Genomic DNA, 72089 nt, shown 5'->3' with positions numbered 1-72089 from the left:
TTGCAGCGTCCCGTGAACCGTGTCGAGAACATTCATATGGTATATTCTGAGAACATTGTAACCACGTTCTAGATACAATAGGTTCTGCTTGGCATTAAGGGAATGTTCTCCTAACTTTAACACCAAAACATTCTAAAAAGGTTCACAGAAAGTTTTTGCTAACATACAGTAGATTGTGTTCCCCTAACTAACAAAAACTGGACATTCAAACATTAGTAGAACATTACTGGTAACGTTACAAAAATGTTCTCTCCCTACAATTGTTAGCTGGGGATTGCCAGTAACTATCCACGTTTTAGAATCCAAATCTCAATGAAGCACTAGATGGAGAAATGTAGTAATTGTGGGAGGGAGCAAAGCAGAGCACTCATGAATATGCTTTTGTGATGCCGTCTGAGACTAATTAAAGATTGGCTAGAACCACCAGAGGTCTCTCAGTAATACAAACGATCAATTTCAATGACATGAGAGAGCAAACACTGTGCCTAAATATTACAGTGATTCATGTACGCTTTTCACACATATCTCAGCAGGCAACCAAAGTCTGCCCTGCAGTTTCAATGTGAACCAACCATGCTCCAGTCAGAACAGAGTTTGCTTCATACTGTGCATACCAAACCTGAGTGTCTTTCAGGTGCATAGAGCAGCAGTTCACTAAACGCCTTTGGCCGCGTGACCCAGCTAAAGATTTTTCTTTTTTTTCTTGTGTAACCCACTATGTAACCAAGCCAAAATCTAGCTAGTAAGTCCTGTGACCCTACACTTGGCAAACACTAGTTCAGATATTTTGGCCATGAAATGAACTTCCTTGTCAGTTATTACCAAGTGACCGCTTTAACCTTTACTTAGGTACTAATCATCCTGCCAACAACTAAAATAGTACAATAAGATAAATTATATGTATGTACTATTCAGTAGGGTACCTAACCTTTAAAAGTTAAAGCCGCCCATCATCACTCATAAATTAGGGCTCACTATCTCTCTTTCCCAGACGTGTCTGTCTGCAGACTTCTGAGGGAGCTATGTTAAAGGTGAACGCAACACCTTCTCCATATTAATGAGGTCATCACCGGTTCCTGATGTGCTTTATTCTAAATGGCAACAGGAAGAAAGCAACACCTAACTGTTCCAAACCATCATACCAGTCCAGACATCTCCTGTATAAAAGAAATCCAGATTCATAATTCTATAGATATCAGTTTGAAAATATGAAATTTGTATACAAACATAAGTTGTATGCTATGGGATGGAGTTTACGCTGTATTTCATGCTTTGGGGTCTGATGAAGCTATGAGCACTTTGTAATTCCCTCAGGATTAGAGAGGACCGTTACAAGCTCCCATGTGCAATAAGGTCACACTTTCATCCAGCACTAACCACACTGTTAGGGTCCTCATGCAGAAGTAACAGATGAAGATGCTGGCAATTCAATGCAACTCATCTTACTCCAAACATGTCAACGGTCGTGGGAGAGTAATGGAACTGTTATGACATGACCCCATTCCCACGAATCAGTTGCATTAGTCTCACTTCTTTTTCTTCATGGCACATTAGTGTAACTGGCAGTCAGTTACTGTAGCCTATAGTAGTAAAAATGACAAAGGCATTGATTGCATTCATCTTTTATCTCTCGGATCTGCTGCCCAAGTATTGTAGGCGTACACACAATGTACGGAACAATGACTTCCTATCAAATACGAATTACAGGCAGATAATCTGTAGGTGTCAAAGTATGAAAGGAGGAAAGGACATAAAAGTTGAGATTAGAATCTACTGAATGAAATATACCTGAGGAAAAAAGACAAAATGACTCTCCAGCTCTGTCCCTCTCAGTCCCCCCAGATCCGCTTGATGCTCCTGGCCAGCAGATGTCTAGCAGGCCATTGTGGCCCTGCAGGAGATGATTCAACAGTGGGAGTCACTGATCTAATGAACACAGTCCTTCTCCTGGTGTCATGAACACTCCCACAGACAGTGTGGGACTATCCAGAGAGCAATAATGACCATCTTCACTCCTGGATTAATGTTGGGCTGAATGTAGTAATTAAAGGGCAATGGGATGTAACTCCAGATTAATAAAGCAAACAGAAAGGAACCTGTGTAGAGTGCTGGGTAAACCAGTTCACTTGCTTTGGCAATGTAAACACACGGGGTGGCAGATAGCCTAGTGGTTAAAGCATTGGGCCAGTAACAGAAAGTTTGCTAGATTGAATCCCTGAGCTGACAAGGTAAATAATATGTTGTTCTGCCCCTGAACAAGGCAGTTAACCAACTGTTCCTAGGCCGTCATTGTAAATAAGAATTTGTTATTAACTGACTTGCCTAGTTAAATATAAATTGAGAGAGGCTGAGCAACAAATGAGCACCCACATGCAGTTTTAGTTTTGCCTCTGGAAGGCAATTAATTGGCATTACAGATAGTTCTGCTTATTGTTTCATCTGCCACACATATCACCTAGGGGCCCTTTAACCCATGTCTTTCTGGCATGCTTATTATATTTAGACTATTCCCCCAATTACCATGGCAGTCTATGGATCTTTGGCCAAACACTATACAATACCTTGCATTGGAAAAGCTCCCTGGTCTTTATGGTTGAATCTGTTTGAAATTCACTGCTCAACTAAGGGGTTGAATAGTTATTGCCTCAAGACATTTCAGCTTTAAATGTTTTATTAATTTGTAAACATTTCTAAAAACATAATTCCACTTTGACATTATAGGGTATTGTGTGTAGACCAGTGACACAAAATCTCAATTTAATTCAGGCTGTAACATGACAAAATGTGAAAAAAAGTCAAGAGTGTGAATGCTTTCTGAAGGCACTGTAGAGATAGGCATCTGGATTCACTGAAGTGAATTACCCCTCATATTTTTTATTTATTTATTTCACCTTTATTTAACCAGGTAAGCAAGTTGAGAACAAGTTCTCATTTACAATTGCGACCTGGCCAAGATAAAGCAAAGCAGTTCGACACATACAACGACACAGAGTTACACATGGAGTAAAACAAACATACAGTCAATAATACAGTAAAAAAAAACAAGTCTATATACAATGTGAGCAAATTAGGTGAGAAGGGAGGTAAAGGCAAAAAAGGCCATGGTGGCAAAGTAAATACAATATAGCAAGTAAAACACTGGAATGGTAGTTTTGCAATGGAAGAATGTGCAAAGTAGAAATAAAAATAATGGGGTGCAAAGGAGCAAAATAAATAAATAAATTAAATACAGTTGGGAAAGAGGTAGTTGTTTGGGCTAAATTATAGGTGGGCTATGTACAGGTGCAGTAATCTGTAAGATGCTCTGACAGTTGGTGCTTAAAGCTAGTGAGGGAGATAAGTGTTTCCAATTTAAGAGATTTTTGTAGTTCGTTCCAGTCATTGGCAGCAGAGAACTGGAAGGAGAGGCGGCCAAAGAAAGAATTGGTTTTGGGGGTGACTAGAGAGATATACCTGCTGGAGCGTGTGCTACAGGTGGGAGATGCTATGGTGACCAGCGAGCTGAGATAAGGGGGACTTTACCTAGCAGGGTCTTGTAGATGACATGGAGCCAGTGGGTTTGGCGACGAGTATGAAGCGAGGGCCAGCCAACGAGAGCGTACAGGTCGCAATGGTGGGTAGTATATGGGGCTTTGGTGACAAAACGGATTGCACTGTGATAGACTGCATCCAATTTGTTGAGTAGGGTATTGGAGGCTATTTTGTAAATGACATCGCCAAAGTCGAGGATTGGTAGGATGGTCAATTTTACAAGGGTATGTTTGGCAGCATGAGTGAAGGATGCTTTGTTGCGAAATAGGAAGCCAATTCTAGATTTAACTTTGGATTGGAGATGTTTGATATGGGTCTGGAAGGAGAGTTTACAGTCTAACCAGACACCTAAGTATTTGTAGTTGTCCACGTATTCTAAGTCAGAGCCGTCCAGAGTAGTGATGTTGGACAGGCGGGTAGGTGCAGGTAGCGATCGGTTGAAGAGCATGCATTTAGTTTTACTTGTATTTAAGAGCAATTGGAGGCCACGGAAGGAGAGTTGTATGGCATTGAAGCTTGCCTGGAGGGTTGTTAACACAGTGTCCAAAGAAGGGCCGGAAGTATACAGAATGGTGTCGTCTGCGTAGAGGTGGATCAGAGACTCACCAGCAGCAAGAGCGACCTCATTGATGTATACAGAGAAGAGAGTCGGTCCAAGAATTGAACCCTGTGGCACCCCCATAGAGACTGCCAGAGGTCCGGACAGCAGACCCTCCGATTTGACACACTGAACTCTATCAGAGAAGTAGTTGGTGAACCAGGCGAGGCAATCATTTGAGAAACCAAGGCTGTCGAGTCTGCCGATGAGGATGCGGTGGTTGACAGAGTCGAAAGCCTTGGCCAGATCAATGAATACGGCTGCACAGTAATGTTTCTTATCGATGGCGGTTAAGATATCGTTTAGGACCTTGAGCGTGGCTGAGGTGCACCCATGACCAGCTCTGAAACCAGATTGCATAGCAGAGAAGGCATGGTGAGATTCGAAATGGTCGGTAATCTGTTTGTTGACTTGGCTTTCGAAGACCTTAGAAAGGCATGGTAGGATAGATATAGGTCTGTAGCAGTTTGGGTCAAGAGTGTCCCCCCCTTTGAAGAGGGGGATGACCGCAGCTGCTTTCCAATCTTTGGGAATCTCAGATGACACGAAAGAGAGGTTGAACAGGCTAGTAATAGGGGTGGCAACAATTTCGGCAGATAATTTTAGAAAGAAAGGGTCCAGATTGTCTAGCCCGGCTGATTTGTAGGGGTACCAGTAGGACTCACTGTTAAAACAGAAATCATTGGACAGTGGCTTCAAAAATGTTTACCTGTTTATTTAGGTTGATAGCATGACGTTGAAACAATTATGTTGATTCAAACATACCATTTTACTATTAACATAAAATATTTCTTATCAAATATGAAATTCTAAATAATTTCAACCACTCAATTGAATATATGATGAAAAAGTTGTTACATTCTACGTGGAATTTTCATTTTTTTTTTAAACATATACATAGTTGTAAAGATTATGTTGAAATTAGATTGACGTAACAACCTGTTAGACAGGTTAAATCAATGTATTTAAGTTGTAGTTTTACCCTAATTTCAATGTTTACAGCGCTGGTTGAAATGAAGACTGGTACTGGTTGATTACTTTATTTTTAATCTAATGTATTTTCCACGTTGACTCCAAGTCACAATACATTCACAAATTACATTGAAACAACGTTGATTGCAAATGAAGCACAATTATTGCCAGGTGTTGTGAATGATGAGGCAGCTCTTCTAAAATTAGCTATCTAAACCGTGTATGTTTTGTGTGTTTCATCTTCAGAGTAGATTCAGAAATCAGATAACAAAATAAATCCTCAGTAAACCCACAGTGGCATTGGCAATGGCCCTGGCAATGGCCCTGGCAATGGCCCTGGCAATGGCCCTGGCAGTGGCATTGGCAATGGCCCTGGCAATGGCCCTGGCAGTGGCATTGGCAATGGCCCTGGCAAAACTGCCTTGGTAATACACAACACACTTGAATGCCAAAATCCACACATTTCCTGTCTGATTATTGAATAATCTGCCACATTTTATTCCTGATCGTAACATATACGGCAACCAATCATCTGTGTGCGTGGGTGTGTGTGTGTTTGTACGTGCATGCGTATGCCTCCTGACATGTCTTGTGGGTAATTCTCAGACATCCCCTGACTGCAAAGGGAGGTGATCCAAAGCCCACAGAGGGATTTAGGACAGGTGGACAGAGTGAACTACGATGCTAATTTGACAGAAAAATACTGTCCTTGACACTCTCTGAACTCCATAATATGAGTAATATAATCTAGGTAATGATGCCACATCAAAATCTGAGTCTTGGTCACCTTGGTATTGGACATACTATCCTTTAACAGTCACAAACCCTTACAGTCAGCACAAGGTGGTTCTTTACTCTGTTAAATGAAATCTATGGGGTTTATTCTATTGGGGTTTAAGGTCTGACAGTGGTACACAATGATTCCTTTCATTCACAATACATACATATTGTACTGTTCCCCTCAATTCCCTTAACCTTAAACAGATTCACATGTCCATTAATGGGGTCATCAATGGACATTGTCCATCTGTAAAATGTTTTAGGATAAACTGCCAAATATTCTTGCATCTCAGGTTTCCCTAAATACACAGTGGTGGAAAATGTACCTAATTGTCATACTTGAGTAAAAGTAAAGATACCTTAATAGAAAATGACTCAAGTAAAATTGTAAGTCCCCCATGAAAATACTTGAGTAAAAGTGCAAAATAATTTCAAATGCCTTATATTAAGCAAACCATATGGCACAATGTTCATTAAATATTTTTCTTATTTACGGATAGCCAGGGGCACACTCCAACACTCAAATATTATATACAAACCAAGCATGTGTTTAGTGAGTCTGCCAGATTTGAGGCAGTAGGGATGACCAGAGATGTTTTCTGTCCTGCTAAGCATTCAAAATGCAATGGGTACTTTTGGGTGTCAAGAAATGTATGGAGCAAAATGTACATTATTTTCTTTAGAAATGTAGTGAAGTAAAGTAAAAGTTGTCAAAAATATAAGTAGTAAAGTACAGTTATGCCAAAAAACGATTTAAGTAGTACTTTACACCACTGTGAATACATTGGTGCTGTTTACATTGTCTTCTTTGTCACATATATCAAATATATCTTCTTAAATACGTCTTTCATCAACCCCAGCCCTCATGGAAAGCATGAAACAAAGGATAATGAGAGAAGGCAGAGAGGTAGATGACATGTCAATCACAACACACCATTAGCACCTTTCTACTTCAAGACCAAAGAGATCCCATCCCTGAATCATTTCTACAGAGCATTGGGAGTCCTATTCCTATTCTATACCTGGTTGTGGGTGGAAATGTAATAATCTATAAGCAAACAGGTGAGCATACACATTTTATTTTTGCATGGGATACATGCAATCATGATGGGAAACATATGTTAACATGTTAAGTGATATGCTGATGTAAAGCAATCCATGAATATGACTGTAAAAACAATTAAATCCCCTTGGATTGAAGAGGAATTGAAAAATTGTATGGTAGAGAGCGATGAGGCAAACGTATTGTCGCCCAACTGATTGGCAAACGTACTGCAAATGAAGAAATGGTGTGACTAAGCTAAATAAAAGGGAATAAACTACACTATGAAACAAATATAAATTATATAAAGAATGATAGTAAAAAGCTTTGGAGCACCTTAAATGACATTTTTGTTAAAAAAGCCATCTCGGCTCCATCATTCATTGAATCAGATGGCTCATTTATCACAAAACCCACTGATATTGCAAACTACTTTTATGACTTTTTAATTGGCAAGATAAACAAATTTAGGGATGACATGCCAGCAACAAACGCTGACACTACACATCCAAGTATTTCTGACCAAATTAGGAAAGACAAGAATTGTACTTTTGAATTCCGTAAAGTCAGTGTGGAAGAGGTGAAAAGATTATTGTTGTCTATCAATCTGGATGGAAAATGACTGAGGATAATAGCGGACGATATTGCCACATTTTCAATTTAAGCCTACTAGAAAGTGTGTGCCCTCACACACTTTCTAGTAAGCTAAAGTCATTCTGCTACCCAGGAACAGGAAAGCTCCCTTTACTGGCTCAAATAGCTGACCAATCAGCCTGTTACCAACCCTTAGTAAACTTCTGGAAAAAATGCTGTTTGACCAGATACAATGCTATTTCACAGTAAACAAATTGACAACAGACTATCAGCACAGATATAGGGCAGGACACTCAACAAGCACAGCACTTACACAAATGACTGAGGATTGGCTGAGAGAAATTTATGATAAAATGATTGTGGGGGCTGTCTTGTTAGACTTCAGTGCAGCATTTGACATTATTGATCAAAGTCTGATGCTGGAAAAACGTATGTTATGTATTTACACCCCCTGCTATAATGTGGATAAAGAGTTACTTGTCTAACAGAACACAGAGGGTGTTCTTTAATGGAAGCCTATCAAACAGAATCCAGATAGAATCTGGAATTCCCTAGTGTAGCTATTTAGGCCCCTTGCTTTTTTCAATCTTTACTAATGACATGCGACTGGCTTTGAGTAAGGCCAGTGTGTCTATGTATGCGGATGACTCAACACTATACACGTCACCTACTACAGCAACTGAAATGACTGAAACACTTAACAAAGAGTTGCAGTTAGTTTCACAGTGGGCAGCAAGGAATAAATTAGCCCTAAATATTAACTTAAAAGTCTTGTATTTGGGACAAATCATTCACTAAACCCTTAATCTCAACTACATCTCGTAATGAATAATGTGGAAATTGAGCAAGCTGAGGTGACTAAACTGCTTGGAGTAACCCTGGACTGTAAACTGTCATTATCAAAACATATTGATAGCTAAAATGGGGAGAAGTCTGTCCATAATAAAGCGACTCCTGTGGTGGGCTGGGTGCAGTGCATGCTGACACAGTCAACAGGTGTACAGTGTTTCCTCTGACACATTGGTGTGGCTGGCTTCTGGGCTAAGTGGGCATTGTTTCAAGAAGCAGTAAGTAAGCAAGAACTTGGTTGGTTTGTGTTTTGGGGGACGCACGGCTCTCGACCTTCGCCTCTCCCGAGTCTGTATGTCGAGTCGCAGTGATGAGACAAGACTAACTTCCAATTGGGGAAAAAAAAGAAGAAAAAAAAAGATATATGACATTTCCCTGTTGATCCCGAGTTTAAAGGTCACCATGTCCAACAAAAGGTGTTCTAATGCTTTAGATGTTTGATTTGTCTTTGCTGTAAATACTGTTCCTCTCTACAGTCTGCCTGGTTATAAATTATATTAGGCTGCCTAGCTGGCTCTGGCGGAGTAAATCTAAATGTGCCAGTGAGCCTGAGAAATGACGGAAGAATTATTCTGCCGAGTGAAATGTAATAAAGCAGTTTGAAGGATACTAAACCATAGTGGGGAACCCCTGGCATCTGGCACTGCGTGTATTCTTCATGTCACATTTTATTGCTATCAATTCATCATAAACTTGTATTTATATGAATGTTGTTATTCTGAGCTGTCTCAGCCACCAAGTGTTTTTTATTTTATTTTTTCATTTATTTAACTAGGCAAGTCAATTAACAACAAATTATTATTTTACAATGACATCCTACCCCGGCGAAAACCTCCCCTAACCTGGACGACGCTGGGCGAATTGTGCGCCGCACTATGGGACTCCCGATCACGGCTGATTGTGATACAGCCCAGGATCAAACCAGTGTCTGTAGTGACACCTCTAGCACTGAGATGCATTGCCTTAGACCGCTGCGCCACTCGGGAGCCCTCAGAGTATTACCCTAGACTTACCAGTCATGTATTGATGTAATGGAACACTAAATCAGAGTTGCTCGTTAGTGGTCAGAAGGGGATGAGATGCTACAATAGATCTACATTTGGATGGCTTCCATCCATCTATACCGATAATAAGACAAGATAATCTATAAAACAAACTATAAACCCAACCGTTTTGAGTGTGTTTGTTGTGTGTTTCACATCCTTCCTATAGAACTTTGCAAAAGAAAGACAAATTATACTACCAATTCCTCTTTCCCTTAATCAGTCGTTAATGCATTCTATTTAATTATTTGGGATTTGGAAGCTCTGAGAGTGGCTCCATCCCGTTAATGAGAGAAGAAGTCGTATCTAATGGGAGAGAAGGCGGCCATAGGGCAGACTGGAACAGGAAGGGGAAATGAGGCAAATGGATGTGTCTGTGTGGCTGTCAGACGCCCCTAATTTGCTCCTGTGTGAATCTTGTGGAAAACAGAGCCTCTTTCCCCACTCTTTAATTAAGAGTAAGTGGCCTTGCAGTGCTCTGTATTCACACTCCATGATTATGTATTCTCTCAGAGTACAAACATCAACTCATGTTGCTCTGGCCAGCTTTATTTAATCATGGGATTTTCACTGGTCTGCTTGACACTTATCCTGTGCTTTCAACTGTTGCACTGAAATCTCCACAAGTGAAGGGCTGCTGCTGGGACTTAGCTGAACAAAAATGGAGAATGTAAGTAAGTTGGACCATATTTGTCCTTAGGGGGTTGAAGAGCCTACAGGCACACAGTCAGATAACAAAGTTGGGATTAACAAAGATTGTCTATAGATTTTCCAGGCCAGCCAAGAGGATGACTCTGTTCCAAGGACTTCTAGATTGTATCTCTAGAATGAGAAGGACTACTTTTAGTTAAAGACAAGGACACCTGACAAGGCCTCTCCCTACGCAAGTCTAGTGCTGTTCAATATATCTTGTAAGAGCACTGCATCAAAATCCCTCTACATGTTTGCGTACATCCGATGCTCAGCCAATGTTGGACAGCACGATGAATGCAATGAATGGAAACTAACAGTGGAACTCCTTCGCAGTCTGGTTCAAGAAATCAACCTTTCAGAAAATGCATGTGTAAAAAAAAACAATCATATTATGCCATGGCTTGAATTTACTATCCTGCTCTCAGTCTCACATTCAGTTGTGTCTGTTCATACTTCACTAAGCACTAGAGTTCCCATGATATATCGACTTTGACAGGCCAACTTCCTTTAATACGGCTAATTAATTAGAAAAACAGTAACAGTGGTGGAATAATTTTAGCTCGAAATGGTGGGAATTACCTCTGGGAGAAAATTGTGATGGTCAGGTTATTACAAGGGGTTTTAAATACTGTGTAGCCATGGCAACAGTGTTATGAAACCAGAGTGCGCTTGATGGATGTGAGATTGGATGCAGGATTTGACATGTTGAGAGCCTGGGCATAACTAGTTCCTATAGTACTTTTGACCACAAATGCAGTAACAATACTGAGGAAAGGAAAAACACTAAACTTAATATGATATATCGACCAGGTGTAGAGAAACCCTTACTTTTCTATAAAAGCAGTGGGGTTAGTAGAATTGACATTCATTGTCATACATATAATAGTGTTCAGATGATTAAGGATGAAATTGCCATTGTGCAAAATGGATTTTTCCTAGTGCATCACTAATACATCAATGCCTCTGTACACATTAGGGCAGTTGATGGGTTTTGTAATGTTAAATGGGAGGATTATTTTCTAAAATATTATTTAAAAAGTCAAAATAGTCCTTTTCCTTGTTATATTCTGTCTGTAAGCCTCCAACTACCCTCGGGCATTTTAGACAATGGGATTCAAATTTAGGATGAATAATACAGATCCCCACACAGACAGTAGTTTCATCAAATAAGTCCTCACAATAGATGGTGTTGTTCAAAAGGTTTCCCAACTGAGACACAGTTCACCTTGGGTAAGAGTTTATAAATACCATAAGTAACGTGAAGTAAGGTTAGCACAGCATCCCACTGGGAAAAACTGGTTGAATCAACATTATTTCAACAACCAAAAAAATCTATGATGACGTTGAATCAATGTGGAAAAAATGATTGGATTTGCAAAAAGTCATACACTTAAGGGATTTTGTCTTTTTTTCACCCAACTTTTAACCAATGACATGGTGAAATGTTTTGTTGATTTCATATTAAATTCATGTTAATTGAAAACGGAATTGAATGTAAATCCAAACTAGACGTTGAACTGATGTCTGTGTCCAGTGGGATGTCACAGGCGAGTAGCTGCTATCCTAATTTATTACATTAAATGATGTTCACTAAATAGTCTTTTGTTCAACAACTCATCAGCCAGTGAACGCTATGGACTGTGAGCCCATTTAGTCCATGAGCCAGACCCCCAAATTTGGGCCGGTGAGCTCACATGGGCCAACAATATCTCATAGTGAATATCTACAGTGCATTTGGAAAGTATTCAGACCCCTTCACCTTTTCCACATTTTGTTACGTTACAGCCTTATTCTAAAATAGATTAAATAAATAAAAATGTCCTCATCAATCTACACACAATACCCCATAACGACAAAGTGAAAACAGGTGTTTAGAATATTTGGCAAATGTATAAAAACATATATATATATACCTTATTTATATAAGTATTCAGACCCTTTGCTATGCAACTCTAAATTGAGCTCAGGTGCTTCCTGTGTACATTGATTATCCTTGAGATGTTTCTACAACTTGATTGGAGTACACTTGTGGTAAATTAAATTGATTGGACATGATTTGTAAAGGTACACACCTGTCTATATAAGGTTCCACCAGTTGACAGTGCAAGTCAGAGCAAAAACCAAGCCATGAGGTCGAAGGAATTGTCCGTAGTGCTCCGAGACAGGATTGTGTTGAGGCACAGAATCACCTTTGGCAGCGATTACTGTGAATCTTTCTGGGTAAGTCTCTGAGAGCTTTGCACAACTGGATTGTACAATATTTGCACATTCTTTAAAATGTCTTAAAACTCCGTCAAGTTGGTCGTTTTAACATTGCTAGACAGCCATTTTTAAGTCCTGCCATATATTTTCAAGCCGATTGAAGCCAAAAACTTTAACTAGGCCACTCAGGAACATTCAATGTCATCTTGTTAAGCAACTCCAAGGTACAGTATATTTGGTCTTGTGTTTTAGGTTTTTGTCCTGCTGGAAGGTGAATTTGTCTCCCAATGTCTGTTGGAAAGGCGAGTGAACCAGATTTTCCTCTAGGATTTTGCCTGGGCTTAGCTCTATTCCATTTCTTTCTAACCCCCAAAAAACTCCCTAGTCCTTGCCAATGACACGCATACCCATAACATGATTCAGCCACCACCATGCTTGAAAAGACGAAAAGTGGTACTCAGTGACGTGTTGGATTTTCTACAAACATAACGCTTTGTATTAAGGATAAAGTCCATTTCTTTTTCTATTTTGTTAGTTTGACTTCAGTGCCTTATTGCAAACAGGATGCATGTTTTGGAATATTTTGATTCAGAACAGGCTTCCTTCTTTTCACTCTGTCATTAGGTTAGTATTGTGGAATAACTACAAAGTTGTTGATCCATCCTCAGTTTTCTCCAATCACAGCCATTAAACTCTAACTGTTGTAAAGTCACCATTGGCCTCATAGGAAAATCCCTGAGCGGTTTCCTTCCTCTCCGACAACTGAGTTAGGAAGGACGCCTGTATCTTTGTAGTGACTGGGTATTTTGCTACACTGTCCAAAGTGTAATTAATAACTTTACCATGCTCAAAGGAATATTCAATATCTGCTTTTTTTTGTCTACAAATACACTACAAGACCAAAAGTATGTGGACACCTGCTCGTCGAACATCTTATACTAAAATCATTGGCATTAATATGGAGTTGGCCCCCCTTTGCTGCTATAACAACCTCCACTCTTCTGGCAAGGCTTGCCACTAGATGTTGGAACATTGCTGTGGGGACTTGCTTCCATTCAGCCACAAGAGCATTAGTGAGGTTGGGCACTGATGTTGGACGATTAGAACTGGTTTGCAGTCGGCGTTGCAATTCATCCCAAAGATGTTCGATGGGGTTGAGGTCAGAGCTCTGTGCAAACCAGTCAAGTTTTTCCATACTGATCTCGACAAATCATTTCTGCACGGACCTCGCTTTGTGCACGGGGGCACATGCCTAAACAGGAAAGGGTCTTGGAAGCACAGAATGGTCTAGAATATGCCGTAGCTTTAAGATTTCCCTTCACTGGAACGAAGCGGCCTAGCCTGAACCATGAAAAAACAGCCCCAGACCATTATTCCTCATCCACCAAACTTTACAGATGCATTTGGGCATGTAGCGTTCTCCTGGCATCCGCCAAACCAAGATTCATGCCGGACTGCCAGACGACGAAGTGTGATTCATCACTCTAGAGAAAGCATTTCTACTGCTCTAGAGTCCAATGACGGTGAGCTTGACACCACTCCAGCCGACGCTTGGCATTGCGCATGGTGATCTTAGGCTTGTGTGCGGCTGTTCGGCCATGGAAACCCATTTCATGAAGCTCCGGACGAACAGTTATTGTGCTGAAGTTGCTTCCAGAGGCAGTTTGGAACTCGGTAGTGAGTGTTGCAACAGACGATTCTTACACACTATGTGATTCAACAGTCTCGTTCTATGAGCTTGTGTGGCCTACCACTTCGTGGCTGAGCCGTTGTTACTCCTAGACATTTGCACTTCACGATAACAGCACTTACTGTTGACCGGGGAAGCTCTAGCAGGGCAAAAATGTGACTCACTGACTTGTTGGAATACTATGAAGATGCCACGTTGGAAGTCCCTGAGCTCTTCAGTAACGCCTACTGTCTACTGCCAATGTTTGTCTATGGAGATTGCATTGCTGTGTAAGATTGTATACACCTGTCAGCAACAGGTGTGGCTGAAATAGCCAAATTCACTCATTTGAAGGGGTGTCCACATACGTTTGTATAAATAGTGTAGGTGCCTGTTGCGAGGCATTAGATAACCTCCCTGGTCTTTGGTTGAATCTGATTGAGAATCACTGCTCGACTGAGGGACCGTACAGACACGACAATTAGTACAGAGATGAGGTAGTCATTCAAAAATGATGTTAAAAACTATTGCACACACAGTGAGTGAGTCCATGCAACTTATGTCACTTTTTAAGAACATTTTTACCTCTGAACTAAAATAAACACAACATTGTCAACGATTTTACTGAGACAGTGTAAATTATATTAATTATGCCCTAATCTACACTACCAGTCAGGTTTGGACACCTTATCATTCAAGGGTTTTTATTTATTTTTACTATTTTCTACACTGTAGAATAATAATGAAGACATCAAAACTATGAAATAGCACATATAGAATAATGTAGTAACCCAAAAAGTGTTAAACAAATCAAAAAAATATATATTTGAGATTCTTCAAAGTAGCCACCCTTTGCCTTGATGACCGATTTGCACTCTTCGCATTCTCTCAACCAGCTTCATGAGGTAGTCACCTGGAATGCTTTTCCAACAGTCTTGAAGGAGTTCCCACATATGCTGAGCACTTCTTGGTCAAATAGCCCATACACAGCCTGGAGGTGTATTGGGTCATTGTCCTGTTGAAAAACAAATGATAGTCCCACTAAGCACAAACCAGATGAGATGGGATGACGTATCGCTTCAGAATTCTGTGGTAGCCATGCTGGTTAAGTGTGCCTTGAATTCTAAATAAATCACTGACAGTGTCACCAGCAAAGCACCATCACACCACATCCCTGCTTCAAGGTGGGAACCACACATGCAGAGATAATCCTTTCACCTACTCTGGGGCCCCACAAAGACACGGCAATTGAAATCAATAATGTCAAATTTGGACTCATCAGACCAAAGGACAGATTCCCACCGGTCTAATGTCCATTGCTCGTGTTTCTTGGCTCAAGCAAGTCTCTGCATCTTATTGGTGTCCTTTAGTAGTGACTTCTTTGCAGCAATTTGACCATGAAGGCCTGATTCCCGCAGTCTTCTCTGAACAGTTGATGTTGAGATGTGTCTGTTACTTGAACTCTGAAGCATTTATTTGGGCTGCAATCTGAGGTTCAGTTAACTCTAATGAATTTAGCAGAGGTAACTCTGGGTCTTCCTTTCCTGTGGCGGTCCTCATGAGAGCCAGCTTTATCATAGCGCTTGATGGTTGTTGCGACTGCACTTTCAAGGTTCTTGACATTTTCCGGATTGACTGACCTTCATGTTTTAAAGTGATGATGGACTGTCGTTTCTCTTTGCTTATTTTAGTTGTTCTTGCCATAATATAGACTTGGTCTTTTACCAAATAGGGCTATCTTCTGTATACCACCCCTACCTTGTCACAACACAACTGATTGGCTCAAACACATACAGGCACACCTGTTAATTGAAATGCATTCCAGGTGACTACCACATGAAGCTGGTTAAGAGAATGCCAAGAGTGTGCAAAGCTGTCATCAAGGAAAATTGTGGCTACTTTGAAGAATCTAAAATGAAAAAAATATTTTGATTGGTGTAACATGTTTTTGGATACTACATGATCCCATATGTGTTATTTCATCATTTTGATGTCTTCACTCTGATTTTACAATGTAAAAACAAAGAAACCCTTGAATGAGTTGGTGTCCAAACTTTTGACTGGTACTATATATATATAGCCCATTGGGGAGATGCAACAGTGAGAAATATATTTTCGACCCCCTTTTCCGATCTTGTCTCCTCGCTGCAACTCCCCAATGGGCTCGGGAGGCGAAGGTCGAGTTACGTGTCCTCCAAAACATGACCGGCCAATTCACGTCTCTTAACACCCGAGCGCTTAACCCGGAAGCCAACCGCACCAATGTGTTGGAGGAATCACCGTTCAACTGACGACCAAGGTCATCCTGCAGGCGCTAGAGCGCGATGAGCCAAGCTGGGCCAATTGTGCGCTGCCCTATGGAACTCCCGATCACAGCCGGTCGTGACACAGCCCGGGAACAAACCCAGGTCTGTAGTGACTCCTCTAGCACTGCGATGCAGTATCTTAGACCACTGTGTCACACAGGAGGCCCGTGTTTATATTTTTGGTCAATATATTTAGGCTTGTCATAACAAAGGGGATGAATACTTATTGATTCAAGACATTTCAGCTTTTCATTTTTAATTAATTGGTAAAAATGTCTAAACATAATTCCACTTTGGCCTTGTGGGTTATTGTGTGTTGGCCAGTGACAAAAAGGCTCAATTAATTCAATTTTAAATTCAGGCTGTAGCACAACAAAATGTGGACAAAGTCAAGGGTTGTGAATACTTTCCGACGCCACTGTATCATTTGTAAGCTTAGATTCACAGATACGGGCTATATCTAAACAATAGTTGTAGTTGGTGCTTCAAAGTTGGTTATATTATATATAATTTAAAATGTAATTTCATGACCTTTCAAAAACACTCGTCAAACAAAGATTAAAATGTATCAAGATTTCATTTTTTTAATGCAATTTATACAGGTAAATATTTGTACCCTAGAGGTCAAAGGTCAAGATACATTTTTTACCTGACCATTCCAAAAATGTGTCTGATAGCTGTGAATTAAGCTTTCCAGTGATATATGATTAAAGCGTATACGTGAGCAATAACTTGTTGTATACTGACATAGTTTGTCACAGGGTAAAATCTCTATGGGGAAAATGAATGGGATGTGGGATGAAAGAAAGAGCGATAACACAGAGAAAGCTGCCATTTCTACACTGCTATCACACATTTACCAACTCTACGGAGCTAGACCTTCAAGAAAATCACTATGAGACATCGTCGGCACAAGTGAGCCCGACAGCCCCTCTGGCGCATGGACTAATAGATGCCTTACTGGTCAAAGACAGCTCTGCAGGAGCGTTGCTCCTATGTGTCCTTTGTGCTATATGGCAACCAAGACCATGGATACATCTATGTCTATGTAAGGGAAGGGAAAGTCATAAAGCAGACTGGAACAGGTAGTAGGCAGCACGGACATCAGTGTTCATTTACTCTCTCCAACTGAGGAATGTAATGACAGGTCGCCCTTAACCCACACTCAGCCAATTGCTCTCGCAGCATGGAAATGATAACTAAGTACAGGGCATGCTACTGTCGGCAAGTTGTGAGAGTTCATCAATAAGTTGAGGTACTACATGTTGCGCGAGCAGGAACCGTTGCAACCCCCATCATGCGACACTAGTCATATGACAGTGAAAATAAATGACTTTGTGCCTTCCAGGTCCCATTATCTCATTCCAAATCAAATGGGCCACAGATGTTTTCAGGGAAAGAGATATCGCACTTCTTTTTGTCATGTTGTCAGAGTGGCCAATCAATAAATTCTAAATTACAGTACCCATTGCTCAAGTTTACTCCGTGTCAAGTCCTTCACTCGAAGGAGTCGTGTTAGCATCGACGAGTCATTTCCCACAGAGATGTCACTTGAGAGGGAGCATTACTGAGAGGGAGCAAAGAGCAAGTGTCTGCGGGGGGAAAAAATAGACTCAAAAAATATCTTTTCCATAAAAGCCCCTCTGATCTGCTTTTCTTTTCTCTCAGATGGTTGGGGTTTATTTTTGGTCTCAATGTTTCTACTAGATATTTCCTTTGTACTTTATAGAATGATTGGGATCCAGAGTTTGGATCTCTGTGAGCTGAGGTTTTCTTGTTCTGCCTACTCAGTACATCCCCCTGGTATGTCTTTGTTTGACAAAGGGAAGGAAGTGCTGCATGACAGGGTGGAGGCTAGTTCATAGCCAGCTTTGGCTCTACTCTGACCCACAGGCAGTGTATGGACTGACAGTGACAAGCTAAGGAGGAAGGTATGCTGTAAGCCACAGAAGGGGGATGAAAGCAGATCATAGAACGAAGAAGTCAGTTTGGCATGAGGCTTGTAAGAAGTGACTAGAAAGGTGACTAGGTCAGTTTTACAGATATATTGATATGATCATAATACGATCTATCATAGCTAATGTGGAGCTGACCATTGTGTGAAGTGCCCTTAAACATGTTTGCCATGTATGTAAATTACAGTTTTCAGGACACCTTGTAGTTTCCTGAAGTCATTCAAGGTAAAGCATCTGTTCCAAAAGCTTTAAAAAATCATTCAAGAATAAAATACCCTTTGGCCGACCTCAGATACAAAAGCTTTTCTCTCTGCAATGCAAAGGAACTGTCTAGAACAAAAAGTCTATAGATGGATTTCAGCACTAGTTGCTTTCAAGGGGACATTTTCCCATTACTACAATACAAAAGCTTGCTGTGACATGTCTGCTTTCATTTAAGTTTCTCTGTGAAGTATAATGCACTGAATGCTTTGGCTGCAGCAAAATTTACTATAGAGTAAATATATTGGTATACAGATGACTTACAGTGGGGCAAAAGAGTATTTAGTCAGCCACCAATTGTGCAAGTTCTCTCACTTACAAAGATGAGAGGCCTGTAATTTTCATCATAGGTACACTTCAACTATGACAGACAAAATGAGAGAAAAAAAATCCTGAAAATCACATTGTAGGATTTTTAATGTCATGAACTGTACCTATGATGAAAATTACAGGCCTCATATTTTTAAGTGGGAGAACTTGCACAATTGGTGGCTGACTAAATACTTTTTTGCCCCACTGTATATCACAGTTTCAGAGTTTTCCCATCTACTGACTGACAGGAGAACCAGGAGATAAGAGGGATGTACTGTACTGTAGTATGTACAGTGTGATTCATAAGTATTCACTCCCCATTAGGTTTCTTTACATTTTATTGTGTTAAAGTGGCATCAAAATGGATTTAAATGCTCTAATGTCAAAGTGGAAGAAAAATGATAAAACGGTAATATACAGTTACATACATCTTAGCCAAATACATTTCAACTCTGTTTCACAATTCCTGACATTTAATCCTAGTAAAAATTCCCTGCCTTAGGTCAGTTAGGATCATCACTTTATTTTAAGAATGTGAAATGTCAGAATAATAGTAGAAAGAATGATTTATTTCAGCTTTTATTTCTTTCATCACATTCCCAGTGGGTCAGAAGTTTACATGCACTCAATTAGTATTTGGTCGCATTGCCTTTAAATTGTTTAACTTGGGTCAAATCGGGTAGCCTTCCACAAGCTTCCCACAATAAGTTGGGTGAATTTTGGCCCATTCCTCCTGACAGAGCTGGTGTAACTTTGAGCCTCGCGCTTCAGTGCTTAGTTGTTGCGGAAACTGACCCACTATGCTGGTTACTTTCTGCATCCTAAACATTCCCAGTGTCTGATATAAAGCAAAGTGAAGCAGGTGTTTCTCTAGTATTTTGCCTGTGCTTAACTCCATCCCGTTTATTTGTATCCTGAAAAACTCCCATCTTTGCCAATGTCAAGCATACACATACCATGATGTAGGGGCAAATCAAACAAACACAACGCTTTGCATTTAGGCCAAAAGGTGTATTCCTTTGCCATTTTTAAATTTATTTTCACTTATGTAATTTATGTCAATATTTTGGAGTCACTACAATATTGATCCATCCTCAATTTTCTCCCATCACAGCCATTGAACTCCATAGCTGTTTTAAAATCATCACCAATGGCCTCATGGTGACATCCCTGAGCAGTTTCCTTCCTGTCCTGCAGCTCAGTTCAGAGGGACAACTGTATCTTTGATGTGGCTGGGTGGTTTAATACATCATACACAGCATAATTATTAACTTGACCATACCAAAAGGAATATTCAATGTCTGATTTTGTTATTGTTACCCATCTACAAATCACTGCCCTTTATGAGACGTTTGAAAAGCTCCCTGGTCTTTGTAGATTCATTTGTGCTTGAAATTCAATACTTGACTGAGGTATGTATGGGGGACAGAGGAAGGGGGTAGCTCATAATAAAATAATGTCAACACCATTATTTCAGAGTCCATGTAACTTGTGATTTCTTAAGCCAAATGTAACACGTTAACTAATTTAGGCTTGCACAAAGGGGGTGTTATTATGTTTTTGTTATTTAATTTGTAGAATTTTCTTTTCACTTTGACATTATGGAGTTTTGTTTAGATCAATTACAATACAATCTATTTCAATCCCATTTTGTAACTCTACAAAATGTGACAATTCCAAGACGGTGTATAGTTAACATATTCACTTGCGGTTATGATGTGCTGTCAACTCGATTCATAATCGGGCAAGTACCACGCACGCACACACAACCAAGATTTAAATGATGTATGTTTTATTGGAAGCCCTGTGGTTCTCCATTAAGGAGTATTCCTAGAGTGCAATATAATGAAGAAATGGTGTGTTCTCTGCAAAATACTGTGCAGCTGATGAGGATAAACACCACCACCTATAGTGCACCGAGCCATGAGTCACAGGGTACTGCTTCACAGCCTGAGACACCTGAAAATCAAACAAAATGGTCGTCATCAAAGCCTACATGATCATCGATGTCCACCGGCTGCACGAAAGGGATCAATCTCTGCTTGTTTTGACAACACCAAAGTGGAAAGTGATGAGATGTGGTGAAGCTGCGGTGGACAGACTGGACTGCATCTGTGGTTTGTTGTCTTGTAGTCTACTCAATTGTTATTAGACCAGGGTCACAATGAGCTGCTCCTGCTGGGGTAGTGACACTCCCCAGCTAGCACGTAACGTTCTGAGAACCATATGTTCCCTTTCAGTCAACTTCGGTACAACATACTATGGGGAGTCACACTCTCCTGACTTCGGTAGAAGGAGCTACAATCACGCCTGAAAAGGCAAATGATGAACGTGTGGCTTGGATTAATTCCTTCAATTATTCAGAGGAACAATTCACGTTATGAAAACAAACCATTGGCGCACGAGACCGTTACGTTGCGCCAACTAAACTGTCCCTTAGTGGTAAAGCGTGCTCACCCCCTGGACGTTGTGGGCTGAATTTTGTATGGTACTCATACGTTTCTTAATCACAAACAATGAGCTATTCTTAAATTGCTTGACCTGGCTCTAGCAATTAGTTAGATGGCTATCAAATTGTATTTGAAACGCACACCTATTAAGATGAGGTGCTGGCTAGCGGAGTAGAAAACTTGAAAATAAAAGAGAGCCGCACACTCTAGGAGCTCAGATGCAAAATTTAATTACCAACGTTTTGACAGCCAAGCTGTCTTCATCAGGGTATAATCACAAACACTGCGGGATGACTCGTTTATATAGTGTCAAAAGACACAGGTGTCTGTAATCATGGCCAAGAGTGGCCTAATATCATTGGTTAATAATCAAATATTAAAATGTCATACAAAGAACAGCATACAAACAACAAATGGATAGCATACGATCATAGATTAATTTGACTACACAAGCTTACAAACAATTACAATGGCAAAGTCACAATAATGGCTTCAGATCAAAGTCTTTAAATTAAAGATCCAGGCAGCCTCTCGTTTTAACAATAAATTATCAAGGTCACCCCCTCTCCTAGGGAGGGTGACATGTTCGATGCCAATATAACGCAGAGACAAAATCGAGTGGCCTGCCTCCAAGAAGTGGGCCGCAAATGGATAAGTAAAGTTTTTACACCTAATGGTGCTACGATGCTCTGAGATACGTACTTTTAATTCCTTACATGCTGACTAGACCGGACACGTCGCAAAATAAATGTAGGAATCTTTAATTATTCAATGATTGCACCCACACTGCTTGCGCACGCCAAACAGCGTCTGCGATGCCAAGGGCTAAAATAGACCTCCTTTCTATTTCTGACGCAGATCGCGCTGAAAGTCCTGCCTCTCCCATCTCCTTATTGGTTTATAGAAGCAGGTATCCACGTGCCATCTCCTTATTGGTTATACCCACGTGGGTGATTGAAAGACTAACTGTTTTGCCGGTAGTCGTGGTAATACTATGAAAGTTTAGATGCCAATCACCATATAAATTCAAAGATGAAAAAGCCTGGAAGGAGGAGAGATTACTAGAAACGATTCGGTTGGCCGTTTTATGTGTGGATTAATTGGTGGAGTAGAGGAGCTTGTGCATTTCAGGTAAAATAACAACTCAATGTTTATATCCCAGGACAAATTAGCTAGCTAAATAGGACAAATTAGCTAGCAAGTGCAAGCTAACTAACTAAATTGCCATACTTGTTTAATGCTTTTTGACCTGTCCCCAAATTAATGTAATTGGTTTGTTTTGATATTTTAACCTGCGTGTCGTGATTGCGTTTGGTGTAGGGGGACAAAATAAATTTAACCACGATAGCACACGCGCACAGCCGGTTTGGGTTCCGTGTTAGTGATGTGGACACAGAGGAACTTGAAGCTTTTGACCATTCCACTACAGCCCGTCAATGTGGATTGGATCATGCTGAAGGGAACTTGGCGAGATAACTACTGTCCCTGAAGGAGGGAAACTGAGTACAACAGCTGTTTAGCCACGTGTCATCTGTTCATGGGCTCTGTGAAGAGCAGTATTGAATTGAAGGAATTCATCAGAGTCTCACGCTTATCACCTGTGAAAGGGGGGGGCTTCCAGCGAGGCACGGATTTCATTGGCCTTGTCAGGCATGTTATAGACATTCAACCAAAGTTGCGAGAGTGCGACTCCCAAAAGTATGTTGTACCTCGTTTTCCTCCTCCAGGGAATAGTAGTTATAACGCCATGTTTCTTAGAGCTTGGGTGACAGCAGGATTGTCTATTGGTTATTTTGCATACTACCTTCCCACAACTTTCTGAGAATGGTACAGGATAGTTGCTTTGCTTTGGAACATTCTTTGGAACTTGACAATAAAAACAAAACTTGACAAGTTCAAACATGGTTCAATTTCGATTTTGGTCATTTTCTAGGAACATTTTTGACATTGGGAATATTCTCATAGTTAAGAGAACGTTAAACAACATTCTTCTGTGGAAATGTCAGTACTTCAACATAATGTTTCCTACAGGTTTCCTCATGGTTCTATATAGTCATGTTCTTCAGTTGTTCCAAGAATGTTAAGAAACAACAAAGAGTTACTATTTCCTGGTTGGTGCTGGAAGCCATTTTAGGTTTCAGACAATTAGCCTAGTTTTAGAGGAGTACCTTGCCAGCAAGTTAACTTAGCTTGCTACTTTTTTAATCAAAGGAATTAGCTAAGTACTTAGATTTTTCAGAGCAAGAAGGGATTTACTTTGATGAATCCATTATGAATCCTGATTGATTATTTCAAGCTGCTCCTGATCGGTGACTCTGGCATTGGAAAGTCATGTCTTCCATTCCGATTCGCAGATGACACATGCACAATCGGAGTAATACGAACTACAGAATTAGACAGAAACACCATTCAACTTCAAATCTGGGACACAGCTGGGCAGGAGAGGTTTCGCACATCCAGCTACTACAGAGGAGCCCACGGCATCATTGGAGTCTAGACCAGGAATCCTTCAACAATGTCAAGCAGTGGCTATGCCAGTGAAAATGTCAAAAAGGTGGGGAACAAGTGTGACTTGTTTGCAGACTCCCTGGGCATCCTGTTCTTGGAAACGAGTGCCAAGAGCGCCACCAATGTGGAGCAGGCCTTCATGACCATGGTTGCTGAGATCAAGAAGAGGATAGGCCACGTACTCCAGATCCAGAGTACGCCTGTCAAACCTGCCTCGGGGGGCTGCAGCTGAGAGAGAACCTCACCAACACCTCTACCCCCACCTCAAGCACCCGCCTCTGGCCTGTCAGCCCCCTCCACTTGGCCCCATTCGCCACCTACCTAGCCTAACAGAAACCGAGAGGGTGGAAAGTCTGAGAGATTGTGTGTGAGGAGAAACAAAATGAAGTTGCCTGAATTTGCACTGCAGCCGCACTACCCAAAAAATAAATCATTATCTCCCCTCCCTTATTGCTCTGGTAATTGATGATTAGTAGTTCCATCTAGGCCATCTGTTTGCAGTCAGATCGACTGCTCCTCACTGGTCCCCTCCTAGAGGCTTTACCCCACACCCTTCCCTGGACCTCCTCAGAGACAACTGATTTTGTTTGCTCTCTCATGCCCGCACTTAAATGCCCCCTCTGTGTACAGGTTTATGAGAATGTGTGTGTGTATCTCACTGCATTCCTACTTCAGGGTTGGTCTTTGTGGTCAAATTCAATTGTTTTATTTTCTTCTGTCCCTCTTTTTTTCTCTTTGCTTTCCTTTCCTGTTGGTTTCATATATTTTTATCGGCATGTCTCTTTAAGGTGTTTATTCGCTCATATGTGTGTCAGCCAACTGCACAAGTCTCAGTCTTGCGAAAAAGGACTGAAAAATATATATACAGTACCAGTGGGAATTTCAGTACTTCAGCATAACGTTTCCTACAGGTTTCCTCATGGTTCTATTTCAAGTCATGTTTTGAAATTTTTCAGAGTACACAAACAAAACTTTTGTAACTTTTTCAGAGAAAGTTAAACATATACATTCCATTCTCAGCATCAACAAAACTCTCTATCCTCTATCTTGTTAAGTGGGTTCAGGTGTGTTGCCCACTAATTGGCCACACCTGATCTTAATGAGCGCTTGTTTCCTTTGAAATGGGGTCTGTTTGAATAGACTAAAATGAACAGATTTGTATGCATAAAAAACATGGCATGCAAGCTCCATCCTGGACTAATTCCCTAGATAGAGAATGAACGATTAGTGTTTCTATGATTAATGCCTAAGTAAATTAATATAAATGTGTTCGGTGCTTGGAGTTCTAAAACATTTAACTGAGTGGTCTTACTGCTGGCAATGTAATAAGAATCCTCCCATAAAGGCCATAAATCATGCGCTATGATTATAGTCAGAGTATGCAATGTAGGTCAAGTCACCAAAAGTGAAAACATTTGGTATGCATGGAAAGGATACACAACCTGATGGTCATTGTAAAGCAATGCATTTCCTTCTCCATCCACATGAGCTTGTTTGCATCCTTCACATGAGCCGTTGAATGGCATTCAATGAATGGCACCGGAGGGGATGGCCGACGTATTATTTTTTGCGCAATTGTAATATCTATATATTTTTTTTACATAATGTTTGTGCCATCGTTTCAAAAGAGCCTCTGGACATCAGAACACCGATTACTCTCCTCGAACTGGATAAGGAGTTTTTCTTTAATGAGTCGGACACAAAGGATATACTGCTCCTCCAGGACAAGGTACAAATCGCTGTCATTCGTATGAAGAGGAGACGCAGTTACCGAGGTCGAAGAGCCTGGTGCTTGGCAAGACCGCGTCGGTGAGTGGATAATCCGCCTTTACCCCCCGTTCTACTGGTGAACGTGAGAATAAACTGGATGAGCTCCTTTCGAGATCATCCTATCAATGTGATAGAGGAATTCTAAATTCCTGTATGTTTTATTGCCAAAACCAATTCGCACTCATTTCTAATTCATTAATGAGTTGTAAGTTCATTAATTATGCATGAAGTAGATTGAGACCAGTCTTAAAAGCCAAAGGTAACAGCGTTTATTACAAGAGAGTACTAACTACATACACAGATTTCCACAGGTTATAAACTGAAAATGACATCATCAGTTTCCCACGATAGCCCCGTTTTTTTAGGTCCGGAGATGCTTTCTACTCCCCTCATAAACCAGACATTCCAATCTGTCTAAAAGATATACTTTTCTCCACAAATGGAACATAACCCAAACATTCTTATCTTGTCTGAAAAGCTATATCCTCTCTCGCCCAAGAGTCACAGACAATTAATTTGTTCTGCTTACATTTTCAGTAACAGTTTAACCAAGAACTCATACTTTTCATACCATAACATAATAGTATTAGAATAAATGGTTCTAATCAATAATGTATACATAATTAATCATTTCAACTATAATTTCCTCTATCACAATGGGACATTAATAACTGTAATATCCTATGTTTCACAGAGTCGTGGCTGAACAAGGACATTCTGGGATTCTCTGCCTCTACCCTGTTACGGGGGCTGAGTCACTGGCTTACTGGGGCACTCTCATGCCGTCCCTGGGGGGGGGGGTGCGTCACCTGGGTGGGTTGATTCACTGTTGTGGTCGGCCTGTCTGGGTTGGCGCCCCCCCCTTGGGTTGTGCCGTGGCGGAGATCTTTGTGGGCTATACTCGGCCTTGTCTCAGGATGGTAAGTTGGTGGTTGAAGATATCCCTCTAGTGGTGTGGGGGCTGTGCTTTGGCAAAGTGGGTGGGGTTATATCCTTCCTGTTTGGCCCTGTCCGGGGGTGTCCTCGGATGGGGCCACAGTGTCTCCTGACCCCTCCTGTCTCAGCCTCCAGTATTTATGCTGCATTAGTTTATGTGTCGGGGGGCTAGGGTCAGTTTGTTATATCTGGAGTACTTCTCCTGTCCTATTCGGTGTCCTGTGTGAATCTAAGTGTGCGTTCTCTAATTCTCTCCTTCTCTCTTTCTTTCTCTCTCTCGGAGGACCTGAGCCCTAGGACCATGCCCCAGGACTACCTGACATGATGACTCCTTGCTGTCCCCAGTCCACCTGGCCATGCTGCTGCTCCAGTTTCAACTGGCCTGGGCCCTAGGACCATGTCCCAGGACTACCTGACATGATGACTCCTTGCTGTCCCCAGTCCACCTGGCCATGCTGCTGCTCCAGTTTCAACTGTTCTGCCTTACTATTATTCAACCATGCTGGTCATTTATGAACATTTGAACATCTTGGCCACGTTCTGTTATAATCTCCACCGGCACAGCCAGAAGAGGACTGGCCACCCCACATATGCTCTCTCTAATTCTCTCTTTCTTTCTCTCTCTCGGAGGACCTGAGCCCTAGGACCGTGCCCCAGGACTACCTGACATGATGACTCCTTGCTGTCCCCAGTCCACCTGACTGTGCTGCTGCTCCAGTTTCAACTGTTCTGCCTTATTATTATTCGACCATGCTGGTCATTTATGAACATTTGAACATCTTGGTCATGTTCTGTTATAATCTCTACCCGGCACAGCCAGAAGAGGACTGGCCACCCCACATAGCCTGGTTCCTCTCTAGGTTTCTTCCTAGGTTTTGGCCTTTCTAGGGAGTTTTTCCTAGCCACCGTGCTTTTACACCTGCATTGTTTGCTGTTTGGGGTTTTAGGCTGGGTTTCTGTACAGCACTTTGAGATATCAGCTGATGTACGAAGGGCTATATAAATAAATTTGATTTGATTTGACATAGATAATATACAGTTAGCTGGGTTTTCCATGCATCGGCAAGACCGAACAGCAGCCTCCGGTTAGACCGGAGGGGTGGTGTGTGTCTTTGTCAATAACAGCTGGTGGGCGATCTATAATATATAAGAAGTCTCAAGGTTTTGCTTGCTGGAGTTAGAGTATTTCATGATAAGCTTGTCGACCACACTATTTACCAAGAGTTCATCTATATTCTTCGTAGCTGTCTATTTACCACCATAAACCAATACCGCACTCCACAAGCTATATAAGGCCATAAGGAAACAAGGAAATGCTCATCCAGTGGCGGCGCTCCTAGTGGCCGGGGACTTTACTGCAGGAAAAGTCTAATCCGTTTTACCAGCATGTCACATGTGCAACTACAGGAAGAAAAATGCAATAAGTGCAATGCCGACATCATCCCCACAGTGACCGTACTTACATATCCCAACCAGAAGCCATGGATTACAGGCAACATTTTCACTGAGCTAAAGGCTAGAGCTGCCACTTTCAAGGAGCAGGACACTAATCCGGACAATTATAAGAAATCCCGCTATGCCCTCCGACGAACCATGAAACAGGCAAAGTGTCAATACAGGACTAAGATTGAAATATACTACACCAACTGACACTAGTCAGATTTGGCAGGGCTTGCAAATTATCACAGATTACAAAGGGAAACTCAGCTGCGAGCTGCCCAGTGACGCAAGCCGACCAGATGAGCTAAATGCCTTCTATGCTCACTTCAATGCAGGCAACACTGAACCATACATGAGAGCACCAGTTGTTCCAGATGGCAGTGTGATCACGCTCTCTGTAGCTGATATGAGTAAGCCCTTTAAACAGGTTAACATTCACAAAGCCACAGGGCCAGATGGATTACCGAGACACGTACTCCGAGCATGCGTTGACCAGCTGGCAAGTGTCTTCACTGACATTTTCAACCTCCTGACCCAGTCTGTAATACCTACATGTTTCAAGCAGACCACCATAGTCCCTGTTAGGGATAGGTATTACTACTCTTACCGATACTCTTACCGATACTGCTTATCGATCTGGTACTTTAACGGTATTCTTATCCGTTCTTTTTGTTGTTGTTTTTACAAAGAAAAACTAAAATTAAGAACAGAATTAACATTGCTTTATTTTATGAAATGTAAAACAAATCAAATTTACAGCAAAAGAAACAGCAATGTTTTGAACAAATCACTATAGACTTATGTTGTGATGATGGAAATTTAAATAACATTTCCTGCAAAATAAAATAGCTGTGTAGAGCAAAACGGGTGGGGCATGGAGGTAGGCTGCAAAAGGTCTAGCAGTTCTTCTGGAGAAAGATCAACATATTTGCCTTCTCTGCCAAAAGTCGGGACCTCTCCTGGCTTATTGTGTTCCCTGCAGTCAAATACCCTCTCGCTAGGGGTGGAGGGTTGAGCACAGAGGTAGCTTGTTGCAATGTTTGTGAGGGGCACTCTTCTCCCACATCACAGGATCTTTAGCCATGGGGATGGGAGGCAGGCCTTTATAGAGCTCGACCTCTGGGTCAACACACTCGCTGAGGGTGAGGGACGAGGTGTCCTGTTGGATCGTCAACCTCAACTCTCTGTCCTCCTCTGAGAACAGCTCTTCCAAGGCACTCCTTGTCTTGTACAATGGAGGGACTGTCTCCTCCATTTCCTCTCCTTCAGACTCCTCCTCCTGCTACTGGTGCGCTGTGTCTGTCTGCTCCAGCTCCTCTGACAGCCCTGGTGTTGCTCCTGTTACATTGGCCGCAACAGTTGCTTTCCTCAGCCTGTCCCAGGTGGTGTCACTCACCGGCATCTTTATAAATCTGGGTCCATTGTGGCCTCATGCAGGATGGCTTGAATGTCCTCATCCTGATAGCGCTCAGAGGTTCTCCCACACCTTCTCTTTGATGGTTGCCACAAACGTATCTTCATGCTTCACAGTGAAGTGCTCTTCCAGTTTGTGGAGGACGGGTATGATCTGTCCACAGGTGGCATTCTTTTCACATGACACACAGTGTGGATGTATAGAGGATTCTCATGAGCTGGACAAACTCCTCAGCCTTATGGAAGTCCTTGTCCTTCAGACGGTCCAGGTTGTCCTTGGTCATTGCATTTCGCAGTTGTGGGTCCAAGGCTGCTGCTTGGATCGCTGGATACTGATCCATGAATCTCTCTATCATTAGAGTGAGTTCTATCTGATATTGACATCAAGGATGAGTGAGTGTTGCGGAAGGCCTGAAACAACAACAACAACCCATTACAGCACACTTGAATATTGAATTAGATTGTTAAATGTGGGAATTTCTAAATAATACTTTAATAGATTGAACTGGCTTCTTACCAAGGAGCTTCTGCTTTTCCTTCAAGACTGTTTTGGACATCAAGGATCTCTTGAATCACACGACTACTGCTCTGATTCGGGCTGCCCATTTATGAATGGAAGTAATTTCGTAGATTTTCTGCGCTGCCAGATTCAATGTGGTAGGGCACCACAATGCCTATTCCCCCTCAGGAGGCTGAAAAGATTTGGCATGGGACCTCAGATCTTCAAATTTCTGCAGCTGCACCATCTGGTTGGCTTAACCTGTTGCATTACCTCATGGTATGGCAACCGCATGGCATTTGACCGCAAGGCGATACAGAGGGTATTGCGTACGGCCCAGTACTTCACTGGGGCCGAGCTTCCTGCCATCCAGGACTCCTATACCAGGCTGGTATAGGCCTCAAATTTGTCAGAAAGGCCCTGAAAATTGTCCAACTCCAGTCAGACTGTTCTCACTGCTACAGGTACTCTGCATTGTTGGTTAAGGGCTCACGAGTAAGCATTTCATGGTAAGGTCTTCCTACACCTGTTGTATTCGACGCATGTGGCATTTGATTTCATCACTCACTCGTTTACAATAGGAAAAGTGAATTGGAAAAGAAGTTAAGATTTTTCACCTGTCTGTGTCTTATTTCAATTAACAAACGTGATAACTTGAAAGGCCTGAGTACTATATTTACATTTACATTTAAGTCATTTAGCAGACGCTCTTATCCAGAGCGACTTACAAATTGGTGCATTCACCTTATGACATCCAGTGGAACAGTAGTGCATGTAAATCTTTTAAGGGGGGGGGGGGGAGAGGGATTACTTTACTATATTAAGAGGCTTGAAAATACTTAACGATTTTTGCCCAGGTACTCACTATCCAATCCAGACGCAACTGGTTTCAAGTGGTCTTGTGATCTGCTACTGCTATCTAGTGGACGAACTGGGAATCAGACAGGGGCTAATAAAGTCAATGGATAGGTAGACTTCAGCTTTCTCATCATACGTATATCCTTTCTGTAAGAGGAAAAATATTCCTGGAAGACAAAGTATTATGTTGCACAAGCCCTGCACTTTTAAAATGGAAAGACCTTTATCAGAATTCCACAATTACCTTTCTAACAGTACTAATCATGTGTTTGTAGGACTTATAAGTACTTTGAGGACAGTATACAATATTATGCATTGTTTAGAAAATGCCACCAGAGGGTGTCAGAGTTGAACAGTTTAACCTAAAATAAGCTAGATGTGTTAACATTAACATTCCCAGAACAGGCAAAGTTTTCACTTCTGTTCAGAACATTCAAAAAAACGTTCAGTTTAGGGCCTCCCGAGTGGCGCAGCGGTCTAAGGCACTGCATCGTAGTGCTAGAGGCATCACTACAGACCCAGGTTTGTTCCCAGGCTGTGTCCCATAGGGCAGTGCACAATTGGCCCAGAGCTGTCCGGGTTAGAGGAGGGTTTGGCCAGGGGGGCTTTACTTGGCTCATTGCGCTCTAGCGACTCCTTGTGGCAGGCTGGGCGCCTGCAGGCTGACACCGGTCATCAGTTGAACAGTGTTTCCTTCAACATACTGGTGCGGCTGCTTCCAGGTTAAGCAGGCAGGTGTTAAGAAGCAGTTTGGTGAGTCATGTTTTGGAGGAAGCACCACTCAACCTTCGCCTCCGAGCCGATTGGGGAGTTGCATCGATGAGACAAGATCAAAATTAGGGAGAAAAAGGGGGTAAAATACCAACAATAAAAAAACATTTTGTTTTTTACCAGTTAGGAAACGTATGGCGTCCTTCCCACAACCAACATGAAACCAAAAACATATGTTCCAAGGTACCAAATGTGATTGCTGGGTCACTGTTCAATGGACTGTTGCCTCAGAGAGTCCATCTTCCTCCCACTGTCTGGGAGTACACAGATAAACATCCTGAGAAGATTGGTCATTATTCCCCAACTACATCAGCTCACCTCGGTGAGACCAAGACCAACAAAAGTAACTTCGATTTTGAAAAAGTAATTGATCACTCTGAACTACATGAGCACTGAGCAGACGTTAGTGTGCTGCAACATTGAATTTGTAATGCATGTGTTCAAAACAATATCAGGCTGTTCAAGATTACAATGGACCAGTGACTGTGGTTAGTATTTGGCTAGGAGTAGTGAATGATTCATTATCCTAACCATAAGGACTTTCATATCATTTTTGGGGGTATTGTTTGTCTGGCAGTATCCTGGATCAAACAGCAGCCATTTGTTGTAATTTGATGTCTCATAACTTTCTATATTAGTGTATTGATTCCAAAAAATATCTATGGGAAAATGCATGCGTTTATCTATAACAGGCTGTCAAGTGGGACAAATACTTTACTTGTGAATCTGTTGATTCATTTCTGAACTGGTTGGGAAAGCCAAGCTTTAACAAGATGTAATTGTCTAATTTTACTTGTACAGAAACGGTCTTTGAGTAATGTGTTCTGTGTGTAATCGCTGCAGGGGGTAAATGTGTGACAAAGATGAGCATTGAAATCCCATTCAGTTTTGGGTAAAGTACAGAATCAAAACTGCATCCTCCATCTCTGTAGGGGGGGTTCAGATAATGATCATACATGTTGTATGTCCATGGACTTCAGAGAGAATGAGACTAAAGTATTGCATAAAGTATAAGCTGGCAGTGAACCAACAAGTTTTCCTGGGAGGTTTTAAGGCTCTGAGAACAGAAATGACAGGTTATTTTAATGTAACTAAATAAACATTTTAGAACATTCTCTAAATGTTGTGAACATTTTGTTATGGTCATTATTGAAAGTTTTCTTAACTGTTCTTAGTGTTGAGGTTTTTCAATAACTTAACTTTCACTGAATTTAATTAGGCAAGTCAGTTAAGAACAAATTCTTATTTTCAATGATGCCTTGTTCAGGGGTAGAACAGATTTTTAACTTGTCAGCTCAGGGATTTGATCTCGCAACCTTTCGGTTACAAGTCCACCGCTCTAACCACTAGGCTACCTGCCGCCCCACTGAATGTTTCAGTAAGACTTTGAATAGCACCTCCAGAGCACCTTTTCTCTGATAAGCTGGCTTTGTTTTCTTTGAAATGGATCATACGGTATAAATTGCTTTACCTGACATGTGAATTGAAGCCCAAGTTTTAAAAAATCTCTGAGCCAGACCACATACCCTCTCGGCAATGTCTGTGCACTTAAACGGGGGCTGAATTTCCTGATTTAGCCACGGTTTCAATTCTCCTCATGAGGAAATGTGACTGAACGAGATTTTGGCCTTGGAGGCGTGCTTTGATGTGGGTGTCGTTTGTGTGTGTTCAAACGTGGGAAGCGTTTATACTTTCACTCTGGCAAAACAGTACACAGTTACAATAGTCACACACCCTTCTAGATAACTTGAAATAGTCTAACCAGTGTCTGGAAATAGCCTAGCCTGGACTAGCTAGCAAGCTAGACAACTTATTTTGGCAATTAGCTTCAGCCAGCCAGTGTGTGACCGTGGAAAAGTCGGTTTACTTTGGACTGTGGGGCTAGTGGTGACCGTCAATACATTACACAATGTAAATGGATTATGTCTCATTAAAGCTGCAATATGTAACATTTTGGCTGACCCAAAATATGTCTAAGAAGCAGTAGACCTCTTCTATGTGCGCTATTTCTATGCTACCCGTTCTTAAGTTGTTTACTACTTTTACGGTTTTGTACACCAGATTCAAACAGCTGAAAATACAATCTGTTTTGTTATCGAAAATATATTTCACAGCGGTTTAGATGGCACAATGATTCTCAACACTATACTTGCATGTTTTGTCAAAATGAAATTAGGTGAATTATTCCAATTTTAGCAAATGTTGGTGAGATTTCTGCATAGTGCATCTTTAAATGCTTTCAATATGTGTATATGCATTTCAAATCAAATCAAATCAAATCCAATTTTATTTGTCACATACATGGTTAGCAGATGTTAATGCGAGTGTAGCGAAATGCTTGTGCTTCTAGTTCCGACAATGCAGTAATAACCAACAAGTAATCTAACTAACAATTCCAAAACTACTGTCTTATACACAGTGTAAGGGGATAAAGAATATGTACATAAGGATATATGAATGAGTGATGGTACAGAGCAGCATAGGCAAGATACAGTAGATGGTATCGAGTACAGTATATACATATGAGATGAGTATGTAAACAAAGTGGCATAGTTAAAGTGGCTAGTGATACATGTATTACATAAGGATGCAGTCGATGATATAGAGTACAGTATATACGTATGCATATGAGATGAATAATGTAGGGTAAGTAACATTATATAAGGTAGCATTGTTTAAAGTGGCTAGTGATATATTTACATATTTTCCCATCAATTCCCATTATTAAAGTGGCTGGAGTTGAGTCAGTGTCAGTGTGTTGGCAGCAGCCACTCAATGTTAGTGGTGGCTGTTTAACAGTCTGATGGCCTTGAGATAGAAGCTGTTTTTCAGTCTCTCGGTCCCAGCTTTGATGCACCTGTACTGACCTCGCCTTCTGGATGATAGCGGGGTGAACAGGCAGTGGCTCTGGTGGTTGATGTCCTTGATGATCTTTATGGCCTTCCTGTAACATCGGGTGGTGTAGGTGTCCTGGAGGGCAGGTAGTTTGCCCCCGGTGATGCGTTGTGCAGACCTCACTACCCTCTGGAGAGCCTTACGGTTGAGGGCGGAGCAGTTGCCGTACCAGGCGGTGATACAGCCCGCCGGGATGCTCTCGATTGTGCATCTGTAGAATTTTGTGAGTGCTTTTGGTGACAAGCTGAATTTCTTCAGCCTCCTGAGGTTGAAGAGGCGCTGCTGCGCCTTCTTCACGATGCTGTCTGTGTGTGTGGACCAATTCAGTTTGTCTGTGATGTGTATGCCGAGGAACTTAAAACTTGCTACCCTCTCCACTACTGTTCCATCGATGTGGATAGGGGGGTGTTCCCTCTGCTGTTTCCTGAAGTCCACAATCATCTCCTTAGTTTTGTTGACGTTGAGTGCGAGGTTATTTTCCTAACACCACACTCCGAGGGCCCTCACCTCCTCCCTGTAGGCAGTCTCGTCGTTGTTGGTAATCAAACCTACCACTGTTGTGTCGTCCGCAAACTTGATGATTGAGTTGGAGGCGTGCGTGGCCACGCAGTCGTGGGTGAACAGGGAGTACAGGAGAGGGCTCAGAACGCACCCTTGTGGGGCCCCAGTGTTGAGGATCAGCGGGGAGGATATGTTGTTGCCTACCCTCACCACCTGGGGGCGGCCCGTCAGGAAGTCCAGTACCCAGTTGCACAGGGCGGGGTCGAGACCCAGGGTCTCGAGCTTGATGACGAGCTTGGAGGGTACTATGGTGTTGAATGCCGAGCTGTAGTCGATGAACAGCATTCTCACATATGTATTCCTCTTGTCCAGATGGGTTAGGGCAGTGTGCAGTGTGGTTGAGATTGCATCGTCTGTGGACCTATTTGGGCGGTAAGCAAATTGGAGTGGGTCTAGGGTGTCAGGTAGGGTGGAGGTGATATGGTCCTTGACTAGTCTCTCAACCTCAAACATCTACAAATGAAGTGCTTTAAGTCATTGAAATTTGGAGCTATGGACATTTTATTACCATGTAGATTGTGTCATTTTACTGATGGTCCCTAACAAGCCCTATAAGTATATCAAATATACTTTTATATTGACAAGATGGTCAACTGACCATTAACAATGGAAATCCATGTCCTCAAAGATGGAAGGCAGGCGAGGAGGCGAGCTCAAGTGAGACCATTCTAGCTAATGAGTGGGCAGATACGCGTGTGAACAGGCATAACTCCGATATAAAGTCATTGTTTCTTCAAAGTTGCTGATATGTGTCCACGTACAGTACCAGTCATGTCTGGACACCTACTCATTCAAGAGAATGCCAAGAGTGTGCAAAGCTGTCATTTTTTAATTTTATTTCACCTTTATTTCACCAGGTAGAACAAGTTCTCATTTACAACTGCGACCCACTCATCAAGTGGCTACGTTGAACTTTTTTGTTGTTGGTTACTACATGATTCCATGTGTGTTATTTCATAGTTTTGATATCTTCACTATTCTTTTAAAATGTAGAATACAGTAAAAATAAATAAAAACCCTAAAATGAGTAGGTTTGTCCAAACTCTGGACTGGTACGAGATAGATATATGGTCACATGATCTTTGATTGTCAGGGCTTTGAGCAGGCCTACACCTTGCCATCTACTGGACAGGTTGTGGTACTACTTCTACACTGTCATAGGGAAACAGAAATGAGTAAACTGCATAAAAGGTACAAGGATAAATTACCTTTATATCACGGAAGTACACACATTTGACACTTCTCAATATAACTGACCACATGCAATCAATTTAACATAATGAACCTATGGTTTTCAGACATAAGAACATTTGAAATGCCTTGCTTGTAGTGCCTTTCACCTTTGTAAATCCACCCTTCTGCCTGCCTGCTCAAGATTATCCATATTTTCATAAAAACCAACATCAAAACAATCCTAAATCACCTTCTGAAAAACGTAAAAGACATTTAATCCTGATCTTAGTCTTACTTTTCACTTAATTTTTACTTAAAAAGTCTTAATCTTACTTAGTCTCCTTTTCACTTAATTTCTCATGATTTACTTAAAAGGCCAAGTGCAGTGAAACTTGACTTTCATGTGTTTTATGAAGTTGGAATAATACTGTGAAATTTTGAAAATGATAATGCCCTTTTAGTGCAAGAGCCCGTTTTGTTGGGATTGAGTTAAAATAAGTGTGCCAAACCTCTGCCTATAACATTCCCCACTCAGAAGTTTTTTTTTTACCATTTTAATTTAAAACAATCACAGTAAGGTACTTAATTGTAACCCAGAAATTGATGTTGAGATAAAAACGTCTGCATTGGACCTTTTAAGGGGACGCGATGAGCATTCACCGCCATCTAGTGGAGTTGTTGGGAACTTTAATTATTCATATTTACCACAGCTCAAACAAGTCTGCCTGTCTATTCAGATGTTTGCATTGGGAATCAACAATGAGCACACGAACCCTTGAAATCCCAAGTCTGTTTTTCTGGGTTTTAAAGTCAATAGGAGAGCATCTTAAAGTCACACTCCAGACCCCTTTTCACCTGATTTACTTAAGGCACATCTCAATAGGTGGTCCAGGTATCCTCATGACATGAGGGGTGGGCCTTTCCTCTTTTGTTCTCTATTCCTCCTCTATAGACGGGATGGCTGACATCACCAACAAAAGAGGCACAGGCTTTGATGGGTCTGGAAGCTATGCTTTGTTATGATTCTAAATGGTCAGATAGCTAGAAACAATGACAAGAAGCTGCCATGTGGGGAATTGTAGGAAGCTCATTTCAGTTCTTGTTCTTGGATCCATGCATCTTGTTGAGGTCTTTTGATTCCATGTCAATGCTAATATGTAATTCGCTAGATAAACTACTAACTATGTATGAGAGAAGTGCTCATTGTGTAAATTAATTTATTTTCAATAAACATTGAGATTAAATATAATTGACATGTCAACCCCTTCTGTTTTGCCCCATAGTTACGCACGTGTTGGTTTTGTTGCTAAACCAACACGTCTATTTGTTCACGCAAGCAAAGGAGGACACCGAAGGCAGAGGGCACCATCAGACCAACTCCTTGAATGGCCTACTACTTGAAGTTTGCAGTCTACAACTACACTATTTTGCTCAAAACATTTTGTTACCATGAATTGTGTGTACATTTCTGTATTTATATGTGTAATGTTTTCAACAGGGAAAAGTAAAACAAAAATAGCTGGAGTGAATCTATAAAGGTGAGATTATATTCCCGAATCCCTATCCAGAGGATCAGAACAAAACATCTCAGTTTTGAAATACCCAATTGAGATTTAATCTGATCAGAACTTTTGAAAAACTGTTCCCAGGGCCTAGTTTTACAAACACTTTTCTGAATGGATTTCAACAATCGGATTGGAATAAATCTTAGAATTTGGTATAAAAAAGATTCAAATCCTTCGGCATTCGGATTTGGTCATCCAATTTGACTTTTAAAATCAGGATTAAATGTTTTGCGTTTTCAAAACTCAAAAAAGGTAGTGATTACAATAGTTCCAAATCTTGATACCACTAGAAGGGTGGATTTATACTGAACAAACATAAAAAGCAACCATTTCAGGTTTGAGTTAGTTCATATAAGAAAATCAGTCAATTGAGAAATTAATTAGGCCCCAATCTATGGATTTCACATGAATGGGAATACAGAGCTCTTAAAAGGTTGGGGCATGGATCAGAAAACCACTCAGTATATGGTGTGGTGAGTATACAGGCCATGGAAGAACTGGGACATTTTCAGCATCCAGGAATTGTGTACAGATCCTTGCGACATGGGGCCGTGCATTATCATGCTGAAACATGAGGTGATGTCGGCGTATGAATGGCACGACAATGGGCGTCACGATCTCGTCACGGTGTCTCTGTGCATTCCAATTGCCATCGACAAAATGCAATTGTGTTTGTTGTCTGTAGCTTATGCCTGCCCATACCATACCACCGCCATTACTGTTTTTATTTATTTAACCTTCATAACAATGACATCTGCAAACCGCTCGCACACACGACTCCATACACATGGTCTGCGTTTGTGAGGCTGGTTGGACGAACTGCCAAATTCTCTATAAACGGAGGAGGCTTATGGCAGAGAAATAAATGAACATTGAATTCTCTGGCAACAGCTCTGGGGGTGGGGGGGAATCTTAAGTAGAAATATAATGAAACCGGCATTATATTTTTGCTCTATTATAGTGGCCACTATAGCAGACATCGATCAAGTGCACACGAATGTGTGCAAAAATAACATTCACTGAGTAAAAAAAATGTAATTAACCCCCCCCCCTCTCACACACACGTGTGTTACTGTCAAGTTCAACACGACAAAAGCAACATATTTGAGCTGCACTGCACATTATTCCTGTGGACATCTGTTCTACAATGCGTCAGCAGAGCATACCTTTTGTTGGCATAATTTAACTCTTTCAGGCAGAGCGTATACCTGGCATACCCCTTTTTATACACTGTATTAAAAAATGAGAGGGAAAGTGTGGTGTTCCTTTCACCTCTATAGTGGCATCTAGCTTAAGCCAGACCCAGCTCCACTTAACGGTTTAACAAGTAACGCCTCATTTTCACCTAATTCTCTCATTCTGAAAATTACCACATACCGTGGAGGGAAAACATTCATTCACAGATAGTTGTTAGTTCGTTAACATTTCATTGAGATTGCCAGGGTCCAGTAAGCGTTATAACGTAAGGAACGGCAAGGAGTCGTATAACGTTACCAGTTCATACTAGAGCGAATTGGTTGGGTTACTAACGTTAGCTCATCTGATGTTTTAACGTTGGCTGTCTGACTTCATTAGCCAGGTAATTTTCACACCATAAACTTAATGATTTGATCAGTTAAGTTGGCTAATGTTACGCAACATTTCTCTGGCTAGCTAACGGATAATTCGATCCAGCCAGCAAGATACCTAACAATAACTGTTAACGTTACTTGTTCCACCACACTTTCTCCCTCACCTCAAACTTTACAAATGCCAGTTGTTTTTCGGATACAAGTCATTAAGTACGCTTCATCACCTCACCCAGTCTCCGTGGTCAGGCTTCTCACCTACCTCTTCGTTCTCGTTCAGGGGACCCGCTGCTGTAAATGAAATGGTAAACTAGTTATTCGTCTTTGAGACACCCCAGTAAACTGTCTTTCCAGAGCGTGCGCTGATGCTGTAACTAGCAAGTTGACTGTCTTTTCTCCTCAGTCGCATTCTGTTATGTGAACGGTTGGCTGAGCCTTGGAAACAGACAGCATTGCTCCAAACGCACATCACACGTCCCCCGGCATTCGGAGCCTCTTTACTGTGTTGCCACCATGCTCGATGCTAGGAACAAGGACCGCTACTTCAATGCAGATAAGAAACAGGGTTTACTTGAAATGTTAGACACATCTGGACAAGATGGGAACGGTCATAGTTACAGGGCGCACGGAGGAAGAGAGGCCACGGACAGACAGAGCTGAAACTTCACTGCTTGACATGTATGATGAAATCCTGGTTGAGACTGAACAAATGAATAACGAAACAGCAAGTAAGTGAAACATGTTTTGATTACCAGTAAAACAATGGGAACATATGTAAATGCCAACAAAATATTGTTTTGGTGTGTGTGTCTACTAGAACGCTTAAAAGGCCTCTACAATATCTGATATCGGCCCCACCCAAAAAAATGTAATATCGGTGCATCCCTACTAATAACAAGTTAGATCGCTCTTTTCTTGTTTATAATGGGTCTGAGCAGCATCACCGAAACGCATCAGCTGTAAACAAAACTGAAACACTGCATATTCATGGTAACTGACAAGTACCACACCATCAGCCTTGTCTAAAATAAGCCCACACCTGCCCCACTGTTACTGCCCAGCTGCTACAGTAGCTAATGTATGACAAAACATTACTCAGCTAGCTACATCTGCTGAGAGTGAGAATTACCTTGATCAAGATGAAGTACTAACAACTTGTGGCATGAAATCTCATATAAGCTTTAAAAAAATCAAATCTGAAATGATTTGTTCTTGTGAATCCAAACACCGGACCCACAGATCAATCACCAGTCATAAAAGCATGACTGACATCACCTGCTGTTTACATACGCATGCATAGTAGACTATAGGAGCTGATGAAAAGAAAGAAGTCTAATTATTATACATGGTCCACTTTATTTTATACGTTTCACTTGATAACACAAGGTCAGTCTGTCTACAGAAGGCCTGGTCAGGAAGCAGGTATGGTAGCAATAAGAACAAGTAAATGACAACAGTTCAAAAGAGAAAAAAGGGGTGCAGAGCAGTCAGTTGGGGGGGGGGGGGGGGAACTGGCTGTAGAGAAGAGAGAAATGAGAAGGGAAGGGTGGAGGAGAGTTCAGGGGCCAAGCGAGATCTATTTAACACTGTTCAACAAGCAGGACTTGAATTCAGGGGAGGGAGTGTCCAGTTGTTTAGCTTTGTGGAACAAGAGCCTAAAACTAGTCGGAAGAACATGTCCATCGTACAGGTCTTTTGGGACAACTGTGGAATATGGGCCTGCCAAGTAACATCAAGCAGTTTAAATAGTGAGAACAAAGATGGTGTTCATTATTTAAAAAACTAAACATAACATGCAAGCGGTTTCCCCTGACCTAATATCAAGCTTTGATCGTCCTCCAGTCAAAATAAGGTAGTGTCACTTCTTACAACAGGATTGGGTGGGCCTAAACAAATTGTCCATGCATCTGGAGAAATCAGGGTTAAATACAAATGTATGGGCAGTGTGTGTGTGTGTATGCAACTCAACACTTCCAGCACCTGAACAAAAATACTGTTTAAAAAATAAAAATCGAAATTGATGTCCTTTATTCCTACAGAACGCTCAATGGCTAAAAAATTTATTAGCACAAGGGTGCTCCTAAACAAGAGATGAGCCGTCTTCATTCAGTTTGGTTCCTTTAAGTTACCGGTTGGGGTGTTTTGCGTCTCCATGTATGGGCATGCGTGGGAGAAGGCTTGACGCAGTGCCCTGCCTCAGGGGTCAAAGATGGTCCCAATGCGTCACAGCATCAGCTTCCGGTCTGGGTGGTCAGCGCGGCCTGAGCGCTGGTGGCGTACCTCCAGGTGTTTGCTCTGGACACGGTCAAAGTGCTGCAGCAGGTCATTGTAGTCCATGTGGGTGTAGGCCGGACGCTTGGTGCCAACAGGCTTAGACTCAATGTACTTTGACTCATCCCTGCAACATAAAAACATGCTTCCAGATAAATTATAAACAATACATATGCATGGGGCACATCCGATGAGAAGTGTTATGATGAATATTGTAATGGCCATGGTAATAGAATTCTGCACACCGTGGGCACACCACAATAACACAGTGTTTAGTTCTACTCACACTGTCCTCATAAGCTCTGGGTTAGGCACACAGCGCAGGCGGTGGGAGAGCAGCTGGAAGGCCTGGCTCTGGGGCAGCAGCATCAGCAGGCCGTACAGGGCCTTGATCAGGTATGGGTTGTTCTCCACATCCAGCAGTTGGAGACGCAAGTCTATAAAAACAAACCGTTGAGAGACCGGTTGGTTGGCTAGTGTGTGTGTTTGTAGTGCGGCTGAATCCCAAAGGGGTAGGGGCTAATTACACCTTCCAATAGAAACTCAGCCTAGCCAGCAAGGCTGCAGGCTCCAGGGCGAAGTGCTTTCCCGATACACACAGCGATATGTTTGGAGAGGTGTGTTACGTCTAAGGCTTGACACATGTAACAACAAATACTGCCCAAATTAAATGTTTTAACTGTTACTGAGGTTTTATCTTGTAAAACAACAGAGGGAATTTGATCATTTGAACTTCATGCTTGTTTTATTATTGACATGTGGAACATGAATTGCATCATTCAAGTCACAAGTGTGTCCCAAAGTTGAAGGGTTGATCCCCTCGCAACTCTTAAGTCGCCCTCAAAAGTTCCATTAGAAACACATGAAAACGGAGGGCCATCCGTTAGAGTTGGTAGGGGCGAGTGGGTGGTTTGGGATCGACTGTGTGTGTTCTGATCCAATATTGAGCTGTGGGACTCACAGGTAAAGATGGGGCTCTCGATCAACTGTACCAGCTTGTCAACTTCCATGAGGAAGTCTACAGTCACCTCCAAATCACCGCTAAATGGCTAACATTAAGGAAATATGGTATGCCATAATATACCAATAGGCATACACTACGAGGTACAACAATGCTGATATGCAAAATGTATATCAAAGACAACCAGAAAGGATACAACTTTTGGATGAGGTCATAGGCATGGCGGTAGTTCTGGGTCAGGAAGCAGAGAGACACGGTGGCCACAGGGTTGTGACACCAAGAACGATACAGGCAGCAGAACAGGGCACAACTCTCCTGCAGGGGGTGCAAAACACAGTTAACATGAGGATACACACAGCAGGGAAAACTATACCTCATTGGGTCAACAGGGTTGGGTTCAATTCCATTACAATTCTGCCTGTTCAAGAAGTGAATTAAAATTCAGCACATTTTTCAAAATGCTTTAATTTTTCTGAATTCAAATGGAATTGGTGGTCAGTCAGGCATTACCTGTGTGCGCAGGTCCTTGAGCTGGTTGCGCAGCTGAAAGAGCTCTGCAGAGGTGAGCAGGATTGTGTTGAGCGTCTGCACCATGGTGGATGCAAACTTCAGGTCCTCTTCCTTCAACAGGATGTCTGCCATGGAGTGGAATATGTTCTCTGCGTGCAGAAGCAGACACAACTGCCTGGGGGTGCAAGGAGAGTGAGAGGTGATGGGTAACAAACTACAAACAATCCCAGAGGGGTGGAGTAGGTTGAAAAATATAAAAAAATCCATGGTCTCGAGAAACTTGGAGTTTCAGCAACAAAAGAAATTCACAGAAATCTGTGAGTCTATACCAATGTCGCAAGTTATTGATGCACATATGTCACTACCTGATAATGAAGGCTCCTCTGTTCTCCAGCAGCTTTCTCTCCAGGCAGAAGCGCTTCAGGAGGTTGATCATGAACTTGTAGAAGTAAGAGTTCATGCTGGGGGTGGAGGGCGACGAGTCACCTATTTTGGAACCAGGGTTACAGGACATTAGGTGGGTGAGAATTAATGCATAATTTACTTTTATGCATCATACTACTGTTCCGGAGGCATTTTCTACTCACCCACGACTGTCTGTGGGCCTGCCTTGGCCCCATCAGGAACCTGAAGCTCCAGTTTGCTGTCAGAATTATCACAGGAGCCTGAGGAATCGGTCTGTCCTGCTGGGGATGACGCAATCTCAGCCAGAACCTCCAGGTCCTTAAGAATGACCTGAGTAATAGATGGGGTGAGGTTGGTTACTTTTGTAAAAGATAGTTCAGCCAAATTACAAATTGCTTACATCGTAAGGAAACCAGTGTATGGACAAGGCAAGTCAGCAATCAATGCTTTGGTTCTTTACCTGGCCAATTGGATTTGCCACAAATGCTCAAAAGTAAGCAGTTGAAACAGTGGCCAAGTAAACAAAACCAAAAGCATGGATTGCTGTTCAACCTTGTCCATAGTCTGCTTGGATTAAGTATACCTTTAACATTAGTGAGATACTCAACTGGGGGTGCATGTAGTACTCACCTCATCAGACTCATCAGAGAGGGTCTTCAGCAACATGGGGAACAGACTGTCTGTGTGCCGGAACATCTACACGTCACAAAGGCACACAAATAGACACACAGATCAGTGTGCTGATAGACATACTGTAAAACACTCCAAAGAAAGGAGCAGCATTGGTAATACGACCCACTTTGCGAGGTGTCTTGATGTAGAGGTGGTACAGCCACTTGAGCACGGCGATGCGGGTCATCATGCCGGTGGAGGAGTCATGCAGGTGGCGGTCCAGCACCTGAACTATCCCATCAAGGTCAAGGGTCACCTGTGACCGGTCAGCACTGTCCAGGAGAGAGAAAACGGGTAAGAAAGGAAGTACACAAGACAACGTTATGGGAACACATACTCCAAAATAGGTAACAGCAGATACTAAAAAGCCACAGAGGGAAACAGAAACAATACAGAGGAAGATCAAACACTGTAGAGGCCTTTGAGGCATGGTCAGGTATAACAGAAAACAGTAGACCCACATAAAATGAGACATAGGTGTCGGACTGCACGACAGATCTGGGCAATTCAGCAGCTTAGCAAGTTACCATTGCTCTAGATTCGAGGACACAATGCACAAGCTTTCAGAAACACAGCACAGCTAGGCCAGCAGGAACTACGGGAAATCTGGAGTTTATCTACAGTGCATTCGGAAAGTATTCAGACCACTTGACTTTTTCCACATTTTGCTACATTACAGCCTTATTCTAAAATTGATTAAATAGTTATTTCCCCCCCATCAATCTACACACAATACCCCATAATGACAAAGCAAAAACAGGTTTAGAAATGTTTGCACATATATAAAAAATAAATAATTGTATTCAGACCCTGCACTTAGTACTTTGTTGAAGCTTACAGCCTCAAGTCTTCTTGGGTATGACGCTACAAGCTTGGCCCACCTGTATTTGGAGAGTTTCTCCCATTCTTCTCTGCAGATCCTCTCAAGCTCTGTCAGGTTGGATGGGGAGCGTTGCTTCACAGCTATTTTCAGGTCTCTCCAGAGATGTTCGATCGGGTTCTGGCTGGGCTCTGGCTGGACTGGGCCACTCATGGACATTCAGAGACTTGTCTAGAAGCCACTCCTGCGTTGTCTTGGTTGTGTGCTTAGGGTCATTGTCCTGTTGGAAAGTGAACCTTCGCCCCAGTCTGAGGTTCTGAGCACTCTGGAGCAGGTTTTCATCAATAATCTGTACTTTGCTCCATTCATCTTTCCCTCAATCCTGACTAGCCTCCCTGTCCCTGCCACTGAATAACAAACCCCTACAGCATGATGCTGCCACCACCATGCTTCACAGTAGGGATGGTGTGAGGTTTCCTCCAGACGTGATGCTTAGCATTCAGGCCAAAGAATTCAATCTTGTTTCTCATGGTCAGAGTCCTTTAGGTGCCTTTTGACAAACTCCAAGTGGGCTGTCATGTGCCTTTTACCAAAGGGTGGCTTCCGTCTGGCCACTACCATGAAGGCCTGATATCTGGAGTGCTGCAGAGATGGTTGTCCTTCTGGAAGGTTCTCCCATCTCCACAGAGGATCTCTGGAGCTCTGTCAGTGACCATCGGGTTCGTGGTCACCTCCCTGACCAAGGCCCTTCTCCCCTGATTGCCCAGTTTGGCCGGACGGAACGCTCTATGAAGTGTCTTGGTGGTTCCAAACTTCTTCCATTTAGGAATGATGGAGGCCACTGTGTTCTTAGGTACCTTCAATGCTGCAGAAATATTTTTTTGTTACCCTTCCCCAGATCTATGCCTTGACACAATCCGGTCTCTGAGCTCTACAGACAATTCCTTCAACCTCATATGGCTTGGTTTTTCGCTCTGTCATGCACTGTCAACTGTAGGACCCTATATAGATAGACAAGTGTGTGCCTTTTCGAAATCATGTCCAATCAATTTAATTCTCCACAGGTGGACTCCAATCAAGTTGTAGAAACATCTCAAGGATGATCAATGGAAACATAATGCACCTGAGCTCAATTTCAGGTCTCATAGCAAAGGGTCTGAAAACTTATTTAAATGAGGTGTGTGTGTGTGTGTATATAGATATATATATATACACACATACACATACAGTTGAAGTAGGAAGTTTACATTCACTTAGGTTGGAGTCATTAAAACTCGTTTTTCAACCACTCCACAAATTTCTTGTTAACAAACTATAGTTTTGGCAAGTCTGTTAGGACAGCTACTTTGTGCATGACAAGTCATTTTTCCAACAATTGTTTACAGACAGATTATTTCACTGTATCACAATTCAAGAGGTTTATATACATTAAGTTGACTGTGCCTTTAAACAGCTTGGAAAATTCTAGAAAATTATGTTATGGCTTTAGAAGCTTCTGATAAATGATGTCAATTAGCCTGAGTCAATTGGAGGTGTACCTGTGGATATATTTCAAGGCCTACCTTCAAACTCAGTGCCTCTTTGCTTGACATCATGGGAAAATCAAAAGAAATCAGCCAAGATCTCAGAAAAAAAAAAAAAAGTTGTAGACCTCCACAAGTCTGGTTCATCCTTGGGAGCAATTTCCAAACGCCTGAAGGTACCACGTTTATCTGTACAAACAATAGTACGCAGGTATAAACACCATGGGACCACACAGCCGTCATAGCGCTCAGGAAGGAGACGCGTTCTGTCTCTTAGAGATGAACATAATTTGGTGCAAAAAGTGCAAATCAATCCCAGAACAACAGCAAAGGACCTTGTGAAGATGCTGGAGGAATAACAGGTACAAAAGTATCTATATCCACAGTAAAACGATTCCTATATCGACACAACCTGAAAGGCCACTCAGCAAGGAAGAAGCCACTGCTCCAAAACTGTCATAAAAAAGCCAGACTACGGTTTGCAACTGCACACGGGGACAAAGATCGTACTTTTTGTAGAAATGTCTTCTGGTCTGATGAAACAAAAATAGAACTGTTTGGCCATAATGACCGTTGCTATGTTTGGAGGGAAAAGGGGGGTGCTTGCAAGCCGAAGAACACCATCCCAACCGTGAAGCACGGGGTGGCAGCATCATGTTGTGGGGGTGCTTTGCTGCAGGAGGGACTGGTGCACTTCACAAAATAGATGGCATCCTGAGGAAGGAAAATTATGTGGATATATTGAAGCAACATCTCAAGACATCATTCAGGAAGTTAAAGCTTGGTCACAAATGAGTCTTCCAAATGGACAATGACCCCAAGCATACTTCCAAAGTTGTGGCAAAATGGCTTAAGGACAAGAAAGTCAAGCTATTGGAGTGGCCATCACAAAGCCCTGACCTCAATCCTATAGAAAATGTGTTGGCAGAACTGAAAAAGTGTGTGCGAGCAAGGAGGCCTACAAAACTGACTCTGTTACACCAGCTCTGTCAGGAGGAATGGGTCAAAATTCACCCAACTTATTGTGGGAAGCTTGTGGAAGGTTACCCGAAATGTTTAACCCAAGTCAAACAATTTAAAGGCAATGCTACCAAATACTAATTGAGCGTATGTAAACTTCTGACCCACTGGGAATGGGATGAAAGAAATAAAAGCTGAAATAAATCACTCTACTATTATTCTGACATTTCACATTCTTAAAATAAAGTGGTGATCCTAACTGACCTAAAACAGGGAATTGTTACTAGGATTAAATGTCAAGAAATTGTGAAAAACTAAGTTTAAATGCATTTGGCTAAATCTGTTTGCGCTTGGTCATTATGGGGTAGTGTGTGTAGATTTGATAAGGGAAAAATACTTAAAATAAGGCTAATGTAACAAAATGTGGAGAAAGGGAAGGGGCCTGAATACTTTCCGAATGCACTGTATGTGTGTCCGAACTGGCTCCATGTAAATGAATGAGCAAACATTTATTGTGACAGATCCTCCTCAGTTCCCAACGTTTACCTGAGCACAGACAAACATCTTCTAGCTTCTCTGCAGGTCTGTTTGTTCATTCCACCAAACTTACGACTGCCTTTCCCCAATCCCCCCCCCCCTTCCAACCCTGCTGTGCCGTGGCATTCTTCTCTCCTTCAGAAACAGAGGGACCCTTTTCTTCACAACTAAGCATTGGTGGTTCAGTGGTAAAATTCTCACGCTGCCAGGCCCGGGTTCGATTCCCGGCCAATGCATGCACAACCTTTTTGGAGCTTCTATACTGAACAAAAATATAAACGCAACATGTAGTGTTGGTCCATTTTTCATGCACTGAAATAAAAGATCCAAGGAATGTTCCATACGCACAAATTAGTTTACATCCCGGTGAGCTTTTCTCTGTTGCCAAGATAATCCATCCAGGTGTACCCAGTGCTGGGGAAAATAAAAGGCCACTAAGATGTACAGTTTTGTCAAACAGTACAATGCCACAGATGTCTCAAGTTGAAGGAGCGTGCAGTTGGCATGGTGACTGCAGGAATGTCCAACAGAGCTGTTGCCAGAGAATTGTAATGTTTATATTTCTCTACTATAGGCAGCCTCCGTCATTTTTAGAGAATTTGGCAGCACGTCCAACCAGCCTCACAAGCGCAGACAAATCACAATAGCTTGAAGATTTTGCGAATACATGGCACCCGTCATGAGGCATGGCACAAGCATGACATATCGTCTCCATGCAAAACAGAGACGTCAGGTCTAGTTAAAAACAAGGCTTCACCGTAAGTAATCTAATAGCTCAGACAAACTGGTAGGATTGAGTGGCTCAAAGTAAAGTTGTTGGCTACTGACTAGCATTGCGATTCTACAAGTAGAAACGGCAGGTTCATCATGCAGCAGGTAGAGCTTTTGTTCAAGCAAGAGAAGGAAAGCCTCCCACTGTGATAAGTACCTATCTGCAGTGAGATTCTCAATGTGTTTCATGCATAATAAGGGTTGCAAGGAGCAGTATGTCACTAAAGGTTGTACTCAGGGCTTTGCTGTAATCTAAGCATTGTAGGACACCACATTTTTAGAGGTTGAATGGAGTATACCACTAATCTAAGGGTTATAATACAATAATAAATACAGTCAGGTCCATAATTATTGGCACCCTTGAGAAAGATAAAAGACTTTGGAAATTTTATTACTACATAAATGCTCAGACAAAGATATTTGGTTTAACAAATAGTAATACATTTTTAAAAAGATGGGGCAAAATTGTCACCATGATTTAATCCTCTAGCACCCTCCCAATTCTAATTTATTTAATGGAGATTGGAGAACACGTTGGGAGGGATCTTAGACCATTCCTCCATACAGAATCTTTCCAGATCCTTGATATCCTTCGTCTGCTCTTATGGACTTCCCTCTTCAATTCAAACAACAGGTTTTCAATGGGGTTCAAGCCCGGAGACAGATGGCCATTGCAAAATATTGATTGAGGTCAATTAACAAATTTCTTTGAATTTTGATTTGTGTTTGGGATTATTGTCTTGCTGGAAGATCCACAAGTGTCATCCTCCTGGCAGAGGCAACCAAGTTTTTGCCTAAAATGTCCTAATACTTGTTAAATTTGATGATGTTGTTGACCTTAACAAGGGCCCCAGTACCAGTGAAAGTAAAATAGCCCAATAACAAAGATCCATCATCATATTTCACCGCAAGTATGAGGTACTTTCTGCACATGTGAACGACCTGTTCGATTCGGTCTTATGTAGCAAAATATGTCATATTTTTTGGTTATTTAAAAAAAAAAAGTCTGTTCCTTTTCATACAGGACAATCAGTATGAGTTACCATCGAGAGCATGCTTTTCACAAAAGGCTGTTCCCAATATGTATAAGAAAGTGAGGGGAGAAATTCTCCAAGAACTCAAGACATACCCAATTTCTCACAACAGATACTTTGTCTAGAGTAAACATGACCCCATACATGAGCCTGACTGTTCACTACATATCCAGTGATTGGTCTCATATGCCCCATTGTCTTGAGACAACCTCTATGCCAGAGAACCATACTGTGGACAACCTGAGTGAAGCTCTCCGGTCCGTGTTGGCAGAATGGGCATTGGATGAGAAGAAAGTGTCCTGTAGCACAACTGACAACAGGGCAAACATTGTGGCCGCGGTGAGGCAGTTGGGTTGGCCATGGCTTAACTGCTTTGGACACAAACTGCATCTGGCAGTCACAGAAGGTGTTGCAAAACACACAACCCGGGCCTTCGACAATGTAGAAAATTGTAAAAATAAAGAAACCCTGGTATGAGTAGGTGTGTCCAAACTTTTGACTGGTACTGTATATGAAATTATGCCTAATGCATTCCATAAATGTTTGGCTATTTAAATCAAATACAATTAGTCCTATTAATTGAATGATGTGCACATTTCATTCTATTAATTTTAGGCTATTTCAATCAAATACAAGCTACAATTTGTTACCAAAATGTTGGTCCTAGATTAATAAATTGTATACATCAAATTATATGAAATGCAAGGGAATAAATATTTTAATCCTGCAGGATTGTAAAACACAAACAAAGAGTTTTGGAGCAGGTCCTGGCCATACGACGGGTATTGATTGACGATCGAGACCACAAGCATTTAGATCAGTCATGGCAGGTCAATGTTCTGCAAACGATCAATACCGCACTGAAGCCTGTGCTGGACTTCACTGATATCCTATCTGGGGAGAACTGTGTGACAGTGTCGTCAGTCAAGCCCATTTTACAACTTTTTACAGGACACACACAACAAGAGCTAACAAAAAAGAAAAAAAAAAAGATGGGCAGTGTATTGCAGGACAGTTAAGCTGCCGTTGCCTATAAACGGCTATTGTTTCAGTCCACTATCATAGGCTCGCACTCGCCAAAGTTAGGCTATAAAGTTTCGATCAAGAAACACCATGTTTCTTAAATCGAATAGGCAGAACCACTTAAAGATCTGCCCATTTTTTTGAATGTTCACCTAAAATGACATACCCAAATGTAACTGCCTGTAGCTCAGGACCTAAATCAAGGATATGCATATACTTGATACAATTTGAAAGGAAACACAAGTTTGTGGAAATGTGAAATTAATGTAGGAGAATATAACACATTAGATCTGGTAAAATATATATTTTTTTTAAATAAAAAAAACATGGTTTTTTTGCACCATCATCTTTGAAATGCAAGAGAAAGGCCATAATGCACTATTCCAGCCCAGGATAAATTTTGGGCACCAGATAGCAGCAATGTGCAATTGTTTTAGACTGATTTCTGTTCAAATCTTTGTATCAAGACTGCCCAAATATGCCTAATTGGTTAAATAATACATTTAAGTTCATAACTGTGCACTCTCCTCAAACAATAGAATGGTATTCTTTCACTGTAATAGCTACTGTAAATTGGACAGTGCAGTTAGATTAACAAGAATGTAAGCTTTCTGCCCATAGATATGTCTTTGTCCTGGGAAATTTTCTTGTTACTTACAACCTCATGCTAATCGCAGCCTACATTAGCTCAACCGTCCCTCCGATCCTGTAGAGGCTTTGAGCGCAACAGTTATTTTCCATTGCGTCTTTATTTACATAATTATAAGTATTTTTTATTCCTCACATGTGCTTTGGCTTTACATGTATTACTGTTATTATTCTTAATTGTTTTACATGAACTTAATAACCAACCAAAAAATATCTATGAAAATTCCTATTTGAAAGCCTAAGTAGCCTACGGGCACCATTTCTCACAATGCTGATGTCACCATGCTGCTTTTTGTTGCCTTCAGTAAAAAATAGAAGACCATGAACAAAAAGTGTGTGTAAGCTTAAATTTTGGGCTCCAAGTGGCGCAGCGGTCTAAGGCACTGCATCTCAGTGCAAGAGGCATACAGTCCCTGCTTCGAATCCAGGCTGTATCACACCCAGCCGTGAATGGGAGTCCCATAGGGCGGTGCACAATTGGCCCAGCATGGTCCAGGTTTGGCAGTCATTGTAAATAAGAATTTGTTCATAACTGACTTGAATAGTTAAAGGTTAAAGAAAAAAATATATATATATAAATGCTGGTGGTGTTTAGACTGCCCAGCTGATAATTGGCCATTTTAAATCAAAACAGGCAATTACACTGCAACAAATAGTGTATGCCTTTTTTTTTACATCAATATAGTGGAATCATGCAGCCCATATGTTTTGATTTCATAAGACATTAAGGTTTGTATCATTGTTGCAAATAACTCAATCATAAATAACCGGTTTTAAATTATCACTTTTTAAGCTGAACGCAATAACGGCTACATGTGCACACTAGCTCGGAAAAATTAAATTATATTCTTACATTAAAGTCATAATATAAAATAAAGGCACTTCATGTTTCATAGGAAAGACCTTCCTAAAATAAAGTGTACAGGCAACTAAATTGATTTATTCCACTTTGGACTTAAAATGTAGATGTTGCAAAAGCCCGCATCAGCAGCTTGCATGTGTGGAACCCATTTATGTTAATTAACGGTCAATTACCGTGAGACCGACAGTTATTTGCTTCACAAACACTGGCTGACAATTTGACCGCAACAGCCCTAGCCCCACCCATCTCTTTAAGGAGTCAGGTGAGGACATGTGCTAACAGATTGAGTACGGTAGTGTACTAAACAACCAAAGATTAAAAGGTTGGTTTATACTAGGTCTATCGACATGTCTGTACACAATTGTCACAGTGAAATCATGAACAAACTATCGTCACCCGAGAGCAAACTTTTCGTTGTCGTTATGAAAAAGTATAAAACACAAAAACAGGCTGCATGACAACAGCAACCTGGTGGTCCAAAATAGTATAACTGGTGTATTTTAACACCAATAAACCAATCCATTTAAAAATGCTTTTTGTATATGTCAATCTAGCAAACCAGGCAACTAAAAGCAACTTCCTAAACAATGTTTTGGTTCATTAAGTTAGCTGGCTAGCCAGTTCAAATAATGACCATATCATAGCAGACAACATCTTAACCTTAGCTCAAATCACATCTATTTATAAAACCCTTATACATCAGCATATGTCAAAGTGCTTATACAGAAACCAAGCCTAAAACCACAATCGGCAAGAAATGTAGACGCTAATTTGTATTAATTAGAGGGAAAATAAACTCCCAACAAGATCATTATTTAGAAGTTAGTGGCGCACTAATTACAGAAAAGCAGGGCATTCTACCGCAGTATTTTAAGAACTTGGACAGTCTCGTTGGCCTAATTATTATATCCTAATTTGAATTTGGTGCAAGTCAAGTTCTTCACATTACAGTCTCTGGTAAACACACACTATATCAAATCAAATATAAATTTGTCACATGCACAGGATACAGAAAGTGTAAACGTTACAGTGAAATGGTTACTTGTGTAGTGGAGTCTTCGCTAGCTAGCTAAACAATTACCCATTATCCAAACTCATGTTACTACCATGCATTAATCTGCTGGTAGGTGAAGCTAAGCAATTAGGTTCAATGTTAGCTAGCTAACATTGGGCTATAACTAGTAATGGCTTTCTGAGATACGAACAATATTACTACACAGATCATACACGTAATGTTAGCGAGCCAGCCAGCTAACATTAGCTAGCTAACAGTACGCATTAACTTCAATGCTCGCTAGCTGGACTCTTCACCGTATACATGGATGAACGCTTCTCCTTCTGTCAAGGAAGCCATGGTTGCACTTAGTTTGAAGATGTAATCCAGTGTTTTTATACAACAGCCTTTTGGGTGTTCTCCATCCGCATATTTTCAATCAAACGTCAGAATTTTCAACATCTCCTTACATATCATACTCTGCTTCCACTGATTTCAAAACTCAGTCCTCCAGAAAGTGGAGATTTGTGACACTTTTACAGTTCTTCATGATATCTTTAAAAAAAGCATAATTAGAAAGGTTTATCTACACATACTGAGCAGCTAATGTTAGACAGAAGCATGCTACATGAAAAGTTAATGAAAGTTCACGTTCCAGAAGGCATTTGCCAAAAAACGCATTGATACCTCTCCTGTGATGTTCGACATACGCCTAGTTTCCTTAAGTCACATATGCTACTGTTTTTCAACACCAAACCCACCACTGGTGTACGTGGTCAAAAAGCTCATGTCATCCGACTTAATAATGTCCCACATTTTTTTAAGCATACAATATAGCTCAGTATTTGTATAATTTATTTTGTACAGCATTTTGACTGATCTTTATCAAGGGTGCCAATAATTATGAACCTGACTGAATATGTGATGGGTTGTATGGGATACATCCTAACGGTTTTTATAGACTACATCCTAAGGGTTGTCTTAAGTACTTGGATAGTTGGAGGTGGACTGTGGTACTCTTCAGGCCAGGGCGATGTGTCACCGTGGACACAGTGGAGCAGAACAAGGGTCTTTGGAACTTCTTACGAGGTCTCATAGGGAAGAGAAGGCTAACTTGTGGTTAATCACATATGAATGCTAAATGCAGGCTAAGTGTGGGCACACCGAGCAAAGGGAAATCGTTCCAACCGGTTGCCAAGGCCACCAATACGTAAAATGTATGAATGCATGACTAAATCACTTCAGATTAAAGTGTCTGCTAAATGGCATATATTACTATTAAGACCAATATGGATATATTTTATTTTCTAGGACCTATGCATTTATTCTGAACATGCTGCCAGTGAATATTGGGATGCCCACAGGGAAGATGTACATTTGAAATACAAATACATATTGTTAAATAAAATCTCAGCTGCAGAGGGCAGTCTATAAATTGATGAAACTGATCAAAATGTGTAATTACCAGAGGTGGGACTAAGTCACTATTATTCCAGTCACAAGCAAGTCTCAAGGTCCGAGTCTCCAGTCGAGTTCCAAGTAGAACAAGCCGAGTCTCTAGTCAAGTGCAAGTCGTGCATTCTAACAGCAAGTAAAGTAAACATTTTTTATCTATACATGCTATGACTAGTTAAACTACCAATCTTTATTTGAGGCTACCAGACAGAACTTTATTACTTTGTCTATAACACATAGATTGTAATAATTACATTTTAACAAATTCAAAATGTCAGCTTCATAAGTGAATTCTCAATTTCGACATACCAAAAGACCAGTAGCTAAGCCTCTGCTAGTAATTGTTGCCTTGATACCCCATTGCTGGTATGTTTACAAAGTAAAGAGTTAATTTTTTGATTACCAAAATGTTTTGTAGCTGGATATTTACAGGAAATCAACTCTCCCTACAATTTGACATTGGCTCTGCACCCGATCCTATTGCTGTACAGCTAATCAGCACTCTGCCTGCTAGCTCAGTGGTTCTCTAACTTTCACCCGCGACCCCCCAAAAAAAGCAGTGGTTCAAAGCTTGCGACCCCCCCCCCCCCGGGGTCGCCTCTTCAATGTTGACGTTGAGACTTGTGTTTTGCGGGTACTATTTAATGAAGCTGCCAGTTGAGGACTTGTGAGGAGTCTCTCAAACTAGACACTAATGTACTTGTCCTCTTGCTCAGTTGTGCACCGGGGCCTCCCACTCCTCGTTCTATTCTGGTTAGGGCCAGTTTGCACTGTTCTGTGGAGTAGTACACAGCAATGTACGAGATCTTCAGTTTCTTGACAATTTCTCGCATGGGATAGCCTTAATTTCTCAGAACATGAATAGACTGACGAGTTTCAGAAGAAAGTGCTTTGTTTCTGGACATTTTGAGCCTGTAATCAAACCCACAAATGCTGATGTTACAGATACTCAACTAGTCGAAAATATGTTTTATTGCTTCTTAAATCAGCACAACAGTTTTCAGCTGTGCTAACATAATTGCAAAAGGGTTTTCTAATGACCAATTAGCCTTTTAAAATGATTAACCTGCCTCTGTACGGCTTTGTAGATATTCCTTTTTTTTAATCAGCTGTTTCCAGCTACAATAGTCATTTACAACATTAACAATGTCTACACTATATTTCTGATCAATTTGATATTTTAAGTGCTTTTCTTTGAAAAACAAAGGCATTTCTAAGTGACCCCAAACTTTTGAACGGTAATGTGTGTGTGTATATATAAACTCAGCAAAAAAAAGAAAACGTCCTCTCACGGTCAACTGCGTTTATTTTCAGCAAACTTAACATGTGTAAATATTTGTATGAACATAAAATTCAACAACTGAGACAAACTGAACTATCTGGTGGCCACCAGCTGCATTAAGCACTGCATCTCCTCCTTATGGACTGCACCAGATTTGCCAGTTCTTGCTGTGAGATGTTACCCCACTCTTCCACCAAGGCACCTGCAAGTTCCCAGACATTTCTGGGGGGGAATGGCCCTAGTCCTCACCCTCCGATCCAACAGGTCCCAGACGTGCTCAATGGGATTGAGAGCCGGGCTCTTCGCTGGCCATGGCAGAACAATGACATTCCTGTCTTGCAGGAAATCACGCACAGAACGAGCAGTATGGCTGGTGGCATTGTCATGCTGGAGGGTCATGTCAGGATGAGCCTGCAGGAAGGGTACCACATGAGGGAGGATTAGGTCTTCCCTGTAACGCACAGCGTTGCGATTGCCTGCAATGACAAACTCAGTCCGATGATGCTGTGACACACCACCCTAGACCATGACGGACCCTCCACCTCCAAATCGATCCCGCTCCAGAGTACAGGCCTTAGTGTAACGCTCATTCCTTCGACGATAAACGCAAATCCGAAGAAGACCCCTGGTGAGACAAAACCGCAACTCATCAGTGAAGAGCACTTTTTCCCAGTCCTGTCTGGTCCAGCGATGGTGGGTTTGTGCCCATAGGCGACGTTGTTGCCGGTGATGTCTGAGGACCTGCAAGCCCTCAGTTCAGCCTCTCTCAGCCTATTGCGGACAGCCTGAGCACTGATGGATGGATTGTGTATTCCTGGTGTAACTCGGGCAGATGTTGCCATCCTGTACCTGTCCTGCAGGTGTAATGTTTGGATGTACCAATCCAGTGCAGGTGTTGTTACACGTGGTCTGCCACTGAGGACGATCAGCTGTCCGTCCAGTCTCCCTGTAGCGCTGTCTTAGGCGTCTCACAGTACAGACATTGCAATTTATTGCCCTGGCCACATCTGCAGTCCTCATGTCTCCTCGCAGCATGCCTAAGGCACGTTCACGCAGATGAGCAGGGCATCTTTCTTTTGGTGTTTTTCAGAGTCAGTAGAAAGGCCTCTTTAGTGTCCTAAGTTTTCATAACTGTGACCTTAACCTCTCGCTTCTACTCGGGACGCTTGCGTCCCAACTAGAGCTCTGGAAATGCAAATGCGCTACGCTAAATGCTAATAGTATTAGTTAAAACTCAAAAGTTCATTAAAATACACATGCAGGGTATCGAATTAAAGCTACACTCGTTGTGAATCCAGGCAACAAGTCAGATTTTTAAAATGCTTTTCGGCGAAAGCATGAGAAGCTATTATCTGATAGCATGTAACACCCCAAAAGACCCGCAGGGGACGTAAACAAAATAATTAGCATTTCGGCGTTACACAAACCGCACAATAAAATAGAAAACATTCATTACCTTTCACCATCTTCTTTGTTGGCACTCCTAGATGTCCCATAAACACTATTTGGGTCTTTATTTCGATTAAATCGGTCCATATAAAGTCTAGATATCGTTATATGTAGACTGTGTGATAAACGAAAAAAACATAGTTTCAAAACGTAACGTCTTTTTTTTTAATTCAAAAAGTCGACGATAAACTTTCACAAAACACTTCGAAATACGTTTGTAATGCAACTTTAGGTATTAGTAAACGTTAATAAGCGATAAAATTCATCAGGAGGCGATGTAAAGATCATTAGCTGTCCGTCTGGAAAAATGTCCGGCTAGAAACTCAACGAAAATATCCGGTCCTAGACCTGAGGAGATACGGTGCCCTGCATGTGTTTGACCAAGAAAAAACTTGAAGGGAAATGACAAGACTCTAGACACCGTGTGGAAGCTGTAGGTACTGCAACCTCAGTCAATTAATTGTGGTTCACCTTTATCAATGGGTTCAAGTAGCGCATGGATATATTTTCCCATTTTCAGTGATCAGTTTTTCCTGTGCTTTTCGATGTAAATGCCGTTCTGGTAAAGCCACAGCAGTGATTTAACCAGTTTTATAAACGTCTGAGTGTTTTCTATCCACACAGACTAAGCAAATGCATATACTATATTCCTGGCATGAGTAGCAGGGCGCTGAAATGTTGCGCGATTTTTAACAGAATGTTCAAAAAAGTAGAGGGTCGACTTAAGAGGTTAATTGCCTACAGTCTAAGCTGTTAGTGTCTTCACGACTGTTCCACAGGTGCATGTTCATAAATTGTTTATGGTTCATTGAACAAGCATGGGAAACAGTGTTTAAACCCTTTACAATGAAGATCTGTGAAGTTATCTTTGAAAGACAGGGTCCTGAAAAAGGGACATTTACACACACACAGGGGTACAAGGTATTTGAGGTAGATATGTACATAAAGGCAGGGTAAAGTGACTAGGCATTAGAACTTGGGAGGGAAGTATCAAGTTGAAATCTGAGCTATAGTCTATGAACATTAGGACCGGGACCAGTATCGTGATACTCATTAGTACCATGGCAAGGAAACAGAACACAAAGCGGATTTACCTTTAGGGAAAAGCCTGAATGTTAGACCAACATTATGTTGCCATCCAGAGTCAGTTATTTATTTTCCATGCTATAGCACACAATATTTTACAGTAGGTTTTTAAAGGAGCCAAGAGTGTGGTTGCTTTGTGTTGACATTGAGGAAAAATTGAGATTGAATCATCTGTGGATCTGTTGAGGCAGTATGCAAATTAGAGCAGGTCCAGGGTGTCTGGGATGATGGTGTGTGTGTGATGACCAGCCTTTCAAAGCACTTTATAATTACAGATGTAAGTGCTACAGGGCAATAGTCATTTGCTCCCGAGTGCCACAGCTGTCTAAGGCAATGCATCTCAGTGCAAGAGGCGTCACTACAGTCCCTGGTTCGAATCCAGGCTATTTCACATCCGGCCATGATTGGTAGTCCCATAGGGTGGAGCACAATTGGCCCAGCGTCATCCGGATTTGGCCGGGGTAGGCAGTCATTGTAATTAAGAATTTGTTCTTAACTGACTTGAATAGTTAAATAAGATTGAAAATGTCTGTGAAGACACTTGCCAGCTGGTCTACGCATGCTCTGAGAACGAGCTCTGGTATTCCGTCTGGCCCGGCGGACTTGCAAGTGTTAACCTGTTTAAAAGCTTTACTCACATCGGGAACGGAGAGAGACCACAGTCATCAGAACAGGGACTTTCAAGCAGGACTGTTTTCCTTGAAGCACGTATAAAAAGGCAGTTAGTTCATTTGGGAGTTCTGAGTCACTGGGCATCTCACGGCTGGCTATCCCTTTGTAATCCATTATCTTCTGCAAGCCCTGACACATCAGGGGAGCGTAGGAGCCCGGTGTAATAGAATTCCACCTTGGCAGGTAGCCTAGCAGTTAAGAGAGTAACTGGTAGGTCATTGGTTTGAATCTCCGAGCAGACTAGGTGAACAATCTGTCGATGTGCCATTGAGCAAGACACTTATCCAGAGTGACTTACAGGAGCAATTAAGGTTAAGAGTGTCTGCTAAATTACTAAAATGTATAGCGTCCTCTTGCATATTTGATGTCTCGTCTCGGAGGTCATAAATAAATAGGCAAATATATCAAATATAAAATGGTAGGCTATATGTAGACTATTAAAAAAAAACTTTTTCCCCCATTCAGTTTAAACCTCACTTTGAAAACTAGCCCATCAGTTGCACTATTGTTTTTTGCAAGTCGATGCTGCGGCGGTCTCTGGCTGAGTGAAAGCCACAAAATGAGTGACAAAACCTGGCCAGATAATTTCAAGTTGAGTCTTGAAGCTCCAAGTCAAGCCATTTTATTTATCAAGCCGAGCCTGAAGTCAAATTTGTGACCTTGAGTCAGACTAGAGTCCAAGTCATGTGACGAGTCCACACCTCTGCTAATTACTAACTGCACAATTCAAATCACTTAGCACATACCTTGTGGGAGTGAAGAAGCAGATGTTGCTGAAACCCACAGACTCCTGTGACGCATTGAGCATATCTGAAATCAGAGGTTGTTTAGAGTCAGAGCCACCCAAAAAAAAAATTCAAGCTAAATAGTAGCCAATGTTAATACTGGGTGCACCACTGCATGTAAATTATACATTGATTGTTGGCAGTGATCGCATTGAATGATCGAGAGCAATGTATTTACTGTAGCCTATAAATATTGTGCACTAGAAAACCATCAGAGGACAAGCTAAAAATAGACAATTCTGTGGGGAAATGCATTGTAACATGTTCATGGTAACCCATTTATACAAATCCACTACCGGCGCAAAAGGAAATGCATGCATTGGCCGGGAATCGAACCCGGGCCTCCCGCGTGGCAGGCGAGAATTCTACCACTGAACCACCAATGCTTTACATGCTAGAACTTCCCTGCTTATGGCTTAAAAAGGAACTGCATTCCACAGAATAATCCAGCCGGAGAGTGGCCACCAACCAGAGTGAAGGGGAGGAGCACAGCAAACAAGTAACTGAACGTGTCTCAAAGCAGGACTTTCTCAGCACAGAGACTCCGACTGAATGAGCATGTATAACAAAGGTACATTGAGAACAGACCCCTGGAGTCTCACTGACTTTATGAGTACCTTAAATACTCCTGCTGTGGAGCTGCTGTTGGTCAGGGAGAGGGGTTAGTTACCAGTAGCCTAATGTGATAACTGGCTGATGGCTGCTCATGGCACATTCTTCATGTACCACTTACCCTCACTCACCATAGCTGGCAGGCTAGGGTGCAGACCAACATGTGCATGCGGGGGAAGGTACGGCTCAGAGCGCATTAGGAGAAGAATGACTCATCACCCTCCTTCCCTCTCCGGCCAACCCCTTAGTGACGTGGCTCTCGGCCTCATTCAAAAGAGCAGGATACACCCTATCCCCATCTAAGCATGGGTGGTTCAGTGGTACAACTCTTGCCTGCTGTACAGGAGCCGGGTGGCCCGGGTTCGTTTCCCAGCCAATGCAGAATACCTTTTTTTAGAGCTTCCGCCTTCCGATAATACTGTATAAACCAAACATTGAAAAGGCATTCAAGGAACAATTGTGAAATATTACATATTTCTAAAGCTATATTCACTCCAAATGCTGTCAGTGATTTATGTCAAATACAATTCTTATCGGGCTAAAAAGAGGCACAATTTCGATAGCATAGCTCTGTAGTACAGCTACAAGCAAGGATCCATTTGATAAGGTCACAGATGTGGATATTATTGGGTGTATGTCAATATGATTAGCTCCAATCTCTACAGAAAACACTTTGAACCAAACAAATTGGGCAAATAAATACAGAAAGACAGATATTGGTATGTATGTAAAGACACCAAATAAACAATGTACCCAGATAAATAGGGCAGGATATGTGACAGTATGCATGAGAGTCAGGCATACATAGAAATGCACATGGGATAGTACTGGACAAGAGCTTGCTAGCTAATGCTGGCTTGCTAGCAAATGATGATACATCAGTCATGGGTCCACAAAATCATGCAAATGGTACTGAACTCAGTACCAAAATCATGTTTTTACATTGCAGTGACTATTGCTGTTTTGGTTGTTTTTTTTACTTAGCGACTTTGTGGATATCATCGTTTTGGCTTTTAACTCTGATCTAACTAGCTGCATCTAATCCGGAGTCGGCATGTTGACTGACGTCCTAAATTCCCACGAGATACCGCGACAGTTTTCACACTCACGGATACGGAGCCTCAGAACTAAAATATACGGGCACGGATTAGGAGCCACTCCCAATTTAAAACTAAATTATAATTTTTTTCACTGGCCTACACACAATAACCAATGTCAAAGTGGTATTATTTTTATATATATATACTTTATTTTTAAATAGGTCAATAAGTATTCAACCCCTTTGTTATGGCAAGGCACATGACTACCTCATCTCTGTACCACACACATACAATTATCTATTGTAAAGTGGCTGTTCCACTGGATGTCATAAGGTGAAAGCACCAATTTGTAAGTCGCTCTGGATAAGAGCGTCTGCTAAATGACTTAAATGTAAATGTAAATCTTGACGGTCCTTTATTTTTATTTCACCTTTATTTAACCTTGTAAGCTAGTTGAGAACAAGTTCTCATTTACAACTGCGACCTGGCCAAGGTAAAGCAAAGCAGTGCGACAAAAATAAGAGTTATTAATGGAATTAGCAAGTGTACAGTCAATAACACAATATAAAAAAATAGTCAATTTACAGTGTGTGCAAATGACGTGATGAGGTAGACAATAAATAGGCCATAGTAGCGAAGTAATTTAGCAGATTAACATTGGAGTGATAAATGAGCAGATGATGTGCAAGTAGAGATACTGGTGTGCAAGAGGAAAAAGTCAATAAAAACAATATGGGAATGAGGTAGATTGGGTGGGCTATTTACAGATGGACTATGTACAGCTGCAGCGATCAGTTAGCTGCTCAGATAACTGATGTTTAAAGTTAGTGAAGGAAATATAAGTATCCAGCTTCAGCGATTTTTGCAATTCGTTCCAGTCACAGGCAGCAGAGAACTGGAAGGAAAGGCAGCCAAAGTAGGTGTTGGCTTTGGGGATGACCAGTGAGGTATACCTGCTGGAGCGCGTGCTAGGTGTTATCGTGACCAGTGAGCTGAGATAAGGTGGAGCTTTACCTAGCATAGACTTATAGATGACCTGGAACCAGTAGGTCTGGCGACGAATATGTAGCGAGGGCTAGCCAACTAGAGCATACAGGTCGCAGTGGTGGGTGGTGTAAGTGGCTTTGGTAACAAAACGGACGGCACTGTGATAGCAAACTGGATGCAGTCTGAGTAGAGTATTGGAAGCTACTTTGTAGATGACATCGCGGAAGTCGAGGATCAGTAGGATAGTCAGTTTTACTAGGGTAAGTTTGGTGGTGTGAGTGAAGGAGGCTTTGTTGCGAAATAGAAAGCCGATTCTAGATTTGATTTTGGATTGAAGATGTTTTTTAATAGGAGTCTGGAAGGAGAGTTCACAGTCTAGCCAGACAACTAGGTATTTGTAGTTGTCCACATATTCTAGGTCAGAACCGTCCAGAGTAGTGATGCTAGTCAGGAGGGAGGGGTGCGGGCAGCAAACGGTTGAAAAGCATGCATTTGGTATTACTAGTGTTTAGGAGCAGCTGGAGGCCACGGAAGGAGTGTTGTATGGCATTGAAGCTTGTTTGGAGGTTAGTTAACACAGTGTCCAAATAAGCGCCAGATGTATACGGAATGGTGTCGTCTGCATAGAGGTGGATCAGGGAATCACCCGCAGCAAGAGCGACATCATTGATATATACAGAGAAAAGAGTCGGCCCAAGAATTGAACCCTGTGGTACCCCCCATAGAGACTGCCAGAGGTCCAGACAACAGGCCCTCCGATTTGACACACTGAACTCTATCTGAGAAGTAGTTGGTGAACCAGGCGAGGCAGTCATTTGAGAAACCAAGGCTATTGAGTCTGCCGATGAGGATGTGGTGATTGACAGAGTCGAAAGTCTAGGCCAGGTCGATAAAGACAGCTGCACAGTACTGTCTTTTCTGTTGGCCTTGGTAGCTAGGAGGAAAGCATGGCCAGCAGTAGAGAAATGCTTATTGAAATGTTCAATCTGTGGTGACCATGTTACCTAACCTCAGTGCAGTGGGCCGCTGGGGCGTGCTCTTGTTCTCCATGGACTTTACAGTGTCCCAAAACTTTTTTGGAGTTAGAGCTACAGGATGCAAAGTGAGGTCAATATCCTTCCAGGATACCCGGGCCTGGTCGATTAGAAAGGCCTGCTCGCAGAAGTGTTTTAGGGAGCGTTTGACAGTGATGAGGGGTGGTCGTTTGACCGCGGACCCATAGCGGATGCAGGCAATGAGGCAGTGATCGCTGAGATCCTGTTTGAAGACAGCAGAGGTGTATTTAGAGGGCAAGTTGCTCAGGATGATATCTGAGGGTGCCCATGTTTACAGATTTAGGGTTGTACCTGGTGGGTTCCTTGATGATTTGTGTGAGATTGTGGGCATCTAGCTTAGATTGTAGGACTGCCGGGGTGTTAAGCATATCCCAGTTTAGGTCACCTAACAGAACAAACTCTGAAGATAGATGAGGGGCAATCAATTCACATATCAGTCGAGCAGTGAATTTCAAAACAGATTCAACCAAAGACCAGGGAGGTTTTTCAATTACCCACAAAGGGCACCTTCTGGTAAATTGGAGAAAAAATAAATATATAATAAAAACAGACATTGAATATCCCTTTGAGCATGGTGAGATTATTACACTTTGGATGGTGTATCAATACAACGATGCAGGCATCCTTCCCAATTCAGTCGCCAGAGAGGAAGGAAACCGCACAGGCATTTCACAGAGGCCAATGGTGACTATAAAACTGAATTTAATGGCTGTGATAGAAAACTGAGGATGGCTCAACACAATACTAACCTAAAATGACAGAGGGAAAAGGAAGCCTGTACAGAATAATATTCCAAAACATGCATCCTGTTTGCAACAAGGCAATAAAGTCAAACTGCAAATAAAGTGGCAAAGAAATTAACATTATATTTTGAATACAAAGTGTTATGCTTGGGACAAATCCAACAAAACACATCACCAAGTACCATTCTTCATATTTTCAAGCGTGTGATGGCTGCATAAATTTGTGTATGCTTGTCATTGCTTGTCATTTTAGGGTAAAAAAAATAATAATCAAAATGAAGCACTAAACACAGGCAAAATCCTGGAAAACCTTGTTCAGTCTACTTAACAGACACTGGGAGACAAATGTACCTTTCAGCAGGACAATAACCTAAAACACAAGGCCAAAAATACGCTGGAGATGCTTACCAAGACGACACTGAATGCTCATGAAAGGCCTAGTTAAAGTTATTACTTAAATTGGCTTGAAAATCTATGGCAAGACTTGAAAATGGCTGTCTAGCAATGATCAACAATCCACTTGACAGAGCTTGAAGAATCTCAAAAAAAGAATTAATGTGCAAATATTGTACAATCCAGGTGTGCAAAGCTCTTAAGAGAAAATAAAATAAACTGTAATCGCTGCCAAAGTTAATTCTAACATGTATGGACTCAGGGGTGTGAATACTTTATCATTATGGCGTATTGTGTGGAGATGGGTGAGGGAAAAGAAATGTAATCCACTTTGAAACCAGGCTGTAACAAATTGTGGAATAAGGGGTATGAAAACATTCTGAAAGCGCTAAATGTCCCTCACAGTCTTGAGGTCCGAGCAGGGGACTACAATACTACGGGGTCCGGGGAGCAGTTGTAGTAGAGGATTTGGTGCCTTGCTCAGAGGAAAAACGGCAGGCGAAGGCATTTAAGATTTTACAACAGGACCGTCACAACCCTAGTCAGTTCTCCTCTGTGTCTTTCTCACTTACAACCCCCGAGCGCCACCCTCTGCTATTAAAACAGCAGGGGGTGGCTCAACCACACAGGAAGAAAAAGAACAGCACCAATCAACACATAGGCTCAATTTCTGTGTGAATACTGCTTTTTTTTTTTTACTACTGTTGCATGGTATTTGAAACTTCAGTACTTTTTCAATACTAGAACAATGACTACAAAATTGACAATGAGCAGGGTGATCAGAAGAGGAAAAAGGTCAACATTTTGACACTGGCCCAGACCTAAGGTATAAAAAAAAAATCCCCTTTTTCAAATTGAATCACAGCAAAGTGCTGTAAACAATAACAGGACTCCTCCCTGTTCACCTTGGAATTAACAACCATCCTTGTCATATAGGCCAATTTGGACAACTTAAAACGAAGCATCAAGTGGTAACTTACCGTTAGTGTCCCCCTCGGTCTTTGGCGGGCTGTCTTCTCTGGGTTGGCTGTCACCGCTTCCAGTTTCTTCTTCATCCTCATCATCTTCAGGGGTTACCAGCTTCATCAGGCTGTGGTTACAGGCACTGGCAGCTTCTTTGGTGCCTGGACAGGATCAGTGAAGGACACAAACCTCCCGAAAGAGCAATGGCGCCATCTGGTGACCAGATTTTATAAGCACTTGCTCGTGCTACTCCTATCATTCAGTACAATACACAACCACGTTGATCTGTGATAAAGGCGTAATAGTTACCATTCTTTGCTAACGCATCAAGTTATACATTCCATCTGACACGATGATGTTTCTATACTAAGCTTATGATGAAGGATACTCTTTTTGCGGTCGTCGTAGGACAGGCAGGGCAGGACAGCAGTCAGGATGCCAGAGGAGTAGGGCAGGACTACCCTCCCTGCCAGCTGGATAAACTCCCTCATCCACGTCATGGCTGTCAACTGGATTAGGTCATTGGCTAGAAGGACAGAAAGAGTCATTTTGGGGTCGGGTGGGGACTTTGATAAGATAGAGAGAACTTGGAAATGGTTCTGTGATAACTTGTTAAACATTCAGGTGAATTTCAAATCATTCCTGAGCTTTCAACCTTCATTCTGTTAGGGATAACTGTGACTAAGTCATAATTTTGTATAATGGATAAGAAAAACATAAATTAAACAGTCAATTTAAAAAGAGAAGATAGTCAAAGCAATGCAAGCGCTCCCTGCCATTAATATCAGATGTCATTGCAGCATTAGAGCATCCAGTTTCAACTGTTCTGCCTTACTATTATTCAACCATGCTGGTCATTTATGAACATTTGAACATCTTGGCCATGTTCTGTTATAATCTCCACCCGGCACAGCCAGAAGAGGACTGGCCACCCCACATATGTGCTCTCTAATTCTCTCTTTCTTTCTCTCGGAGGACCTGAGCCCTAGGACCGTGCCCCAGGACTACCTGACACGATGACTCCTTGCTGTCCCCAGTCCACCTGACTGTGCTGCTGCTCCAGTTTCAACTGTTCTGCCTTATTATTATTCAACCATGCTGGTCATTTATGAACATTTGAACATCTTGGCCATGTTCTGTTATAATCTCTACCCGGCACAGCCAGAAGAGGACTGGCCACCCCACATAGCCTGGTTCCTCTCTAGGTTTCTTCCTAGGTTTTGGCCTTTCTAGGGAGTTTTTCCTAGCCACCGTGCTTCTACACCTGCATTGCTTGCTGTTTGGGGTTTTAGGCTGGGTTTCTGTACAGCACTTTGAGATATCAGCTGATGTACGAAGGGCTATATAAATAAATTTGATTTGATTTGATTAGAGCAGATCAGTTCTCATTTCCTCATTGGCTAATGAGTCCCACTAACCCTGTGATGGTTATAGTGTGATGAAAGCTCAATGCTGGGTTCTTCTTACACACACTAAGCCCAACTACCATCTATGGTGCTGTTTATCGGTTTTCCATTAAAACACTAAGAAACAATTATAAAATTCCCTGTCAATTTACAATGCAGAATAATGGTCCAATTACATAAGCATTACCGCTTGGGGAGGGTAATGAAGTAATCTACCGCAACCCTTTACAGACATAGAACACAGCTACAGTAACATGTCAATAGAGACAATTGACAACTCTTCAGACAAAAAAAAGTACCACATCAGGTCTGTACCTTTTCAGACAGTATAATTCTGCTCCGGCATAAAATGTTCTGTATTTTTTCCCCCTAACAATAAACATTGCTAATTGATGTGCTGCTTTGTTGTTTTATGCTAGCTAGATGTGTTTTATTTCTACTAAATGTCTTAGTAAGTCACGATATTTAAACTTTAAAGTACTTTTTTTAGTTGAGTGGTCAATGCTCAGGCAAGCAGGCTGCACGCAATAGCTCCCGATTGTTTGATTGACAGTTCTGGTTGCCTAATGATCGATTTTAGTCCCGTTTTGAAAACAGCATTCCTTTAAAGACAAGTAAAATGTCAGTTCATATCACCAGATAAGATTGTGTTTCTGCATTTTTTTTAACAACCTAGTATAGCCTACAGTAACAGAAAAACATGCGGTTGCACTTTCAAGGGGCCACATTACATTATGTCTGAAAAGCATTATCGATACAGGCTACCGGTAGCCTGCTGTAATTTAATATTTGGCAAAAACAAAGAGTAGGCTACACCATGCTCGCAAAGACTGGCCCGAAGACATCCGTGCCATGAATAGGCTAGGATATTCTACACGCAACAGACCGAAGACACACTTGAGTCATTAGCGAAGACAGAGCAGGCAGGCCAGTTAGGGAGAGGGGCAGAACCATGCTCATATGTTTTGGTAATCTGAATCTCACAATGTCTCGTCTTGCAAAACTCTTCCTCTGGTTTTATTTGAATTACACAAATTCCCCAGGCCTTTATAGCCTATAACACAGAAAATATTATTTTGTGATAACTGAACTGTGTGGGGGGTGTGTGTGGGGGGGGACTAAAATAGTTTTTCGGGTTAGGGATTTTTCTTAACATTAAGGATCCCAACTTCATCTTAACGTTTAAAAGTTCACACCCACCCCTAGTTAGGCTACTGATGTTGTCATCACTTGACCGCCTGTCTTGCTGACAGTGTGCCTTTGTGGCTGGGCTATTTTATTGTTATAAAAAGAAGCTGTTACCGTGTTCCAACACATATGCTTTCTGTTTCATGGTTGTAACAAAGGCAATCCACAAATAAAAGTGATTAAACACTTGAATTTGTGGTTGACATACAGCCTACAGCAACAAATGTATATGCTATTGTGTTATCTGAAATACAAATCGTATTTTAATAATACTTAAGACCTTCATAAAAACACTCAAATCATTTTTTTGTGATAGCATATATGAAATCTATTTATTATACTGTCAGAATGACTGTTCATTAACTTGAAGGGGAGTCCCTCCAGGCCCAGCAGTTGTAGTGTTAAACCCTAACAGTTGCTTACAGATCAATCTAATGACCTATTCCTGAAATTCCACTTTACAAGTTTAACTAAAATATTTATTGGATGGATCCCAATGTGAAACTTACTGAGTTTGGACTCATCAGAAACCTGGCAATGGATGACCAGGATGTTGGCCATCTCTGCAAACTTGACACTAGAGGGAGTCTTCTTGATCTCCTTCAGGAACTCGCCCAAGACAACTTCACATCTGAAAGACAAGAAACAGTCACAACACAGTTTCCTTCCTAGAGTACAGCAGACTGAGGAGGGGAGAACAGCGGGTTTGGACGTGCGAAGAGAAAAGAGGAATAAAGGGTTCTTACGTCCTCCGAATCTCTTTGCTGCTGTCCCCTAAGATCTGGAAGAGTCCATCAAGGATTTCTGGCAAGTAGTCCAGGAGGTTGATGTCCGGAACAGATTCCAGAACTAATATCTGTAGCAAGGGAGAACCAGAATAACAACCTCAGCTGCTATTAATACAACTACCAGTGTAAAACATTTTTCATAACACACTTTTAGGTGGGCTATAGGATAGCCAAAAAAACTCATTTTTAACAACCTTTAAATGGCTATTAAAGAACGGATATTAATTCATAAAGAGTGATGAATAATGATATTGCTGTAAAAGTATGGAAACAGGTCTTATTCTGCTCATCAATGACATAAGTTTTAATGTGACATGGCAATCGGTTGTACTCACCCAGGATATGATGAATTGACGGGCATACTGGTTATTGGAGTAGATTCTCTCACGCAGCAGGGGGACAAACGCCACCAGGTCAAACTTGTTACTCTCCGTCACAATGTCCTGTGAAAGCAGAGAAGGGTCATTGTTTTGGGGGTTCATGACCAAACTAGTCTCTTACCTTAGCTGCCGTTCATGTATAACCGTTTGTCACTTCAGCTATTAACCAATCATTAACCACCTCATCTAGCCAAAGCCCCTTCTAAACTGACATTAAACTTCCAGGAAAATGTCTCAACATGGTTTTTACTGGAATCTTACCTTCAACAGTCTGTCAAGGAGTTCAGAGCCACTCTTCACATTGGGGTCAGGATCTGCAGCAAGCTGGAGGAGAGAGCACACAACATCAGAGGTAGCCTAAAGACATGTCTTCTGAGAATTAAGACTCTGGTTACCTTGCTGAGGCCGTCGAAGAGCACGTTGAAGTGGGGTAACACAGCTCCCCTGGCCACTTTTACTATGTTGTAGAGCGCCTCACAGGCATAATACCGCAGTCTGCTGTCTGAATCATTAAAGCAGGTGAGTACGGGCTCGATAAGCTCCTTCAGGTACAGCCCGGAGTCCTGCAAGACACACCAAACGTTAGGGATGCAATCTCAACTTTTTTTTAAATGACTTAAATGCAGTCTTCTCAAACATGTATATTAAGTAGATGCATTTACATGACATGTTGGCACGCTTACAAACGTGTAACTTGCTGGAATGGGGTTAACAAAGGCATAAAAAAAACAAGGATGAAACAGCAAACAGCAAAACAACCCTGCGTAATGTACAATGTATTACAGATCTGTGTATGGGTGCCCAGAGGCTTTACCTTTCCCAGGGCAATGGAGCATGCTGCCAGGCCGATGAGGCCTCCTTTGCGGCTGTGAGGGTGCTGGGACAGGGCGAACTCTGAGGCCAGTATCTGGATAACATGTCTAATCTGGGTAGAGTTGTTCTGAGCCACAAACTCCCTCACCAGTCTGTGGAATAAGGCAACAGAGAAAGGTTATGTTCATTAACATAAAATAAACAAATGTCTAGCAAGATAGGACACACGAAAATCAGAGTAGTGTTCAATCTTGGGGATACACATGGTGTGCAATGCAGGCTTTGGCCCAACACATTAGCCTCCACTGATCAACTTGGCTTAATCATAAAAAAGGCATTGATGAGTTTAATCAAGAGTGTTATTACTTCTCCAGCCATCAACTTATCATACAATGCAGCAACATAACCCAATCAGGGGCCTGTGGCAGGACCACCTAATGCTCTATAATCCTTTCCCATTTTAACTTTAGTGTCACATGATGCATCTTACATGTCCCAAGAATAGAAATACAAGAACAAGTCAGTATCATGTGCCTGAAAGAAAGCAGGCTTCCTAATTTAATTTCACTTAAAGGCCTCAACTTTCAAAATACAGAACATCTCAAATGATAATTGGAAGGCAGTGGGTCACATTTCACATGGTTTCTCAGGAGATTGCTTACCATGTGCAAACCCAGCTTACTTGAAATGATATGGAGTGTGTGAAGTGATGGTCACATTACAGTACAAACCATTCCCACTAGCTGACTCTTACAAACGCTGCCAGTCATGCACGGGCATGAGACAGACGAGTAGTCATTTTGGAAGGCTATATATTAACCCCTACAAACACGAAACAAAATACTTTCACCAGAACGATGTGCAAGAACGACTCACTTTTCAATCTCTAGAGCAGCAACCTTCCTCTTCTCGTACAGTTTGTCGTTGAGTGCTCTGACAATATTTGGGGTCAAAGGCGAGAAGTCTTTCTCAGTGTTCATTTTCAGAGGCTTTAGCTGGGAACTTGACAGTTCGGTTAATGATAAGGGGAACGTTGTTTCATAAACTCGCCCTAAACTATTCCAATAACGACGCAAATCACTTACAGAAAACAACCCCCGATACCAAACCTGGGAATAGCAGGCTTCGAAGCCTGGGATAACCTGTCACGACGGAGCGTGGCAAGATGATCGTCGCAAAGATACCTATTGATAATATGCAGCGATCGGTCCTAATAGACTTGCTCATGTAGCCATATTTCCTGGCTCACATGACTTCCTTGAAGGGCGGTTAGTCAAGCACCGATCTGAAGATCTGTTTTGAACGTCACGTGCAAATGAACGCGAGAGGTGGGGAGCTTTAACATCAAGGCTGGGTTCAGCACGAAAAAAAGTAGTGGAACGTTCAATTAAACGGAAACGTGCTAAAGATCAGCTGAAAAACGGGGAGGGGTTGGGTTTGATTTAAAAGTGCACCGCTGTCATTTAAAAACGTCACTAATTGCTGCAAGTTACACCCAAACCAAAGCGTTTTGGGGGAAATGTGTCGATCAGTACAAACCGTTCGGGAACGTAGCAAACGTTCAACCGCAATGAATGCATCGCCAGAATGACGTCTACATAACGCACATGTGGTAATAAAAAAATGTCAATTTTTACATTTGGAATGGGGCATCACTTGTGGGAAATAAAGTATCACTGTTGCAGAAATGCGTAGGCTAGCTGCTTTTAGCAATGCTTGTATTTACACACCAACGTTGCCGGAAGTTAATTTTCAATTTTGTCGAATGTTTGGTCCATATTACAGTC

The 72089-nt window shown here is 41.7% G+C and overlaps 1 protein-coding gene and 1 non-coding gene across 2 annotated transcripts; both read right to left on the bottom strand.

The window, feature by feature from the left end:
* Window positions 1-40550: 40550 nt before the first annotated feature.
* vac14 (vac14 homolog (S. cerevisiae)) lies at window positions 40551-71565 on the bottom strand. Its single transcript, XM_029634722.2, has 19 exons — window positions 71179-71565; window positions 70304-70454; window positions 69885-70052; window positions 69751-69813; window positions 69445-69552; window positions 69068-69177; window positions 68831-68952; window positions 66116-66253; window positions 65745-65888; window positions 59896-59959; window positions 44161-44305; window positions 43992-44057; window positions 43544-43691; window positions 43322-43442; window positions 42957-43131; window positions 42643-42761; window positions 42447-42526; window positions 41772-41922; window positions 40551-41612 (listed from the first exon to the last, which is right to left on the bottom strand). The coding sequence occupies exons 1-19, from the start codon at window positions 71280-71282 to the stop codon at window positions 41438-41440; spliced, it is 2352 nt and encodes a 783-aa protein (XP_029490582.1). The 5' UTR covers window positions 71283-71565; the 3' UTR covers window positions 40551-41437.
* Window positions 60250-60320, bottom strand: trnag-gcc (transfer RNA glycine (anticodon GCC)). Its single transcript has one exon. It is a non-coding gene; the product is annotated as a tRNA-Gly (tRNA).
* Window positions 71566-72089: the final 524 nt, after the last annotated feature.

The sequence above is a fragment of the Oncorhynchus nerka genome, linkage group LG25 (assembly GCF_034236695.1).
Source record: "Oncorhynchus nerka isolate Pitt River linkage group LG25, Oner_Uvic_2.0, whole genome shotgun sequence".
NCBI classification, from domain to species: domain Eukaryota; kingdom Metazoa; phylum Chordata; class Actinopteri; order Salmoniformes; family Salmonidae; genus Oncorhynchus; species Oncorhynchus nerka.
The sequence above is the reverse complement of the archived record's forward strand: the minus strand, read 5'-3'. Positions and strand labels throughout refer to the sequence as shown.

What these genes read in the sequence shown, in the direction of transcription:
- vac14 (XM_029634722.2), bottom strand. Translation starts at nt 71,282, where the DNA reads ATGAACACTGAGAAAGACTTCTCGCCTTTGACCCCAAATATTGTCAGA. An exon ending in GTCAATTCATCATATCCTGG is followed by an intron (nt 69,178 to 69,444) that starts GTGAGTACAACC and finishes CCCTTGCTACAG; the next exon opens with ATATTAGTTCTGGAATCTGT. An exon ending in TTCTGATGAGTCCAAACTCA is followed by an intron (nt 66,254 to 68,830) that starts GTAAGTTTCACA and finishes CTGTCCTTCTAG; the next exon opens with CCAATGACCTAATCCAGTTG.